Here is a 72,089-nt window from a genome sequence, read left to right on the forward strand (position 1 = left end):
CCCTGCCACAATGAAGTATACACGTTGCATTAACTATTTTAAAGAACTCCATTAAAAACAATAATCCTGTTACATAAATAGATAAGGTATTTTTTCTGATATCTCTCACACACGTGTTCAAATCATCATGGACATGCCCTTTGCTATGGTTTATCATTTAATTACACATGGGTTGTCTACACTTTACTTAATGAGTATTCAGATGTCATCACTTAACATGGGGGCTGTGGAGATATCTCATACCCACCTGGCTTCTTAATGGTCCTCCTGTTATATTAAAAAAAAGTGCATGATTAAACATTATATACGTACACATCACAATACAGCGCTACGTAATTTGATGGCACTATATAAAACAATAAAATACACAATTTTCCAAAAGAAAATGTAGGATTTCTCTTTAGTAACTCACATTAAATTATATTAGTGGATTGAGAACATAGAAACCCTTTTCTTAAGAAGAAAAAAAAAAGAAATTAAACTAATTAAAAAGCTCAAGTATGAAGCCCTACAAAGCAAAAAGTTATCCGTTTGTCTGCGCAATTCCTCATTTAAAAAAAGCTAATGAAGGAATCAGCACAATCCTTTATTAATACCACCTTTTCAGGAAGACACTGAATGACATCACTTGCTTGAAAAGAGCCATTGTAAAGTTTCCAACAAATAACACATCTTTATATGAAGTTCTGCTATAGTCATCTGCACTTATGGTTTCCACCCATCAGACAGAAGAATCCCGGTTACCGTGACCAGCATTCCAGCACGTTTCAGCGATGGCGAAGTGCTTTTCAGGCCAGTAACATCGTGATGATTGATGATACTTCAGGCCGACAGTAGCGGATAGGGAAGCTTGGCTGCAGTTCAGTGTTATTGTAAGAAATCTCAAATATTTATTCCATCTCCTGCACTCACTGTAATCACATTTTCACCATGTTGCCAGGAAGGGAGCTTTGACATGAAGCCATAAATTGACACAGGCTACCATTGTTGCACTTATGCAATTACAAAACACTGAACTAATACGAAACGCTTATATATTTTAGAAAAAGTGGAAGCCAGGCAACTAGCATGACATTTATAGAGCAGCCGTAATAGCCTCCTTTCATTATTGCAAGTGGGCTTTTTAGGTAGAAATATTGTATGCGCATATAAAATCAAAGAGATGGCCAACATTTATGCATACAACAGCAATGGATCTCTGCTGGAAGATTTTATTTTTATATTTTTAGACAAAAAAAGGCAGATTTGCAACAACATATGAAAGTAATAGTGATTAAACTGGAATCAGTGTCTCATAACAAAGTGATGACAAAGACACAAGCATATTTAATACAGAATTTGTGATACAGATAAGTTGTAGTTAAGAGTTAGATTACATGGCTCTTCAGAAGCACATTGCTTTCAAATGTCAAATGATGTGTTGGGTCAATGAAATCGCAATAACTTCTCCTGGACAGGCAATACCTGTTGGCTGTCTAAGTCTGTTGTGAGTTGTAGTCCCATTCACTATAGAATGGTGATGTACTTGTTTCTAACACACTAGTTTTAGAACCAAAGATATGACAGACTATTTAAAGTCTTAGTTGTGCCTTGCACTGTTCTATACCAACCTGTATTTCACTCTTTCATATGATGATGATGATGATGATACCAAGAAAGGAGAGAATAGATTGAAACGGAGAGGCATTAATGCATTCAGTGATGAGAAGACAGCCAGTCCAGCATTATATCTAGTATAAATATCAAAAAGCTGCACATTAGCCATATTTATGTCTTGTCAAAGTTATCTTATATTCATTTACTAGAAAACCACAAAAAGACCTTATCATACTGCCTTGCTTTTAACAATAGAATGTCACAATCTTAATCACCCAAAGGGACCTTCTGACTCATGATACCTTAATTGGATAAACAGGACTTAGTGTTAGTAATCAATGTCACCAAAAAATGCCTACAAAGACAACCCCAGATGAACACATTTAAATGAAACATGAAATTAAGCCCACTTTACTTCAGTGCTATGTTACATTACCAAATAAAAAATTTAGTTAATTCTTTAAGACAAGTGTCAAATTGTAAAATGCTTCTTAGAAAATTGCGACTTCATCAAAGGTTCCACAAAAAACTCCCTGTATTTAAAACCTAGCAATGCTACCGAACAATCACAGTGGTCCTTTCTCAGCCCCTATTTATCAATCTTTGGTAAGTATGAGGGGGAGTGAACTAAAATGTACTATATGCCAAACCACAGCATTAACAGAATGGCATGCAAACCAAGAAACACAACAGTTGATGAACTCCCAACTAATGCCCAGACAGATGTAAGATTGGCTTTGTCTGAGTCCAGGTAGATTAATCAAACTGACTTATCTCTGGTTTTGAGAAAGGGATAATATTCCTAAAACAAAACCAGAGTTGCACATCAGGACTGGGTTGAGAAAACCCTCTGGAATTTTGGACATCAGCTGTTTCAGCAAGCAAAGAGGTGACGGAATGAAAGTCCACGTCGCTGCCACCACCTGAGAAACACATGCATAACAAATACTGCAAGTCTTAGCACACATTATTTAACTGTAACTGTAAATACAGGTCAACATGTAGTGCCGGAGGAAATTTTCTTCTTTCACTAGCATTAAATGTAGTATTAGCAGACTGTATAATCAATGTGATGGAGAAAATACTTTAGCTTTCATTTCCCTAACCAAAACACGACCTTTTAGCTCAAGTGACAGGTGACCGTTGACTATGAGATGTGGCACCAGCCCGGGCAAAATAATTGTGCGCGATATGCAAAAGACTCAAAACCCTATAATGATGGCATTTTTCACATTTCCTAATTATTACACCGTGTAGTTTTATTGCTCTACGACACTAAAAAGTGAAAGTGAAATCTATTGTATTGCTTGAGATCAATAGAAATGTGCTCATTAAAAAGACCAAGCAGCATTTGCAGGTAACTAACAAAAAAGCAAGTGTTAAAGAAACGGTTCATAAAAGTTTAACTTAATTTAAACACATTATCATTCTGTGGAAGAGCATTAGAATGCAAAATTGATGAATGCAGTTGCAGTCTTCTGATATATTTTGGTAACGTTACTGACCTAATGCAACGAGTAGCCATGTTGGTTCCCAGAAGCCACTATTTAAACCTGGCTTACATGAAAACAAGTAATAAGGGTTTATTATTTCTAACCTTTTTATCACTTTAGCTAGCTGTATTACCATAAGACTGCAGCGAGAAACCCTTCAAGTGTTATAAATGTGATTATAGCTAATCTGCTTCTCGGCGAATCATTTATCTTTAAGTAACTAACAGTTTGACTAAACAAAAGCAAGAATAGAAAGGGAACCATCATTTTGTACTCGAGTTAATCCAGTGCATGTTTTCTTAATCCACCTCTTCTGCGATGTCAGGCACTTAAAAATGAGGTAAAGGAAACAAGCCTCTTCTTCTTCGAAGGGCCATTTTCAACATCAGGTCATACAAGTGAAACCAGAAAACATGGCCAACTGTGTACATAGGTACTTCCTTATAAAGAAGCTATTTTAGAGAGATCTTTGCCCATCTCTGCATACTGTTCCTTTAGACGCATCATTGCTTTCCTGTGTTCTTCATCAACAGCCAGTCGCTTCTGATGTTGTTCCTCCATGAATATTTCCCAGTGGGCACGTAGTTTCTCATTATTCCCCTTCCTCAGGTCATTCTGAGAGAGAAAAAATAAAGAAGATTTTAGGTTTCTTTAATACACTCCTGTAAAGCAACTCTTCAAAAGCCCATCTTGGTTATCCTTGGCAAGCCAGATGTTGAGCAGAGAATCCAGCCAACTGCTTTCGAGTAATAGAGCGGGCAGATCAAATATTAAGGCATGTTCTACTTGCATGTTTTAAAACTAAGTATCACAATATATTTTGGGGGAAAACTCAGTGCAAATATATATTTTTAATATTTCAATATATATGTTCACACTGGTGATGCTGTAGGAGTGTCACTCCTACTTACAGTTATATATAAAAAAAAAAAGGGAAATAATCAAAAGGCCTAGCAGGCTATTCGAATATTTTTTGAGTGTAGCTATCCTAAAATAACCCACAACCATATGAGATTATATCACATCAAGTTCTAGGTTTTCTATTGTCTAATAACCATACGTTTCAGGAGCATCCTGTTGTACGTACACTTTATGGACAAAAGTATTGGGACACCTGACCATAACAATCCAAAAAGGACATTGCATTCTAAATACATAGGCATTCATATATAGTTGGTCCATCATTTGCAGCTGTAACAGCTTCCACCTTTTTGGAAAGGCTTTCCACAAGATTTTGTGGTGTTTCTGTGATAATTTTTGCCCATTTATCCATTAGAGCATTTATGAGGTCCAGCATCCCAAAGGTGTTTGAGGTCAGGGCCCCAGTCAAGTTCTTCCACACCCAACTCATCCAACCATGTCTTTACGGACCTTGCTTTGTGCACTAGGGCAAAGTCATGCTGGAATAGAAAAGCGCCTTCCCCAAACTTTGGAAGCATAGTATTGTCCAAAGTGTCTTGGTGTGCTGAAGCATTAAGATTTCCCTTCACTGGGAGTAAGGGGCCTAGCCCATCCCCAGAAATACACCCCCAGGCCATTATTCCCCCGAAAAACTTTACAGCTGGTACAATGCAGTCAGGCAGTTAATGTTCTCCTGGTATCCGTCAAACCCAGACTCACCCATCAGACTGCCAAACAGAGAAGCGCAATTAGTCACTCTATAGAACACGTTTCCACTGCTCCAAAGTCCAGCTTTACACCGCTCGATCCAACTCTTAGCATTGTTCTTGGTGCTGTGAGGCTTGCTTGCAGCTGCTTGGCCGTAGAAACCTATTCCATGAAGCTCCCGCCGCACAGTTTTTGTGCCGATATTAATGCCAGTGGAAGTTTGGAACTCTTCAGCAGAGCGTTGGCAACTTTCATGCACCTCAGCACTCTGTGACCCCGCTCTGCGACTTTACGTGGTCTTTCCAGTTGTGTTGCTTCTGTTCCTAAACGCTTCCACTTTCTAATAATCCCACTTACTATGGAATATAAATGGTTATTGTGGAATATCTAGCAGGGATGAACTTTCACAAACTGACTTATTGCAAGGTGGCATCCTATCACACTACCGCTCTTGAATTCAACCCATTTTTCTTTTACAAATGTTTGTAAACGCAGACTGCATGACTAGTTGCTTGATATTATACACCTGTGGCAATGGGTCCAATAAAATCACCTGAATTCAATAATTAAGAGGTGTGTCCCAAAACTTGTCCATATAGCGTACATACCAATTATTTATTTTTGTTCAAAGCAAATGGTAATCAATACTTTCTGTTGTATTCTCTGCACCAAGATGATTAGAGAAGTCACAGCTTGTATTCTTCACTAGGGACTTAATCTCTAGGAAAAACAAAACAGTAATAGTATGACATTCGGGCCAAACACATTTTTGTAATTTTAATTATTTCATTTTAAAACTAAAAACAGCTGATTTCAAATAAAGTGGGTGACCTCTTTCTGGAAATTCCCAGCAAAATCTACTGGAAATGTAGCATTACCAATTATAGCAATAGATGTGCATTCCTGTTTGGAAGTTATTTGTACAGCCTTTAACCCCTTAAGGACAATGGGCGGTCCCTAAACCCATTTAAAAATGCATTTTGACCCCATACATGTACGGGCTTTCTCATTAAGTGGTTAATATAGCATTGCTGTGTGGAGCTGAATGCCAATGCTATAAGATAACATTTTCTCAAATGAAATCAATAGGGGTTAGGTCTAGGCATGGTCAGACTGAACATAAAGCAGACCAGGTATAGTCCTAAATGCACACTATATTACGTATCTGGTATATGATGCTGCAGAATACGATGATACTTTATAAATCCCTAAATAACAACAGATAATGGCAGATAATGGAATCCTAGGAACCATTTTAACGCTCCCGAAGAGGTGCTCTGCCTCAAAGCAGGTCGCATTATTAAACAGAGAATACAATAAAACTTGAATAGTGAACATTCTAAAATTAAATTGCTTTATTATTCACAGATTAATAAAAAGCCCACAAATGATGCTGTACTCCAAAAGTAAAGGGAAGGGTTATTTGTAAATAATTCTGCAAATGAGTCCATCATATGCCTTCGAAAACTATTAACAGAAAACGATACCACATAGGCAGTCAAGAAAGGGAATCTGTGGCTACCATTCTGTCAGGGCCTGCTTCTGTCTCACATGGTAATTTAGCGATCCTGGCAATGTTTGATTACTTTGTTGTGGGCATAGTGTCGATTTAAAATTGTTACATTAAAATAAAACGCTGACTTAATATTCAAAAATCTTCTAGATTGACCGAGCAGGGCCCTTCTTAACTCGTTTCTGTTATAATTGTTTGTTATAATAGCGTTATACACTATTTGTTATGTCCGGTTTACCCATCGTAAATTATAGCAATAATTCTGTTCCTGAGAAAGTGGTCTCTTGTTCAGAGATCTGAAAAAGGTTAGTTACGTCAGACTTCCAAGGCATGTCTAAAGTGTCTGATTGTGCATTCTGAAGTAGAAGAAATGATGGATTCAACAGATCTTTGCCAAGGTTATTTTGCACTGTGACCTTTCTAAGCAATCTCACTTATTCTCCTGTAAACAGAAGGGACAGTGTATCAGCAGGTCCTGTGGGCTCTCACCACTCCAACGTTGGCCGCAGCCTAGAGACCACTGTTGATTTTTCGTGGGAGTGTATAGGTCACTGTGGTTTCCCACTCTTGATGTTAATACAAGCAAGCAAGGTTTAATCTTCTTAGTTTAAAGAATTAAAATATACCCGTCATATAAGGAAAGGAGTTTTGGCAGCTTCGTAATGGCCCTAAAAGGTTACAGAAGTAAATTTACCAAGCTGAAAAAAGAAAAAAGTAGCCTCAAAGTAAATGTTCTATGTCAAGACTTTTCCAAGGAGTCAAGTGTCTGAAATACCGTGTTTCCCCGAAAGTAAGACAGTGTCTTACTTTCTTTTTATCCCTAAAAGCCCCACTATGTCTTACTTTCGGGGTATGTCTTATATTGGGAAAAAATTGAGAGTGATGGGAGTTATGATGTACTTTTAGAGCATAATTAGATCATGAAAAAGACATTGGAAATGGTACAGCATAACACCCATCACTCTCACACACTTACCAATCCACACATATATACCAATCCACACGTATACCAATCCACACACATATACACCAATCCACACGTATACACAAATCCACACACATATACACTAATCCACACACATATACCAATCCACACACATATACACCAATCCACACACATATACACCAATCCACACACACATATACACCAATCCACACACACATATACACCAATCCACACACACATATACACCAATCCACACACACATATACACCAATCCACACACATATACACCAATCCACACACACATATACACCAATCCACACACACATATACACCAATCCACACACACATATACACCAATCCACACACACATATACACCAATCCACACACACATATACACCAATCCACACACACATACACCAATCCACACACATATACACCAATCCACTCTCACTTAATGCTTTCCTACCTTTCCTTTCTTCTTTCAGCTTCTTTTCCTCCTCTTCGCTCCTCTTCTTCAGTTCTTGTCTCCTTCCGGGTCAGAGGGCACGGACAGCGGTGGGCGCGGCTTCAGTGTTGTGCGCCGGGATCTGACAAGAAACCCCGGCGCACAACAGCTGTTGCCGCGCAGATCACAAGGGAGCGGTATCGGAGGTCATTAACAGACCTCCGGCTCCCTTGAGTGATTTTAAGCCGGGTTGAACCCGGCTTAAAATCACTCAAGGGAGCCGGAGGTCTGTTAAAGACCTCCGATACCGCTCCCTTGCGAGCCTGCTCCTCCAGCGGCGGACATTACTGTCCGTCTCTGGAGGGGTGCCGGGTGCCGCAGGTTGGCACCCCCTGGAGTGTGGCGCCCTGTGCGGTCGCACACCCCAAAGGTCGGCCCTGCTCTAAGGGGCCGGCCTTAGGGGTCTGCGGCCGCACAGGGTTTAAATAAAAACATCGGGGGTTTTTTTCAACTTTATTTAACATCCTCCATGTTAAATAAAGTTAAAAAAACTTTATTTAACATCCTCCATGTTAAATAAAGTTTTTTTTAACTTTATTTAACATGGAGGATGTTAAATAAAGTTAAAAAAAAACCCCGATGTTTTAATTTAAATCCTGTGCGGCCGCAGACACGTAAGGCCGGCCTTGGTGGGGACTTCCCGGCCCCTTAGAGTGGCGGACCCGGCAAATCCCCCGTGTTTCCCCGAAAGTAAGACATATGTCTTACTTTCGGGGTACGGCTTATATTAGCTGACCCCTCTGAAACTCCCGATACGTCTTACAATCGGGGGTGTCTTACTATCGGGGAAACACGGTATATGAAGTTTATACGAAGTAGAATATATTATTGTTGTGAGAGACATTCTCTGTGTATGTTACTACCACATCATCTGCTCGCTACAACATCTGCAGGCTTTTATGCAGCTTAATTAAGCAATATCCGAAGGCTTCATAAAGCACTACACAATTTACAGTGTGGATTAAGAGAAGTTTATTGAAATGACCAGGTATGTTGAAGTTATCTTAGCAAGGTTGCGTATATATTTTTAATACCTCTGTTAGATTTAATAGGGGTTTCTAAGATTTTAATTTTGGACCTTTATTCTTATATTGTTTTACTGTTTGACGTGATAAACATAGTCATCCAAATATGACTACTGGAATAAACCGCAAAGAATCCGAAGAGAACGTACGCAGTGGCCAGATTTAGTTAAAGTCTCAAACTAGATGAGGGAATCGTGAGGATTTATTGATCATGCCACATAGAAAACAAAAAGAGGATTTATGAACCATACTTACCAGCTGTAACAAGCACCAGTTATAACCTTTAACTTTCTACGATACGTTAAACACGTCTTTCAATGTAAGCAAGCAATTAAAACGTCTGTGGGTTAAAGTGGAATCCTGCTGCTATCTATTGTGTGTGACTATGGTGCCATCTACTGACTCATAAATGCATCATATATTACGGAAAGGGCAAAAAACATACCACAGGTAGCACTGCCATTCCACTAAATGTTCCAAATCTAGATCATTTATTCTTTGTTATTATTTTACCTGGTTCAATGCCAAGGAACACTTCTAGCCTGGTGATCATGGTCATCTGGTGGATGTTTACTTACCATTACTACTGGTCAGGAATACACCAGTTACTATTTACGGTCTTACCATTTAGGCTTCATGGAGCCCCAGCAACCTTTCAGAGGTTAATGAACAAACTTCCCCCAAAGCCTTATCTACAGACCTAAAATACACCATATCACCCCCACTTAAGTATGTCTGTAAAATGCTCTTTTGTGAGAGTCTGCATTAAAATGTGAAGTATTCCCTAGAACCGTGTGGTTTGAAGGTAATTAAGACTTAGTGGTTTCTGGAGGGTCTTCAGCATTAAATATGTAAGAGTATTAGACTGATTTGATTCACGTTTTCCATTCACAGGATGCAAGGAGAATATGTAGATGAGGGAGGTGACGTTAACACAGAACATTAGTCACTGCTGAAATGTGTTTACACCTTCTGTATATAAATTGCTTTCAGCTTCCATCAATGAAGTCCTATTCCGCTTGTACGTAAATGTATATACTACATGTGTGTTCATACCTATCTGACGAAAAAGAGGGCATCGGGATTTAAAACTTTCACATTTCTGGGAGAATTGATAAAAAAGGTGTTATTCCAGCAACAAGGACTCACTTTGATCATCAGCTCTTGACAAGTAAATGAAATACATACATAAATTGCAAATAATTCACGGAGTACTGGTGCCAAAGAAATTCTGCGGTTAACCTAACAAACGCAGACATTTAAATGTAACACTGGTTACAAGCACTGTCTAGGCTTCTTGAGGGTACAGATTATACATTCTTGGAGGTTTCATCTGTCTCCAGTTTATGGTAAAAATGTGCTGCAAACTGTGTTTACCTTTGCTTTTTCCTGCCCATTTTCCTGGAGCCTGAGGATGGCAACATTGGCATTTTCCACTGAAAGAAACAGATTTGAATGGATTAATCAGCTGTTCCGCCATTGAAGAAAATCCAAGTGTGTGATAGGCGGCAGACATAGTCACAGCTACAGTATTAACACAATGTGCAGGAACTGCCCCACAATGGGAACCAGGTGACTTTTTGATGGCATAACGCACCTTACTGGCTTTCAAAAAGACAGAACAAGAAGAGATCAGAAGACTATAGCCCCGTATGCTGCTAACAAGCAACAGCACGCTGTGCTTCCCTGCAGAAAGTCACTGAGATCCCAGATTGCAAACACATGGGCAGAGGTTTCAATTACTTCCATTATTTTCATTTTCTGGAGCAACCCTGTAAGCACTTAAGGTCCTTCAGACATACCACACAGACATTAGAGGGGAAAAAATAAGAGATCCATACATTATTTTTCCTGAGAGAAATGGGTTTCACCAACAAGCAGTATTACAATTTCTACCTAAATAATGTGATGCAGACCCTACTACTACTCATTTCAGGTCATACGTTGGTTAAAGAGGGGAATGTCAGCTATACAGCCTCCTTTGCAGCAACATATGAAATGTTTGCCACAGAGCAATTAAGACGACAAATATTACCCTTGATGCGTATCGATTTTTGGGTTCTACATTGCCGACAAGCACTTTACGCTGTTTTAGGTGGCTTTTTGGTATACATGGTAAGGGTATACAGAATAGCTGTGCTGACCTCTGATGTGACGAGTGGACAGATGGTTTCTGTTTTTTGGGTTTTTACTTTGTGTTTCTTCTATAACTTGTCTATCACAAGGGTGTCCTTTTGGTCACTGGATGATGCTATATGCTGCATCTTACTCCCTCATTAATTCATGTGGTTACGATTGCTATCTGCCTTGTAATAATGTCTTTGAATGCTATTGTTTTGTGTTCTTCTCTCGATACGCTAAGACTCATTGCCCGTATTTTTTTATGGTTCTGCCATGTTAGGATGCTTCACTATTGTAACTGTTCACCCTTTGCATTTTTATGTTCATGCTGTATTCATTTTATTGAAGAATAAAGTTTAAATAAAAAGAAACAAAAAAAAAAGACGACAAATACTGGTGCGTTAAACAGCAAGTAATTGCAACGTGCATCGCTTTCCTCAAGGAATAATAGATAAACCTACAGGACAAAACAGGGATGCTAGCTCATGAACAAACTTTCCAGTGTGAAAAACATTCCCCGAAAATAAAAGCCTCTCCAGAGAAAAGACAGAAATATTCCCAGCTGCCTATGAAGTGCGAGGTTCAAGGTTTTCCAGATGCCAGACTGGTAACCATAACAGGATACTTATGGATACTTGGACAAATTACATTGCTCTCTTCTCTTTGGCAATAACAATTTCAGGGGGGGGGGAATAGATTCTACTTGTTTTTTGTCTTTCAACATGTAGAATGTATTTTTGGTCGATCACAGGAATGCCAGACTGAGCAGAAACAGGTCTACATCAGGTGAAAAAAAATAAATTTCATATTTTGGCAGTCAGAGATTGACTCTTCATGAGCTGAGGGACCCTGAGATGTGCTGCTCAACACACAACTCAACAAGTCGTACCCACCAACCACAGATAAAATTATTCTTCCAAGCAAAAACTTCAGAAACCATTAAGACGTTCATGGCTAAATGCGGAGTGGTCTATATATACAGAAACTCTCTCTTTCCCTACCACCGCCACCCCCCAGGGGTAGGGGCCGTATATAGTTAATTGTCTATGTTAATCTAGGTATGATGTTAGAGACAGCAGTATTTTACATCCAATGGCCAATATACGCAGCCTGCCAGTCAGAAAATTGAGCTCTGGGCTCCCCCCAAAATACTTTGAGAGAGTAATGAACTTCACAGACATGAGCTCCTGTGTGTTATTTTTTCCATCTTTATCCTACTGCTAGAATATTTTGATAGAGGGTTCAATCTATTTTACCTTATTTAAGGAGCCCTATTAAGCCAAATGTGGTGTAACTCAAAAAAAATAAACAAGATGGTTTCATACACATAACTGGACAAGATGAAACCTTGTGGATTATGTTGCTTAACATTACAAGGTAAGGATGATTGTATATTGACACTGGTAGAAGGACTTAAACATAATAAATGTTCATCTATTTGAGCGCCTGTTTGAACCTAGAAACACTAGACATAGTGTATGGTGCAGGGAGCTGTATTCATATTATAAGAACGCTTCTTAAACAGGAGAAGTTTATGCATGAGTCAACTTTCTAAAATACATCCATTTGATTGTACTTTGGTCTTAAGCCAATCACTGTGGAATGTTCTGCTTTTTACATGGGATACGTAATCAAAAATGGAACGGCAACAATCCTGCAATTAATCTAGCAGTGATTGCAGGTGCCTTTTAAAATGTACATTTTATCCCTTAAGAAAAAGATTAAGTACACTTTTACTATGAAAAGTAAGGTTCGCACAAGTGTTATCTTACTTCTCTTACACGATCACTTCCAGCTGCCTGCTCCCTCTTTGAAAGTAGGACCTTCACAGTCAGATATCTATATATATGCCCTGTAGTCATTTTAATTAGGACAACCTTCTTTTTGTTGCAGAGCTGAAGTGTAGCATAACTATTACAGTACATTGGATTAACGTCAGTAAACCTTTCTGGTGATGTCAGCTTCAGCAAGGGGTTGAGCAATCCGAAATCTACCAAATGGAGCTGTTACAATGGATCCAATAAAATCCCAGGGTAGTTAAACTACTCCAGAAAACGTGAAGTCACATAATACATCGCCAATTGATTAGGGATAAACAATAAGGGGGTGGATCATAGTATACACATTAGACAGCGGCCACCAAGTAGAAAGGCACAGGCTTCGTTTACACCATGTGACCAAAAGTATGTGGAGACCATCACACCTATATGAGCTTGTTGGACAACCCATACCAAAACCATGGGCAATAATAAGGAATTTCCTCTCCTGCAGCTATAACAGCCTCCACATGTCTGGCTTTTCACAAGTTTGTGGAGTGTGCCTGTGGGAATTTGTGCCCATTCAGCCAAAAGCCTGTTTGTGAGCTCAGGCAATGTTGTTGGACGAGAAGGCCTGCCTACTAATCAGCGTTCCAAATTACCTCAAATGTGTTCAACTGGGTTACAGTGAGGGCTCTTAAGGCCGCTCGAGTTTTTCCTGCGTTTTTTTCTTGATGAAAAACGCCAGGAAAAACGCCAAGAAAACTGCCACTGCATTTACCTGCGTTTTGGCGTTTTTTCTGGAGTTTTTTTTCTGGCGTTTTAGCCTTTCTGTGGAAATTGCTTTTTTTGACCTTAGGCAGTTTTTCCAGCCTTTACAAGTTAGAAGTTTCACCCAGCTAAAAGGGATTAGGATAAATGGCAAGTATCTGCCCCCTCCTGATGTCATTTCCTTGGTAGAGTTCTACTTAAACATGCCCCAGCGGAGCCTTTTGTCTCTTTTCTGTGGTTTGTAAGGCATGCTTTATTCCGAATGTCTGCTGCTCTAGGAAGATTGGCACCAAATGATGGTGCAAATTGTTTGCTGTTGCTTTTGGCACGCAGGATCCAGTTGGGTATGTTTGTTTGTAATGGCATGTTTGTTCCCAATGGTGTAAAATTCCATATGAACTTTGTTTTGTGTGAAACTGTTTGTTTACAGCCTATTTCTCGTAGGACACACAGATACAGGGTCCATCTTCTGCATTGTAACTGTGGAAAAAACGCCAAGGCAATAAACCCACATGGCTTTTTCATGGCGTTTTTTCTCTCCCATAGACTTCTATTGGAGAAAAACGCCAAGATTTCCTTGCAAAAAACGCCAGAGTGTCAACATGCTGTGATTTTGAAAAACTGCCACAGAGCCCAAAAAAGCAAAAAACGCCAAAGAGGACTGAAAAAACGCCAAAAAGAATGCCAAGTGGATATGGCATTGTGTGATTTCCTATTGAAGAACAGCTAACATCTGGCTGCAGCGTTTTTTCACAAAAAAAATGCTGTGTGGCTGAATTGGCGTTTTTAGCAAAAAAAAAAACAAGTGGAAACCTAGCCTAAACCATGTCTCTATGGACTTTACTTTGTGCGCAGGGGCACAGTCAAGTTGGAAAAGGAAAGGACTTTCCCCAAACTTGTGCAAAAAAGTTGGAAGCATACAATTGACTAAAATGTGCTTGTATGCTGTAGCATTAATATTACCCTTCATTGAACTAAGGGGCCTTGCCCACACCCTAAAGATAACCCCAGACCATTAGCCCTCCTCTACCAAAATTTACAGTAGGCTCTTTGCATTCCGGTTGGTAGTATTCTCCTGTCCTCTGCCAAACCCACATTGGCCAATAAGCCTTCCAGATAGTGAAGCGTAATTCATCACCCCCAGAGAACATATTTCCACCGCTTTGGAGTCTATGTTTAAAGTCACTGGGCTCTTCAGTACAACCCATTATACTGCAAATGTTTGTCTATGGAGATGGCTGCCTATGCGCTTGATTTTATACATCTGTCAGCAATGGGTGTGACTGAAACACCAGGTACGTAAAGGAGTGTCTTAGAAACTGGAAGGCATCTAATAAAGATGTATAATATAATTTAGTCAGGTTACATAAAATGTCCACACTGTACCATAAAAATTGCGCTACTCCATTAATTATCAAAACAAGTCTAAAATAATTACAGTTTAACTTAGGATACGCTGGCAAACAGAGGTATGAATGCATATACGTACATTTCTTGAGAGCAGATCCCAGCTGGTCTTGCATTAGGTCAACACATTTTGGAAGAGTCTGTTCTTTGGTTTCCCATATGCTGTTTTTCAAATTTCCGAGAACTCTCATTTCTCTGTGTCCACGTTTCTCCTGAAAACAGCCATATAAATTGGTAATGTATCCGTACTCTTTTTATACAGAAAAAGTTCTGATTTAAAAAAAAAAAATTCAGTTAACATCATTACCCCTACTAAACTTTATAATAAGAGTTGGCGGTAGCAAAATTGGTGAGGGAACAATAAAGTATTCGCATATGGTATATACTAACCTGTGTATTTAAAAATGTAAAATATTTTTGTTACAGGTGAAGCTGCATGACTGTTGACCTTGATTTTAAGCCTCACATGCAAGTAAATCATCAGTAACACTCAATAATGGATGCATTCAGAAAACTGAACGCATATTAGAGAAGAGAAAAGCAGTTCTGGAAAACTGTTCAAAAGAATCTCTACAACAAAGAGAATGGCATACGTATCATTATTTTAATACACACTAAGTTGAATGAAACACACGCACAGCTGGGTACTGTTATATTAGCTCACAACAGCACCTCGAACATTGTTCTCAAAGGACATCTGCCAAAGACATGTGTTTCTATTTATATGAGAGATGGAGGTGAAGGACATTGGTATTCACAGACAGTAACAAGACAATGGTATCTTTATGAATCTCGTAGAGTGACTTGTAAAATAATTATGTGGCTCCATCTAGTGGTGAAATAAGAACATATCACCAGCATGGGAAAATATCACCCTCCTCATCTTTTGTTTCCGTAAAGTCCAAATTGCTAATTAACGTCCTTCTTCAAACTGTTAAAATCAACAAATAACCTGTAGGAGTAGATGCAGCACACCTCCTCCATGATCCTGTTTGCATGCAACCACTGGTTGCCTGAAGCAGCCATTCAGTAGCAGAAAAGTTCTCCAACTGAAATTAATAGTAATTCCAGTGCTCCTCCTGGAACTCTCACCGAACCAACACTGGAACCAATTGCCACCTGAAGACAATGTCTGCTTGCCAAAGCATACAAACATTATATACACCGCTGGTGTTACAGTTTCACATTCGTCCGCCCATGATGCCAGCTACAGAAGGATTCAAACTCATGGTCCTGGAGTTACCTGTGTATCACCTGCCTGTTGCCCGAGCAATCTGCTACACGACCTCCTCATTTGTCACGAAACCTCTGCAGCTTCTTAAAACCTTTACTTCCAGTTCAGCTTTGCCCTTAGATGGACTTCTTGTGCCCTAGTAGCTGAGAGTGATGCTTGTGTTCTCCTGTTTTCTCCTGCTTACCAACCTTTGCTTCCAAAGGTCTGCTCCACTTGTGGTTATTGAGAATTCTTAAGGCTCTGGTTCTCTCCCTGGTATCTATGTGATCCTATCTGTGCTCCTGGGTTCTGAGCGTAACAGCAAGTTAGTTCCGATGCTGGATTGCACAAGAGTTTAAGCCTAATAAGCCTAATGAGAAGTGATTTCAATTGAAGCACTTTACTGCCAGTGCTTGGCTGCTCCAAATAGCCAAAAATTGTGTGAAGACAGGACCAGAGAGTGGCTCATTTGATATTTTTGTCGTTTGACAGCCTGGGCTCTTCTCTATCAAAAGAAAGCTCTCTCTCTCCCTGAAAAAAAAAAATATATATTTTACATGGGTACACTATTCGCAGGAAAGGGGAATAATCGCTGAACTGACATAAAGCAGAAATGGCAAAATTGCCCCGGTACCAAAAACCCCTGGGTTAAACGATGATTTCATGTGCTATTCCATCCTTCTTGGACCTATGTGAAAAAGTAAATGTCCCCTTAGTTACTATATAAACCAATTAATCAAATTTAATTGATAATTGGGTTCGATTTCACTAAAATACAGACATGATTACCACCAGCCCCGTTGAACTTAAACATCAATTAAATAGAACCTCTCTTTCAAAGTGAAGTAGGCTAAAGGGTCACAGAAAGCAGCACATGATGTAAAGAAGAGAAACAAAGTAATTAACACCTATTAGTCTAGAAAGAGTTGCAAAGTTATTTCTAAGCTTTTCCTCCATAAGCGCAACGATGACTCATCTAGAAGGTCACAAAATAACCCAGACTAACATGTAAAGAACTGCAGGCCTCGCTTCCTCAGTTAAGGTCAGTGGTCATGATTCAACAGTAAGAAAAATTGTGCAAAAATGGCATCAATGGGAGAATTACAAGGCGTAAACCACTCTTTTAGGATAATATTCTGTGGACCAATGAGTCAAAAGAGGAACTTTTTGGAAGATGTGGGTCTGTTACATTTAGAGTAAGGTAACACAGCATTCCAGTCAAAAACAATGGTGGTAGTGTGATGGTCTGAGGCTGGTTTTCTGCTTAAGGACCCGAGTGACTTCCCATAATTGATGGAAACTAGAATCCTATTCTTTAGCAGAAAATCCTGAAGGAGAATGTCCGGCTATCAGTTTGTCACCTAAAGCTTAAGCAAAGAGTGGCCCAAAGCTCCTCCACAGAGATATAAAAGATTCATTATACAGAAAGTCTTCTGTATAAACATTAGAACTGCAATACACTGAGGACATGCACTACGGTACATTTGTTAAACATAGGAGCTGGAATATAAATTTCTTCCCATAGAGGCACAGCCGTTTTCACAAGCGGAAGAGAAGTCCTAGTAGCTTTCAACTTGACTATTTTCCTTAAATTTAACCAGAAAGATACGGTGTATATTATAATACTAGTTCCAAAATCAAGACATTTTGAGGTATTTCTGTCAACTCAAGTTTGGTGACAATTGCTCTAAAAATATGAAAAATATAAAAATATTTTCATTGTTTAATATATTATTCATACTAAATGTTGAACTATACTAGAGCTGAAACAACGAATCGATAAAATCGATAACGGAAATCGTTGCCGACGATTTCCGTTATCGATTAATCGAGTGATCGATTAGTTGTTGGAGCACTCGGCTCCTTTTACTTACCTCCGCGAGCGTTCCCCGCTTCTGCTACACGCTCTGCAGTCTCCGCCTTCTTTTAGCTACGTGACGGATGTGACGTGTTCCGGAGGTAAGTATTCTTCATGTCTATGTGCACGGATCGCACAGAGCCACTCGCACAGAGCGAATCGCTCTGTGCGAATGGAGCCACTCGCACAGAGCGGTTCGCTCTGTGCGAGTGGCTCCACTCGCACAGAGCGGTTCGCTCTGTGCGAGTGGCTCCACTCGCACAGAGCGGTTCGCTCTGTGCGAGTGGCTCCATTCGCACAGAGCGGTTCGCTCTGTGCGAGTGGCTCCATTCGCACAGAGCGGTTCGCTCTGTGCGAGTGGCTCCATTCGCACAGAGCGGTTCGCTCTGTGCGAGTGGCTCCATTCGCACAGAGCGGTTCGCTCTGTGCGATCGGCTCCATTCGCACAGAGCGGTTCGCTCTGTGCGATCGGCTCCATTCGCACAGAGCGGTTCGCTCTGTGCGAGTGGCTCCATTCGCACAGAGCGGTTCGCTCTGTGCGAGTGGCTCCATTCGCACAGAGCGGTTCGCTCTGTGCGAGTGGCTCCATTCGCACAGAGCGATTCGCGGGGGTGGGGGTCCACGGCGGGGTGGGAGTGGGGTTTCAGGGGATGCAGGGCAGGGTGTGAGTGTGGGTGCAGGGCAGAGTGGGGGTGGGGGTGCAGGGCAGAGTGGGGGTGGGGGGTGCAGGGCAGGAGACAGGGTGCAGGGCAGAGTGGGGGTGGGGATGCAGGGTGTGAGTGTGGGTGCAGAGCAGAGTGGGAGACTGGGTGCAGGGCAGAGTGGGGGTGGGGATGCAGGGCAGGGTGTGAGTGTGGGTGCAGGGCAGAGTGGGTGCAGGGCAGAGTGTGAGTGTGGGGGCAGGGCAGAATGTGGGGGCAGGGCTGGGTGCAGGGCAGAGTTGGAGACTGGGTGCAGGGGCACAGTGCAAAGTGCTGGGTGCAAAGTGCCAGTGCTGGGTGCAAAGTGCCAGGGCTGGGTGCAAAGTGCCAGGGCTGGGGCAAAGTGCTGGGCGCAAAGTGCTGAGTGCTGGGTACAAAGTGCTGGGTGCAAAGTGCAAAGTGCTGGTGCAAAGTGCTGGATGCAAAGTGCCAGGGCTGGGGCAAAGTGCTGGGTGCTGAGTGCTGGGTACAAAGTGCTGGGTGCAAAGTGCCAGGGCTGGGTGCAAAGTGCAAAGTGCTGGTGCAAAGTGCTGAATGCTGGGTGCAAAGTGCTGGATGCAAAGTGCCAGGGCTGGGGCAAAGTGCTGGGGGCAAAGTGCTGGGGGCAAAGTGCTGGGGGCAAAGTGCTGGGTGCAAAGTGCCAGGGCTGGGTGCAAAGTGCTGGGTGCAAAGTGCAAAGTGCTGGGGCAAAGTTTCTTGAACAGTAATAGTCCACCTCTTTTCAGAATGTTTGGGGTTATTTTGTTTCATAAATATTGTGTTTGGGTTCTTGTACTTTGAAAATATTGTTTTTTATTACATCATAACAAAATAAGAATGTTAATGTAAATTTTAAGTTGTTTTTTAACATCCAGTTCATTAAATTCTTTTAAATAAACGAAAAATTTGCATATTGTTTTTTTTTATCCGATTAATCGATTAATCGAAAAAATAATCGGCCAACTAATCGATTATTAAAATAATCGTTAGTTGCAGCCCTAAACTATACATTTAAATGTGGTATCAAAAGAAGGACATATCAGTCCTTGAAAGCATAAAAAGTATAGAGTACACTCATGGGGGGGGAAATCCTCCAGAGGTCAGGGTACAAAATAATCTTTGTAAAGATCGGTGAACCACATAAAAATAACTGAAAGCTTTTTTTTTTATTTCTATGCCAACAACCCATCAATGCCAGCTTTGGCAAGTATTCCTGGCAAAAGTGTGAAAAAAAGGCAACATTTTAATCAATTATTTTGTGTGTTTCAAAAATAATAAGGTTTTTAATGCAGCATTTAGTTATATTATATGACAGTTAAGTAAATGTATATTAAAAATATAGCAAGAAATTCTATAATTAATCTATAAATATAATGGGGTATTTACAATTATGAAACAGCATTTCTGTATACTGCTGTTATATTTTATACCTTCTCTTTGGCTGTACGGAGCTTATAATCACTCTTTATTGAGCTAACTGAGAAAAAGATGTCATAAGCTTTCAGCACCTTCTCCCTCATCTAAAGACTATATTCCTTTGGGCTAATTGAACTATATTTCCTGCATGTGGCAGCAGTGTTAACCCTGCCCGTCTTCCTACTAAAACGTATCACTATGCAGAAGTAAAAACCAATAACATGTAACTATTCAAATAAAAGCAAATGCCAACTGTAGTTCAGGCTCCACATTACTGTGACATTAAAATCTAGGACAAGTTTATGTTGGTGAAGCAATAGAGAGTTATTCAGTGATGTCTCTCTTCCGGCTGTGGAATTTGTTTCTTTCCACATGCAACCTATTATACATAAAAATCTGTAAAAACAAAAAAAACTCAATAAAGCACGTATATATACACAATATATGTATGCATTGGCCTCTGATGTGTGTTACTACATAACTATTATGAGTGTAATAACACCTTTATGTAAAGAGATGCATACTCTTCATAAACATAGATGCAGTCAGAACGCTTTAATGCATGACAGCTGGGATGTCTCTATAAACGTGGTATCCCACTTGCAATAGTATGAAGGTATTCTGCAGAATACTCCTTCAGCTATTTACCATGCAGGAGATGTATTCGGCTAAACACACCTTCTTGCGCATTACTTACTTAGCGTCAGTCAGCTCCGGTGCTGGCTCTGTGAACACTGCAAGTGTCTATCGAGACTCCTGTGTGCATGCTTTCAATGGGAGTGCTTTCCTGTCACTAATTGGCTGCTCAAAGTAGCCAATCATTGGCGAGAATCATCACAGAGAACAGAGGAGGGAACCTGCAGCTTCACCCTGAGGAAAGTACCTTTTTTCCATGTTTCAAAAATGCATATTAAAAGGAATAGTCTACAGCCATTCTCACCACACCTTAATGCTTATTAATTTAATACTAAAATATGTTTGTATGCACTTCGGGGGGCTCCAGAGCTTTAGTATTCCACCCTCTCAAAACCCAGTAACGATAAGGTAACACTCGGCAATCAGACGCATGAAAGTGCATATGGGCCCGGACTACACCTTTTAAGAGCAGTTGTGCACTTGTGCCTATAGAAAAAAAATTGTGAGGTTACAGGGGAGAACTATTCAACGATTAACCACTTTGTTTGCAAATATTTGCCTGATTCCTTGTATTGAATTCGTGTTTTACTCGGAATAACTAGTAATTCACTAGTCCCTTTAGGATTAGCGGCTCTTCACCTTTAAATATCTCTATAAAGGGAACGTATTTGGGTTTTAAACAGTTTTAGAGCCTATTTAACCCTTTTTTGCACATCTTTCTCACCCCTTTCCCTCAAGATTTTCACTCAAGCAGGGCTCTCTCCACCTAATGTATCGGTTTGTCTCAGTCTGTCAGTTCTCATCTTGTCATACCCCTTGAATATATGTATTGTATTAAGCGCTGCGTAAATTGTTGGTGCCATATAAATAAAAGATAATAATAATAATAGCTTTATAAAAGTAGTTCACTTTACTGAAGATGGCAGTCTGCTTGTTAGCAGGCTGAACCGCCAGGACTATCCTGCATTCACCTACTCCCGAAGGCTTTTCGTGCTGCGTCGGGGTACGCGATTGCACTCCGTTCTCATCGTACTGACACATCAGCTTGCTTGTTGAAAAGAGCAACAGGCCATCAAACATGGTGGGTCCAAGTCGCCATGTAGACTGGTTCCCAAAGTAGAAGGTGGGGAGGTACGCATATGAAACATACAGTAAACATAGAGCTATTAGTTATTTTACAGAAGCTCCTCTGGACATACATTTACCTCAAACTCCTTAACGAAGTACCGTGTCTCGCCCTGAATGACCGGTCGATGATCCAGAAGCCTGGAATGAATCTCTCCAACATCTGTAGACAAAAATGCAAGTTTATTATTTGTTCTGATCATCTCCATAAAGCTTGTAGTAATTACCCCTACACTAATTCCATGGGGTTTCACCCCATTATTATTAAGCCAGAACCCCCTGATGATACATGGAGAATTCACAAACATGTCAACAGGCAAGTGTACAAAGCCCAAGATCTAGCAGTAACCAGGGGTACCAGTACTCGGCCTTCTCCTATGGTCTCGGGTTAAATAATATACCAACGCGTATATACGTGGCTGAAGTCATACACATCTTCACATTACCTCTCATGATAAGTTCGGTAGCTGCCCCCATGGCAGTGATATTGTCCCGTGGCTTCGGGTTCTGTACAGGCGGAGAGCCTGACTTAGACGGGGTTTGTCTGCTCATTTTCTCGTCGGAAAGAATCAGCTAGAGCCGCCGACAGCGTTAACGAAGAGGCATGTGACATAAGCCATGTGAACGGGCCTCTGTCAAAACACGGTCTCGTAACGCAGGACCTTCTCCCACTGTACATGCCACTACTACACAGACAGGGCAGTGCGGATGAAACGAGGCTCATGATTGGACACCATTCCAAGTCCAAGTTTTCGCGCAACTGTACCGCTCCAAATGATTGGTTGATGCTTCTCCCAGTTCCCGCCCCATTGTTTCAGGAAGTGTATGATGAATATTTATGGCCGGCTCTTTGAACGCACACGCTTAGGAAACTTTCATTTTATCTCATACCTGCCAAGTGTCCCTACATACTTTTCCTCCGCTGGGATCCCGCTCTGCTATGATTCTAGAACGTTGAAAAAGTATTTCAAAATTACAGGTGCTTTTCTACCTACTGTGCTGGAGTAACTGAAGGCAACTTTAGGCATTCATGTGTTTGTGGACATATTACACGCAATTCACATAGATGTATTATACATGAGCGTGAGCGCAAGCGCAAGAGAGCGTTTTATGGTCATAACTGAACTCTCTCGTGCTCGCTCTAAAAAAAATTAACTAATCGATTTCCAAGATGTCTGTTATAGTTTGCGGGCGTCAGGGAACCGCTATTAAATTACGGGAGACTCCCAGAACTTCTGGAACAGTTGGGATGCATGCTTGACCCACATGTACGGGTGCCTGTGCCTGGTTATGACCATACCTGGGAACTCTATGGGTTTGACCTGGAGATCTCCGGGTCAACACCCGAATTCGTCCAGGTCGCAGGGGTGGGGTCTTGACATGCCCTGCTCCCCACCCATTTGCCCTTTTAATGGGGGTGTTTCCCATGATGTAAGAGGGAACACCCGCTGACATTGGCGGGAATGCCCCCAACGTCAGTGGATCCTCCAACTGATGTCAATGGGACCGCTTCCCGCAAGGGAAGGCTGCAGGTAGCCGGAGCTCAGAAGTACCCATGTGTTATGACCTTAAACACTTTGCCCAGGAAAATGCCCATTTGTCCTGATGAAGAGACTCAGACTTTAATCAGTCCTTGGTCTCATCATCTGAGAGTAAGGATATTCATATGCCTGTCCAATGCATGTTTACATTCCTTCACTGTATTAGCCTCTATCACTTACTTTGGACCACATTTCCCCGCATCTACCACTCTCAGTGAACTTAAAAGGAAGAAAAAAGTATGACGTGTACATACATTGCTTCTGATAACCACAACCCTTGTCATTATTGGCATTAACTATTTCATTTAAAAGCATAGTCACAAGGCACCCAAGTGTCCCTTTTTAGGAAGAAAAGTCCCTCTTTCTGGAAGTCCCACTCATTAAGTAGATCAGAATGTTTTATTGGTACACAATAATTTGTCTGTAAACATCAGAATATGTTTGTAAATTCAATTGCACTTTGTTCTTCATCCATTTACTCAAAGATGTATATCGCTATGTGTGAACCCAAAAGTCGCATATTCCCAGTACTAACTACACCCTAAAAAACAAAAGTATCCCTCTTGGGCCATTTGAAATGGATGGTGTGTGTGTGTAGATTCACTTTGTATGCTTTTTCATGGTGATTGATGTGTGTTTATTTTGTGTTTTAGGAAAAAAAAAACATATGCTCATGTTCTTCCTTCAATGGTTGTAGAACATTGGCTGTGATCAGTAATGGTGTACAGAGAACTAGACTTGTGTAAACGCACCATAAATGATTTGAACAATTTTTTTTCCTGCCCTTTTGGTTTGGATGAAATTAGGGTGACTTTTTCCATTCTGAAACAAAATTGGTTTCCACACACTCTCACTTTCTCTCACGTTCTCTCTCAATGTCTCCCTACCTTCTCAGTGGATCGTTTCCGTGAACCTGGCTCCTTTTCTGCGGCCCTTCTTCTTGTTCTTCTGTGTTCTTTCTTCATCCCCTTCTCTCTTGTATAAGCTCGGATAACCAGGCCTCCCGGAGCATTTCCGCAAAAGGGCGGACCCTCCCTGCACGCCCTCTTCCGGATTGGAGGAACAGGGGAAAGGCTGTCCCTGTGCGGCACGCAATGACTCCACCCCTTTGAGGAAGTACTCCGTGAGGACAGAATATTACAAACGGATCTGTGAAGAAAGAGAAATGTTTCTGCCCCTCCATCTGCAGTATTTTGGCTCCTTAGAGTATTTCCACAAATTAGTGATACCACGGGAGCTGTGCCTCCAATCCGGAGTCTCATTTTTGGACATTCGCACGAATCAACGAAATTGGCAAAATTTGTACTAATCCGAATGCATACGTCTACAAAGAACTGACTTTGCACATCAGTAATGTGGTTGGCAGGTTGTAGTTTTCAGTACATTAAAACTATAAATTTTACCTTCTAAACAGGATTAAAATATCCATTTTATTATGGTATAAAGGCTAGGATTTTACATGCTAGATTTTAAAGAGCATATTCCATATGGATAACCTATGCAAGATATTAATGGATGGACAGATTTTATCCCCTGGAGGCAGATGTATGGATGAACTGTATTCTATTCTAATTAGTAATGCATTGTGGCAGGCAGGCATGAGTTTCAGGCTTGAAACTGAACATCTGCTTGTATATTCCATGTTGTATAAAAATCATAGCCGCACTGATATAAAGAAGTGAGTTATTTCTTAATATCGACAATAAAGCACTAGTGCATATAAAACATACCACATTTCGTCCTACATCGTCAATCCAATCATCTTTTGTTTAATAAAAGTGCTTAGAATGTATATAATATTAGCTACCTACCTTGACTGTTGTTTGCTTTTTTACCCATGTTATTGGTCAAATTGATTGTATGAAGTTAGACCATAAAACTTTTTTTTATCAGTGAGGTGGCTTCACGTCCTTTGGATACGTGTTGTCCCCTGGTTTGCGTATAATAATTCTTTTTGCTGTTGCTCCTAAAATTCTAGAGCTGTCTGTAACTTCATTAGTGAGTCTAGAATTGTCACAGGAAAATACCTATGTGCCTAAAGCCCCTCACCCTTCAATGCTGGGTTTACATATGATTTTCATTTGATCTATACCTGCAATGTCATGTTTCCATGTGTTATTTATTAGTACCATGGTTTGTATGTCTTATTCCTTATACCTGAACTACATGAGAGAGGAAATGGGAAATGGGGTATGTCTTTATCCAAAGCAACAATACTATGTGGGTCTACACACTGATAGCACTTCCCCCAAGCGTCATACCCCTGAGGGCTTTTGACAGTGTCACCCTATTCAGTTATTTTGGATCGAGGTAGCATACAGACAGCTCTATTTTAGGTTATGAGTAATTCTAGTTTAGTAAAAAAGGACCAAACAGTAATTCATAAGATTACTGCTACCTCTTTACAATGGACTGAGTGGAGACCAGTCTGGCCAAGAAGAAAAATACCCATAAATGAGGTGGACAGCATATATGATCACTTTAGATGATGATTTGAAGGCAAAAGTCAAGATAGCCTTCCAGCATACCACACAGTATGGTATTCAAGTACTACATGTCCAGCCTCCACCTCAGATCTAACAGGAAACTCATTTTTGATAAAAAGCTTTATTGTCTACCGGTGGTACATAGAGAGGACGAGACTACAAAACTTAAGAAAAGGACCTTCGTGGATAAATATCTATGATCTGATGACCTATACAAAGCATAAGGGGCTTTATATATTTTGTTGCATAGGTTCCCATCAGTTTATATGTTACTGGCATTATCAAATAGGTCATGGGCACACTTTCTCAGGCAACAATTGTTAATACTTTGCGGTGAATATGTTCTTGGAATATGTACTTGGAATATGTTCTGTGTTGTTCCTTTGTAAAAAAGCAAGAGCTAATATTTCCCAATTTGTTTTGGGCAGGTTGGAAATACAGAGAGCATTATTATCTAACATATTCGGGCGGGGGGCGGTGGTTTGTGATCCAGGACTGATGTCTTCATTCTTGCTGTACACAATGCTTCTTAGTGCAAATGTGTTTCTTCTGTACCCGCAATCGTGACTTTCTTTTGTACCAGCAAAACATTTATTGAAAATGTATAAATAAAAAATAATATATGATTTTAAGTAACCATACTATAGACTTTTTTGCACAAGTTGTTACCTATGTAATTTACAAAATTACAAAAATAATCCTTGGAATGCTCGCAGTAAGAGGCAGTTATTAATGTATCATCGTTATCATTTATTACATTTTATACATATGACACGTTACTACTCACATATGTATGCAAAATAGTTGAAGATATTAGGACAATGTAAAGGGTTTAACATAAATGTGAAAAGGTTGTACTTGTCTTTTATGAAACATCAAGGGGATCTGGCCACATTTTTACAGCTAGCTAAGCTTAATAGAACCTAGTTGTTTAATTAAATACTGTAGGAATTACATATTCAAAATGTGTATGTGTGGTTGAGCGATTAGTGCATGTTATAAGACTGGATGCCCTGGGAGCTGAGTCACTGAGTACTTTGTAACAATTTAGCACTTATTTTTCACTGTAAGACTGCAGAAGCTAGGCAGGTCATTGACCTATGTCTGAAAGGTAGCAGTAAATCCAGTTCACTGACTGATTTGGTATTCTTGACTCTATAAGGTATTAGGCAAGAGTTACTGAGATCAACAGTATCAAGTCCTGCAAACATTGCTCCAGTAGAAGGTTCATGCTCTTCGATATTCTTGCGGCCTTTGCATACTTTTTAGAGGGCAGTAGTTGGTGAGCGAATAGAAGCCAGATTAAAGTTGGGTGTAAAGGTTAGACAGTTGGTAGAACCTGAAAAGTTGTTGCATTTCACCCACAATTCTTAAAGAAATGGAAATGTTGGCTGTGAGCATGGGGATCAGCACATGCCTTCATTGTGCATTTCTCTTGAAAAGCATAGTAAATAATATGTCATTTCTTTTTTTTACCCGGGACAGTGCACTAGAAATGGGAGACTCACAGTGCCACTTGCTGTTAGTATTTGCTGCTCTCTGCCTGTTAGCAGCCTCGGCTTGGGTAGCAGAGGCCTGTCATTTTGCCCACAGGCTGCCAACCAACAGTAATCCACTAAAGGAATGGTTTATCCAGCTGGCGAAAATCCAAGTGAAATGCCAGCAACAGGCACGGAGACCCAAACCTGTTGAGGCAGTCTTATTCCTGGGGATAGGAAAGTAGTATGACAGCCATTACTAGGAACTGGGGGAGGCGGATGGATATGTAAGTTGTGTGTGCAGAATTAGTCCATGGGCAGCATCCATGATGGGAGATGAGTGCTGTAGTCATGATAGCTAGAAGTTGTTGGGTTGTGATGCTGATCTTGGTCAGAGCAGGCCTCAGGCTGCAGTGTTTGCAATGGTGCCTTTTTAGATTATCCGTATGGCTACTGTGCTTGATGCTCAACCTGGACAGACAGGCCTGGCAGGCAGGAACTGCTCAGGCAGATGATGTCAAGGAAGACAAAAATTATCTATCGCAAGTCTAAGAAGACAGATGACACCCAGCAGGAACAACGAGCCAAGTCTGTGGAATCCACAATACAGCTGGCTAGCCCCAGGGGTCCTGTCTGTTTGAAGTGGAATAGACATCCCCAATGAGCTGTCAAATTAGCTCATAAGAGTGGAAATGCTTTAGAGATTTAGTTCCACATATAAAGAAGAGGTTTAATAGATGAAGATTATCCTTAATAGCCATGGCACAGAGAGACAAAAGGGGAATCCTTCAGACAATAAGAATCATTGAACAAATGCTAGTTTCCTCCACACCTAGATTTTGTAAGAACTGTAGAAAGTTACGCAGTGATAAGCCTGCAAGACAATAAGCGTGGCAACAAGTAATGCTCCCAGAGACATTTTTAATCTAATCTTCTGTATAGTTGTGCAGAGCCCTTGAGCTTCAGTTTAATTGCACAGGGTAAGTGTAATAAATCCACATTGTGAAGCAGGAATAGGTTATCTGTCTATCCAAAGGCTTTGTACAATACACAAATATACGATCCTGTATTAGCCCCAGTGCTCCTGCTATAAAACATATTCTGCACCTGAAGAATAGTATAATACAGCATCAGTAAATCAGGCATACAACAGGAATGACAAACATACAGGCATGTTCCTATGCTCACAAAGGGTGAAACATTTAGACAACAGACAGATTGTCTAATAATGTATTTGAAAAAAAACATTGGTCACCAGAGACAAAAGTTAAGCCACAAACTGAAACTTAGCATGAAATGCAAAAGTGAATGTTATATTTGCTGGGTCATGTAGTCACTTCTAGCTTTATTACATGGAAACTAAATGCCATCTGTTAAAGGAAAAAGTGTCAACTTTTGCCCAGCACTCATCAACAAAAACAATAAATTAAATTGACTAAAATAAACCTGAGATGAAAAATAGTAACTACGAGTATTTTGCTGTTTTTTTCCCCCCATTTCCGTTTTCTTACATTACGTCTTTTGCATCTTGGGGATACTTGAAAACATAGAATTTGAGAGAAGACTCAAACCTAAATCAGTCCTTGGTTTCGTCCTTAATTCAGAATAGCCACATGCCTATCCCATTCATGTTTAAATCCTCCCTACAAGTTCCCATTCACAGAAAGTATTTTACTAGAATTATGGCTCAGTTCTATTTATCGATTTATAGACTGCCATCATTCTTTACAGCACTGTTAACAGGTATATTCACCATTAAAATTCCCAAACTATAATGCAGAAAATGTATGCAGTTAGTAAATAAAATATAGGACTTATTATACTTAAAAATCACATCTCACAAATAGCTGACAACCTAGCACAGTCAGGAGTTCACAACTCCTTAAACACAGACACAAATGGAAAAAAAAATCATATTAAATATGAATCATCAGCAGAAACTTTCCATTGGGCTCTACATTTGTTTCTCTAAATTTCTTTCTGTAAACATGACCCAATTTGTTGTTCAATGGCTTTGCACTTCAGGGATCTATTAGAGTCCACCCCAAGTGTAAAGTTGAGCCCAGATGTGGACCTCCTTGCTCACTTCTGCATCGAGGGATACCAACCACACCCCACAGGCTCATGAAGGCTTAAACCAGGGGTTCTCAAACTGCGGCCCTCCAGCTGCTGCAGGACTACATCTCCCATACTCCTCAGCCAGCCCCTTAGCTGAAGGAGCATTATGGGAGATGTAGTCCTGCAGCAGCTGGAGGGCCGCAGTTTGAGAACCCCTGGCTTAAACGTACCTCTTGGTTTGTTGGTTCCCCCGTGCAATGGAAATTTGCCTCACGTTTCAGTTTTGGACTGCCCTTGTAATGGCACAAGAGAGTTAAAACTCATCCATTACTTTTTGAGTTGTTCTTAATCCTTTTTGTATGTAATGTATGGATTTTATATGTAATTTTAGAGTTTTCAAAACTTGTAAAAGATAACCCTAAAATAACAGAGTCCGGGCGGCAGCTGATCAATGTTGTTTAATCGTGTAGATGCTTTGTTCAAGCTCATGTGCAACAGCAGGCAGTTTTATATTGGGGGATCTTGTGTGGGTGTAGTAATCCAGTTTGTCTCTACCCTCAAGAAGCAACACAAAAAACAGACCTACAGAGACAGAAAGCCCTTTGCCATTGAATGCCAGTAGGGGATGTAATATGCGTAAGCCACGCAATAGAGAGGCATACGCTTTTCATTCTCATCCGATTAGGAAGGCATACAAAACATTAGGTATTCGCTATTACTGGGCAATATACCTCATTGGTTATAGTCTGCCACGAACCCTTATTATTCCAGTTCTCCTCATTGCATTAGGGCTGTGGGACTAGTACTGTTTCTGCATTCACTGGCTGTCAATAAAAAATATAGACAATCTGCACATTCAGTGCAAACAATTTGGTATATTCACTAAAGGAAGAGTTTAGGTTCATCCCAATAAGCTTCTGCTGCAGTAACAGACTGTTTTCTCTCTGTATATGGTATTGTTGAATCAGTCAGATTTTGACACCTCATCGCTCATTAGTATGCACCATGCAGGGCCAGTTCAGACTTATAACTGGAGAAACCAGCCAGTGTTTGCTCTTCGTAATGATTTTTTTTTTTTTTTTACTCTTTTTAGTGAATCAACTCCATTGTCTCAATTCTGTGAAGGCTATTAATATGCGGTAGGTCGCCAATAACGACACATCTCTCCTATTAACTATTTTTGCGTGTTTTATTATTTTCCAACCCAACAAATCTTCAATCTTTTAAAAAAAAAAACATAAACAGAACAAAAAATTCAGCAGGTCTTCCAAAGTAAATAGCTGTGGAGTAAAGAGGCAGAAATCGACAGATAACTAAAAGGATATATGAATGAAAATGCAGTACTTGTCAGAGAAATTCACACTGTTCATATTGATCTTATATTGATAATGTCTGTTGCGTTAGAATGGCACAAAGGCAGTTACCGTCATCGGTTCTGCTGACGGTGATGAAATAGCAACACTGACCTGGTCATAAATGCCACAAATAAGTTTGAAATTATCATTAAAAAAGTCTTTTTTTGCTTCTTAGAGAAAAAATTGACAATTTAGAGGGTACATACATCACTGTCTATGGTCCTTCTTGTTACAAGCACAGTGTCATACAGAAAATTAAGGGAAAAAATTACCTCTTTGTCTCCTTTGAACAGTCTTTAAAAAAAATATATCTCCTCATTTAATCACCTGCTAACCAAAGATGACATGGTAGCCAACTGTGACATTTTGGAACTTAGAACAATTTGAATAAATAAAATTAAAAAGTAAATTGGATCTCTGGATTTTGTGACGAAGATGTGCACAAAGACTGGTGGGAACTGGAAAATCTTCAGGGGTGGAATATCCACTTCCCGAACTGGTGAGACTACTGTAAATACATTAAAACCAAAAAAGCATTTCACAGCTTCATCCACCTAATGAATATTTGTGTAGATTCTATTCTTAATGAAGACCAGGCTTGGAAGGTGCTGTCGTACTCCTGGATAACGCTGAATGTGACTGAACCAGCGAGAAACATTAATGTAGGTCTCTTTCTCCTGAATTGAAAGATCAGCCTGGAAAAAAAAAATACAAACATTAAGCACTTAGTTATTACCAAGAATACATAAACATTTATTATTTCATGCTTATAAAAATGGAAGAATCAGATAATACAATTTCAACAGATGTACAGGAGTACTGAACAATATCTATTGCTGCTACAGCAAACAAAATGTGTTAAAAATATGGCTTTATATAAATTAGAACCTCAATCAGCACATTTTATTGGAGCAGTCTGTTGAAGGCATAATGGTAGTAGGGTGGCAATAAATTTTAAGATCTCATATGAAGGGCACATAGCTTTTATGTATGTTACTGTCCAAAGCAACGGCAATCTTGACACCATATAAATATTAATTATTATTACCAAATACACATTACATGGTTGGTATGATCAAGAGTGGTATAAAATCATGAAGTAGTTGTCAAATTAGGTAATACAAGTGTAAGCTATTCTTTTTTTCTTCTCTTTTCTTTTAATAAATTGATTTCTATAGTACATCAATTCAGGTTTACCAAAACCTTGTGATTTTACACAGCTTCAGCAGTTTGATGTACTTGTTCATGTTGCCTACTTTAGAGAAAGCAAAGGACTTCTGAAACAAGTAATCCCTTGGTTTTTGTAGAGGTCTTGCAATTAGAAAAGTGTTTGCGTATACTGAAAAATATACTCACAATTACATGGTGCAGGCCATAATAAGTTAAGATGTCAGCCAAGGTGAGGATATTCCCAGCCAGGTATACCTTGTCTTCCAGATACGCGTTGAGATCCTAAAAGGAAAATGACATTATAGAACAATTATAAATAATCTGTAAAGCTATATTTTACGTAGCAGCCCATATTAATTAAGAGCGGTCCTCATTTAGAACTTTGCCTCGAAACACTGAAAACATACATAATGAACCAAGATGATTAAAATATAAAAACGCATATTGTTGGATGCATTGCTAATCCAAGCTATGCGATTAAAAGGTAATTTATATTAACCTTCCCTGTTTCCTAAATGTAATGCATACGAGAAATCCACTTATTTTTATTATCTTACATTAAGCATTCCCTGAAAAAAGTATGAATCAAGGGGAAAAAAACGACACTATTATAGAAACAAATAAATAATTTTAACCAAATAAACCAGAAAATCCTAACCTTCAAGCAAAATTCAAGCTGCATTACTTCATGACACGTATTAGAAATACGAGCAAGTATGCACAGGGGTTATTTATACATGTCTACTGAAAATGCACACGGGATGACAGAATTTATTTGTATTAATATTATATTCTAAATTCCAGGCTAGCTGCCCAGCAGCATCGCTTGCTGATATATTTTGAACTCCATTATCTCACCATTCTGCTTTTTTACCTTGTAAAGACTTGACAGAGAAGGTTTATTACAAATTATTTAAAGTAAGACATTATTAATGTATAGAAACCCCCATTAATAAACCAGTTTATGAAATAATTTGTGATGCCGAAAGCAGGGTTTGCATGATACGCAGCATGCTTTTATTACACAAATGACTGTAGTGAAAAGCGACAATGGCCAAACGATTCATGCTATTTATATGAAATGAAAGGTTAATTATTGCATAAAACACAAAATGCACATTATTCTGGCTGTACATCTATTTTCACACGTGGAAGCGTTGTCCACTTTCACCTATGCCTGTCTTTCTCTATGTGCATGAATTTGTGCCATTTTGGGTTTTTTAAAGGCCAAGGCAGGGCTCAACAAACCCCGCGTGCCAGGTCGCCGTGGTTACAGGAAACCGCTTCCTGGTGCCAAGGCATAAAATTACGTGTGCAATTTATATTACTCTGTGTTTGTTAGTATACTTAAAAATATCTTACTGTGTGTGTAAGCATGTTAGTATGTGTGTAAGTATTTTAGTGTATGTGTACGTGTTAGTATGACAGTGTGTCATTAATAATATGTGTGTAACTTTGTTACTGTGTGTGTATGTGTTTAGTATAATAAGGTAAGGGCTAAAGTATAACTTACTTATACCCTAAAGCAAATGCACATAAAGGTCATAGTGCATAAAGGACCCTCTTAGTGGGGTAATCATATCGGGCATTTACATTTATTGTGAGCCAGTTCATGCAGGCTAAGCTAATACTTAAGCTACACAAAACAACAAATAAAATTTAAATATTGTATTATTCTAATGAATAAGTTTGCATTTACATTACTTATATGTCCCAGTAAGCGCTACAGAATTTGATGGTGCTATATAAAACAATAAATAATAAGAATAATTACACTATCCCTATTCATCCTGCCAACTTTGTAAAGTGAAGGGTGACATATTCAAACCAGGAATTCTATCTAAATACACACAAACTAACCTTCAATATGTTTCTGACATCTTCTTTAGAGGCTATTCTGTCAATGCGTGTGATTCGGTACTCTAACCACTGTTGCACAATTGCTTTGTCCTCCACGGAAGCCCCTAGGAGTTCCTCTTTCTTCGCTTCTTTCACTAGATAGGATGCAATGGTAGCAAGACCTGCTAGGCTGGGGCCTTTGTTGGTTTGAAGCACAGGAACCTAAGTATGAGATGGAACAAAAAAAAAGAAAAGAAAAAAGATAACTGTTAAAGAAAATGCAGTAAAGCAATCGTCTGCAATTTGTGTAAAAATATTTAGAACAGGGGAAGTAATTTCCCATTTAATGAAGAAAACGTATTTAAAAAAAATGCATGCTGCAGGGTTGCTTGAGATTCACTGCTGTCCTGTGGCATTACGTTAATTTAAAGCAAATATAATAGGTTTACTGAAATGCAGTTATTTACTGATTTATATAGCACCATCATATTTCACAGAGCAGTACATATTTTTAGTATTTTAGTGTGTCACAATTTACAGAACATTTAATAAGACTGAAAGTCTTATCAAAGATTTTTGCTTCCATAATGTTTAACATGCTGTTCAATGACCAGTTGGGATCTTACGAGTATCAGGGAGGTTATGCAGGGTTCAAATTGCAACTGGATCCTTTCTATGCTCCCTACGTAATCCCCTTTGGTGAACCTGTGTTGGACAGGACTAAGTGGTCTGTATAAAGGATTGGTTTTATGTCCTCCTTTATAACACTGGCCCACTTGACTTTAAAGTCACAGATGTGTGACACACCACCTGTCACAGTCAGACAACAGAAGTCTAGCCTACTTGAAATGGAGTGCAAGCTCTGCAGAGCAGACCATAAAATCTGTAATCTTTTACATGATCCCACAAGGACAATAGGTTAAGAAAGGTCACATGACAAAGCCCCAGATTTATAGGAGGGTTCCATAATATAATCCACACGGTGGCTTTATATTTCATTGATTCATTCGCTATTCATAGCATTAGTGTATCCCATGAAGCAGCTCTCTCCCATTAAAAGGGAAGTGAATCATAAGCGGAAGAGGAGAGGATGATGCAAGGGTTACAACCAGCAGTACTAGCAGTCATCCGCACATGTGCATGCTATAAATACATCCTACGGCCACACTCACATTATTATATATATATATATATATATATATATACAGATATACATACACACACAATAATAAAGAATGCCGAATGCAATAGGCAGTGGGGTACATAATATATACGTTGAAATCAGAGCCGTCTCCTATACTCTTTCATTGTTACAGCTGCTGTATATGGACCAACAACATTGACACCGTTGTACTAATCATCCTCACAGCTCTCTGGTTTATGTTTCAGAAACATATTTGTATCCCAGCCGTCTCACCTGGCTACCACCCTGAGCTTTGCTGCTGTATTTTCCTCCCTTCAGTCCCAGGCATTTCTCCAAAGCTCCCAGCTCCTCCACCGCCATCTTGGTTGGCAAAACACAAAGACACGCGTCGCCAACCAACCTCAATCCACACAAACGTCGTAGTTCCGCCCATTCAGACACACTTGAACAGGCGATTGGAGGAAGAAGAGACGTAGTCATGCGCAGATCAGCCTGCATCGGTAGATGCGATGGAGGCGTAACGTAGATTGTGTAAACTATACGTTCGAGAATAGTGAATACCGTACGCATGGAATGGTTGATACCTCTGATCGCTGCCCACAGTGCTCACTGCTCAGTGGTTCTTCATTTTCAGGACACCTTGTGGTATGGGGGCGCTGAACCGCTCCATGGCCCTGTGTTTGAGGAAAATGATCCATGATTTGTTATGAGATCTGTATTGATAAAAATTTGTACCCTCGCCACAATATCGTTTGTCTACACTGTACATTGAGTGACGGCTTTATTCAATTAAAATATGTATTAATGTGTTACATAATATGTATTACATATTTAATATTAATGTATATATGTAGATGATATACCCAATAGGCTCTCTTCACCTGCTGTACCAATGTGTTCTCTTAACATGTATTTCTATATTGTCAATTTTAATGTTATTGTTAAAATATAGTTATATATTAATTTTTAAAACATAATCAAGATGCCAGTGATGTCACCATGACATCATAAAAGGAAACATCCAAACACCTTTTTTGCTTACTGCACTTTTTATTTTGTACCCACTAGGGGTTTATCTTTCTCTAAACTTTTTTTAATATGATGCATGTCAGCAACACAGTTTATGCTTAGGAAGCGATTCCGATCGCTTCCTAAGCTGTTTTAGCCGGGCACTGCTTCTTCCATTTTTCTTCCGGGGAGGGCTTTCCTCCCCGGATCCACGGTCAGCCTCACTTGTGAGCAGTAGCGTACCTAGCGGGAGGCAGTCCGCCCCGGGTGCCGCTCATCTGGGGGGTGCCACGGGCTAGGATGACCACATGTCCCGGATCCCCGGCAGCCTCGTCACTTTTTTTTTTTTTTTTACACGGAGGAGAGAGAGGAGCGCCTAGCAACCGCTCGGCGCCCCTCAGTCTCCTTCGCGAGGCCTATGCTGAGCGCCGAAATGTGACATCAGCAGGAAGACGGAGGCGTTGTGCTCCCACCGCAGGACTTCTGGATGGTAAGTCCAAAACCTTTAACTACAAAGGGGGAGAGGGTAGATAGTGAGGAGGGAGGGGGTAGATAGTGAGGAGAGGGGGTAGCTAGTGAGGAGGGAGGGGGTAGATAGTGAGGAGGGGGGTAGATAGGGGGTAGATAGTGAGGAGGGGTAGAAAAGGGGGAAAGGTAGATAGTGAGAACGAGTGAGAGAATGAATGTGTGGATGAATTGTCTGAATGAGGGAGATAATTAATGAGTTTGTGAGAATGCATTAATGAATGTGTAAATTTCTGTGAATGAGAGAGAATAAATGATTCTGTGAATTAATTATGTGAATGAAAATGTGAATTAGTAAGTGACTGTTAAAGTGTTAGTGTGTATGATAGATTTATAATTGATTTGTGGAAAGGCAAAGATGGCACAAGCAGGATGTTTGAGCCTTGGGGACCAAGATGACACAGGCAGGGTGTTTATGGGACAAAGATGGCACAGGCCGGGCTGTTTGGGGACAAAGTTGACTCATGCTAGGCTGTTTGAGGACAAAGATGGTAAATCCTATGTGTGTAATCTGGGTGCTGGTCAGGTTCTATGTGGGCAGTGTGGATGCCAGAGCTGGCTTTGGGTTGTGCAACCTATCATCTATGCCTGTAGTTTTATCTCTTGCTACGTTTCCATACATTATTATTGTATACATGCAAATACGGGATTTGTATGTCTGATTCTATGCCTCCAGTGCTGAGTTCACATGTGAACAATAATAATAACAATATATATATATATATATATATATATATATATATATATATATATGATTGCTAACAGCAATCACACTCCTATCATGCCAAGTCAGCTAGTACATGCTGGAATCTGGGTATGCCTGGGCATGATAGGAATGTGATTGCTGTAAACAATCATATTAATATTCTTATTGAATTTTTTTGTCCTATTTTGCTGTGTTACTTACTTTAAATAAAAGTGTGAGATTTTTTTATGGTGGGGGGTCATATTTTGTTTCGGACAGGTAAATGCTGGATTTTCGGTTTCAGTCCAATTTTCGTTTCGGTGAATCCCTAAGACAGACAATGATGTGGTAGGCCTACACCACATCAATGTTTGGGTTAGTATATAGTGATAGGAGTTATGCTGCACTATTATCAGTGTCTGGCTCAATGTATAGAGATAGGGATTACACTGTACCACCGTCAACGTCTGCCTCAATATATAGTGTTAGGTGTTATGCTGTACCCCCATCAATGTCTGTCTCAGTATATAGTGATAGGCGCAATGCTGTACCACCGTCAATGTCTGCCTCAGTATATAGTGGTAGGTGTTATGCTGTACCACCGTCAATGTCTGCCTCAGTATATAATGATAACAGTAATGCTGTACCACCTTCAATGTCTGCGCCAGTATATAACGATAGAAGCTATGCAGTTTTAAAGTGTTTGTGTGTGGGGGTGCCACATACAGGATCCACCCCAGGTGCAAATACTCTAGGTACGCCCCTGCTTGTGAGGCTTCAGTGGATGCTGCAAAGCTGCTGATCGTGGCGAAAACGCTGCAGCTGTTTAAAGGCAGCCAGTACATGTACGGGCTTTGTCGTTATCACGTTGCACTGCAAGCCCGTGCATGTACGGGCTTTGTCATTAAGGGGTTAAAATCTTGATGGCGTTTTTTCCCCCTTCTGTAATAGCACATGTGAGCAAAAAAAACCCCACTTTCCACAGGCAACTGTGCTTACCCGCATTTTCCAAGTTCTGAAAGAAACATTTAAATACTCAAAGGGATTTAACAAAATACAGGGGGTAAGTTTATTTCAAAGGATGATCATTGTTAGAACAATAGATCATAAACTAAAGCTAGTCGGTCAGAGGTTTAGATGTAATATAATGAAGTTGTACTTTACCAAGAGGGAGGTAGATAAATGGAACTGCCTCCCATCAGAGGTGGTAGAGGTTAATACAGTTAATGAATTTAAACATGCATGGGATAGGCACGAAGCTGTCTTAAATCTAAGACAAGATTAACATCTCACTGATGAAGACCATGATGATTGAAACATATGTCTGATATCATAGCAGAGAGTTTTTGGATCAATGTAGCATCAAGCAATAGATACAAAGGCATGGCATGGATGGCCATTCTGGAAGGTCTCCCCTAATGACATTCATGCATGCTAGGGTGTTGTGCAGATACTGTCCATAGTACAGTGTAGCAGAGGAGACCTCGCTGCATTTATTCTAGCAGTATGCTTTGCACTAGCTTTACTGGGATCCCTGGAAAATGAGCTCAAACACTCTGTATGGTGCTGTTGAAGAAGCCTGGTATAATGTGTTGCGTTAAGGACGCTTTGTGGTTCACTAGGAACCACCTAAGCCTGAGTAGAGAAAAGGTTACTCCATCTTGATGAGGGCTAATCCCCAGCCCCCCTCTGCCTTGGTCCTTTCATTTTTTGGACTTTTTCCCATCAATTGTGGTGAGGTTGTCCCTGAGGTGCGCACCAAGTCTCGGCCCTGTTATTGAAGCGCTCCAGGAGGACAGGTCAGGCGGAGAAGGTAGAGAGATATTGAGAGAGAATGAGAGTGAAAAAAAGGAAAAATCTGAGCTCTTTGCTTCATTTTTGTTTGTTTACTTGGGGTCCCTCCTAGTTTTTGGACATTTGTAAGAATTAACGACATGTCTAAAGATAACTATAATTGCCCTTTCCCTGTTAAAATAATTTCATAGGTGTTTGCCTTATTACTGATGTTATCTATGAAATTTGATAGAACTGTATACATATTCATTTTTGGTTTAAAGTATCTAGTGTTGAGTTTTGTTGAAGTAGTTGAAAAATTGATTTTGTCAAAGTAAATGCATGTATAGGCTGCTATCATAGTCAATGCAGAAACTTAAAATACCTAAGGATATATGTTGAAAGTCAAAAAGAATCATCTTTGCACATGAATCAAGGGGAGATAAATGTCCTATGGAAAAGCCTAACAGCTTTATGTATGTCACATTTGGATCTCGTAGCGTGAGTTGCACATGTCAGTTAAATCAGACAGTGTCAAATATTGCTCAGCTGTAGCCTTGCAGTTGTCAATGTAACCTTAATACTTAAAATAATTTGGCCCTAGTGGTATAAAAAGTTGGCAGAATTTTGCTAGTAGGTTTGGAAATCATAAGTCTCTGCACCTAAACTGCTCTGTAACATTTTTATTTTAATGGAAGTAGCGCTCGCTGCGGCTGTCAATGCACATTTTTCAGAAACAGCATCTCTAAAAATTTGGGGCATCAACAAAAAGATATTTTTGTTCTCCTAACCTCTGAAAGCAACCCACAGGTCTCAGCTATCACTATGTTTATTTCGAACATTGATGCAGGGTATTATTAAACAATGGGTTTTAGAGTACCATTAAACCTTAAAATGAACTCCTACTACAGCCTTTAAACTAAACACACCAGATCTTAACTAGATCTCATCTACTGATTTGGTGTGAAAAATATCCTGCTCTCAAATCTTGATACTCACCTGGGAGGTGCAGGTTTTGGTGTCATGGGTATAGGATACCACCACTGTTTGTAAAACATAAACCTAGCACAGCTGCGATTCTGCAAAGGTGTTTTGCATGGGTCAAATGTTATGTAGTTATCCAGTCATGCTGGAATAGAAAAGGGCCTTCCCCAAACTATTCCCACAAAGTTGGACGCAGTTTTGTCCAAAACGCTGAAGGGGACATACCAAGACATTTTGGACAATGTTTTGCTTCTAGCTTTGTGGGAACAGTTTTGGGAAAGGCCTTTTCTTGTTTCAGCATGACTGTGTCCCTGTGCACAAAGCAAGGCCCATAAATAGATGGTTTGATGAATTTGTTGAGCTCACGCTAATTGTGAGCCAGGCCTTCTTGTCCAACATCAGTGCCTGACCTCACAAATAATCTTTTGACTGAATGGGCACAAATACCCTGTCTGGGCACAATCTCAAATATTGTGGAAAGCTTTCCAAGAAGAATGGAGGCTGTTATAGCCGGAAAGTTGGGGCTAGCTCCATACTAATGCCCATAGATTTGAAATTGCATGTCCAACAAACTCATATAGCAGGGAGGTACAAAATGCAGCCTGTGGGACAAGTGCGGTCTTCTGGAAATTGAGGCGCGAACCGCATGATATCTGCAGCAGTAACCTCCCTTCAAACCATGATCCATTGGGGACAAGGGACAATTGCCTTCTCTGTCTGGGTCTGTAAATGTGTGTGTCTGGGTATGTTAGTATGTGTAGATATGTTAGTGTGTGAATGTGTGTCTTTGGGTATGTTAGTGTGTGACACAATTAGGCAGGGTAATTCATACTAATCTTGATGTTTCTTCTTTGCAGGAGGATTTAGACAAAGTTGGGGATTGGGCGGGTTAGTGGCAGATGAGGTTCAACATAGATAAATGCAAAGTTAGGCATTATGGTTAAAATAATAACAATGCAACCTATACTATAAATGGAATATCCCTGGGGAAAACTACCAATGAGAAGGATTTAGGAATAATGCTAGACAACAGACTTTTTCAACCTTATGTATTTACTATGTGTGTCTGGATATGTAAGTATATGTGTGTGGGAATAGGTCAATATGTGAACATGTGTCTTTGGGTAGGTAAGTGTGTGTGTGGGGGGGTATTTTAGGGAACACATGTCTTTGAGTATGTAATTGTGCGTGTCTGGGTATGTTAGCAAAAGCATGTGTGTCAGGATTTGGTGTGAGTACTTGGTTACGTTAGTGTGTGTATGTGGAACATATATCCACATATATGCACATACACACACTAACATAACCAAGTACTCACACCAACATACCCAAAAAGTGTATGAACATCTGTCTTAGCGTGTGTGTCTGGATATGTCACTGTTTGTGTCTGGGTATGTTATTATGTGTGGGTATATTAGTGTGTGTGTCTGGATGTGTTAATATATATGTGTATGGGCATAAGTCAGTGTGTGAACATGTGTCTTTGGGTATGTAAGTGTGTGTGGGGGTATTTTAGTGTGTGAACACTTGTCTTTGAGTACGTAAGTGTGTGTTTCTGGGTATGTTAGTAAAAGCATGTGTGTTTGGTTTGTTAGTGTGTGAATGTGTTTTTGGGTATGTTGGTGTGAGTGCTTGGTTATGTTAGTGGACATTTTAGTGTGTGAACATCGGTATGTTAGTGTGTGTGTCTGAGTATGTTAGTGAATGTGTATGTCTGGGTATGCTACTGTGTGAACATGTGTCTTTGGGTATGTTTGTGTGGGTGTCTGGGTGTTTGTATTAGTTTCTGCATGTGTGTTAGTGTCAGTGTCTGGGTGTTAGTGCCGATGGTCTAGTTGTGTTGACATGTCTGGGTGCGTATGCTAGTGCTGTGTGTGTGTCTGAACGTGTATTTGTCAACTGCTATTGCATTATTGCCAAACGAACCCACTATTAACATTCATTACACAGCTAAAATGCAATTTTTTCTTTCATTGAAAAATGAGTGCAGCCCAGGCACATACATTTCTGATAAAGTGGCCTATTGCAGAAAACAATTGGGACACCCCTGTCATATAGGTATGATGGTAAGATGTGCACGTACTTTTGGTCATATAGTGCATATACACTATGGAATGCCTAGTATGTACGTTGTATGTTGCAGCACTCTAGAGGGTTAAAGAAAACTTTTTTTTTGTAAAAACAATTAGATGAACAAAAAAGATAACATTAACATAAACTAAATAGCGATCTAGGATAATACTTCTTTGGATCATTTCTCTGTTACACGGATTAGAACATTAACTGTTGATTGATCAAGGGAAAACATGATTTCTATTTCCACTAATGATCAACACATTTCTTCTATTGTAAAAGCCACTGACTTTGCAGTCTCTAATATATTCTTTATTCATTGCAACACTGTGTAATTACAAGTATTTTATGTTTGCCTCACATATCCTCTTAGCATGAAATATGCATAAAAAGCGATTTCATCTACAAGGAGCGGCAAGCTGCAGGTAACCCATACATCAGTGACATTTAAAGAAATATACTTGAGCACACAATTTGTGGTTCTGTAATTGGTTTTTACTCTATGGGGGCAGGTGGCATTCTTTGTATATGCTAGAGAAACAGGCAGAATTCAATTTGACTGGATATTTTGTTACTTTATCTGTTTGTAGTTAAAGAACCTAATGAACAAAATCATGAATAAAGGAAAATGAAAGTAATTTTGGTTCAGCAATAACTAGCTTAGAAAAATAAGAACACTAACTATAATCTCAGCTCCTCATTTATTACCACACTAAATAACCTATATCAGATGGTAGTATATATAAAATTCAATCTATGAGTTAAAGACTGGTGGAAATGGAAATACAAAAATACATTATAAATCTTTGATTTATTTATACATTTATCATATGGTTCTTCTTTTTGGTCTTTAAATTTGCACCATTTTTTGTATTCATTGATTGAATAAAGTTTGTAATTAGACTGCAGCATACATAAATATAATTTGGATTATCCCCTTTATGGGAGTTTATTACGTCTACCTACGTTTATTGAGAAATAGGCTCTTCCTTTTGTTATAGTCTAAAAAGTGGCCTGATCAGCAAAGGAACCAATGGCACATGGAACACTTTGGTAATGGCAAGACCCCATTTGCACCCGATTAAGTTCTTGGAGAATAGACTCACCAAGGTCTGTAAAATCTCTTCTCTTTTTACATACTTTGGGGAATCTTGGTGAAGCTATGGGGGAGAGCTTTCATTTGGTTATACAATGTTAAGCATCTTATGGAAGCTCTCCATGTGCTCCGAAGAGGCAATGCAGAGTATGTCTGGGGGTGGAATTATAGTTCTGGGGAGCTCAAAATGAAGTATGCCATACAAAAAGAATATGAGATGCTCACCAAAAACAGACAGGCGCCTCATAGCTTGTCCTAGGGTGCGTTCCCGCTTGGGAGCATCTCAAATTTTAGCTTTCATGTTCCATTGCAGAGGAAAATCTCCCTCTACATATCATGTGAGGCAAATTTCCTCTGCAGGAGGAAACCAACAACCATACCTACGTTTCATTGGTCTCTCCACTGGGGTACAGCTGGTATTCCTCCGTGCACAAGAGAGCAAGTAGGTAATATGAAGTAGGAATGAAATGCACTTGGTGATAATGGGCACCCCCAGTGGCAAAGATCTACATTCCTGCTTAATCTCATGTTTATGTTAACAGAAACTGAAGGTGCTGGGACATCCCATCCTATTCAGTTGCAGAGCATCACAAGATCTTTTGCTGTATTTCACCAGTTCAAAAAGCCCCATTGTCTTGACACCCACCCATTGAATATAAGATGAGGAAGTGCTGTCCCCACATAAAGGTAGGGTGTTGCTCTATACCTTTATGATTTAATCTCTTATTGTAACAACTATATTTACTTGGGTTTCTGTTCTGTGTTGTATTCTACATCATTATCTTTTTAAGAGAAACATGATGTTAACATTGTTGTCTCTTATTTGATATGGAAAAAAATCATTGACAATAAGGATCCTGATTTCTTAATAACGAGCTTGTTCTGGTATTTCCTTAAGGAACTGATTTCACTTTTGTCACCACGGAAACAGCTGCAGCTTGCAATGACCAATGTACTCCACTAGGGGTCAATGTGGTATAATATATTCTGTTACTAAATGAAATAGTGTTTCCCATCTTTTTTTTACAACAGAGTACTATTATTAAGAGATTAGTCAAACCAAGTAGTCCTCATACCAATCTCGTGTTCAAAATGTGTCCCTAATAAACAACAGGTATTAAACTACCCCAGGGCCCTGACAGAAGTTGAGATAGAAAAATTACAATTTGAAAGAAGAAATATTGCTTTGTCTAAAAAGCAGCCTATATACTGGATATCATTCAATGGGACCACCACATTCTTCACCTTTAGTGTGGATATTGGACATATTACTTCCTTAAGATTGTTATTGGATATGGACTAGTAATATATATAAAGAAAAAGTGCAACCCTAATAATCAAACAAAACAGATACTGAGTACGCTTGATGGTAATTGTCAACTTGTTCCACCAAAATTTTTTTAGTCCTTGTCAGCATGCCATTTTTCCTCATGCACACGGTATAATAATATGGAATTTTTCAAGAGTGAACAGCTTGATTTTAAGTCATTTCTATGTCTTCACCTTCATTTTATATTACTGCTTATTAATTCTGACAGGGAAAGTAGGAGAAATTAGGAGAGTCTACTAAATAACATTGGTAATTCCCCACTCAGGTATGTTACAAACAGAGTTTTGCTGACATCTGCCACTGCAGAGAAATGCAAGCATCTATAAGTAAAACTAATACTAAAGGTATCTCTGTAACAAAACCAACAAGTCCTAACATACAGTTCGCCTTCAGGGGTTTGATCAGTGGGGTGCAACTGACAGCCACTAAGGCAAATTGAACACAATGTCCTGTCAGCAGGATGTTGTGTAGCAGGGCTTGTGCTTCCTGGGTCTGAGGATGAAATGCTGCCCACAACCACACCCACCAAAACCATGCCCACATCCATTATGTTATATCTTGAGTAATAATACATTATCATGCTCTCCCACGCTCTCATACATACACTTACACATACACATCTGTGCTCACTAACCAACGTTTACTCATGCATACCCACATTGACACAATTACCCATACACATTCTTGCTCACACACACTTACACACACATACACATCCATGCTCACACACATCCATACATGCAACCTTTTATACATAACCCCCTGTGTGTTTTCTGCCAATAATTTGCAGTTAAGATCTGAAGGGATAAATAAACCAAAAGTGGATTAAAGCAGTGACAGTTTGCTTAAATTACCTGTGTACTCCACACAATTAATATCAGTTGTTACTCTCACCACAGTTTTTTTTCTGTGTGCTTTAACATGTAAATTCAACCTAAATTTATTTTACTTTAAGATTCTACGATAAAAAACAATAAAAAAACAACAGGCAAATTGTTATAGTGTGCCCTAGAATAGGTGTCCACGGGATGTTTAAATCCACGACACACAAAAAAATAAACATGGATTTTTGGGTTGCATTTTTTGTAAAATCAAATATGATCTCAGAGGTTTAGATCAAAGAAGAAGACCTCTGAGGATCTGAAAGTTATTTTCATGGTGGCCCAATAAAAGCTATCACCTTCAAGTAAAGACTCCATCTTCTCTTGAGCCTAACAGCTCCAACCATTTTCTTTATGAAGAGAAAGAGAGACTGGACGCCACTTGTATGTCTGTATTGGTATCACTTTGTGTGTCTGTTCAAAACCCTCTACAGAGGCAATCCAACAAGCCCCCCAAAAATTAAAGATGGAATGATCCAGCTAGGTGATAAATCCTGTCTAAAGCCATTGTCACACTACACAGCCATGTGGCTATGCATAGAATCTACAGTAAGACAAACACACTAACAAAAAGTATCCTAAAATCACAGCGGCTTAGAAGAGAATTAACCCACTGCTTTTCTTTGCAGCCCTTCCCTGACTTGATATGCTGGACTGATGTCTATTTTGTAACACATTGAACATCTGTAAATTCCATTTATTTTGTCTGTAAAGTAAACATTCATAAACATACAAGTTAAAAATAACGTGTTTTTTTTTTATCCATGATGTCAGATCAGATCAAGCAATTCCATTATGATACAACTAGCTGTGCTGAACTGTAATAACAAAACTTCTACATTCCCTTCACAAATCAAAATTCTAGACAGGCTGCGGATTTATCTACACTAACCAAACCTTTAGCCACATAAAATATCGGCGTGAACTGGTTAAGAGAGAATACAATCTTGTAGATGTGGTCTCTGGCTACTGAATATTCCCTCGGAGGAATTCCTCTCCGTACTATAGAATCTATTTCACTGTTGTGAGCTGTGAGTACAGAATTTTATTTGTGTTTGAAAATAACCTGCTTTCATTACATGAGAAGAATTGATTTTTTGATGAGTTATTATTGTTAGTTTTTTTAAACCTAACATATGGTCACATTTTGACTTAAAAATAATGGTATATTTATTAATATATTTAATATAAAATTTGAATTATGCAAAAGAATTAGTTATTTAATAAGGTTTGGCATGAAATATAATAAATGATTACTCAATACGTGTTGCCTTGTTTTATACACTCTCAGTGCTTTTTCTATTTAAAGAATCTTCTGATTAAACATAAAAAAAACATTATGAGCAAAATATATGGGTTTAAAGCAACACCTGCCACAAAACCCGCAGATGTACAAGAAGGCAGGAGAAGAGCCAACAAGTAACAAAGTGACCTCAGAATAATTACAGGCCTAAATACATGTCATATCACTGTAAGTGATCTAATTCCTTCTCACAGACTGTGTGGGGCAATTAAACACTCTAGCACAAGACAGCACTATATGACAGACAGGTATAGGAAACGTATGTAAACGCAAAAACATTAGCCGCAAATCTGGTTGCCGCCTATCCTTGCCTGGGCCACTGGTGAATTCACGTTATGGTCAATAGAAACACTCATTCATCGACCTCAATTGTGACAGAAAAGACCTTTATTGTTGCAGGAAGATGAGTACTAATATTGTGCTAATAATTCACTAAATACATATTACATAATGTAGAAATCTTCTAAATGATGCGTTTATATATATATGCAATTTCAGAGAAGAATTATTTGCAGAGAAAGGTATTTTCCAGTACGTTTCTATACGACTAAATATTAAACTTAGATTAGCATAGTTATGATATGACTGGACATTTCGTGGGTATTAGGTAGTAATTAGTCTATGCTGTTGAATTTATGGTGATAACTCATATAGGAGGAATACAGGAAAATATATTTCTTACATTAATTTCTTCACACCATATTCAAGGTAATTCAGCAAACTGGCATAATAAGCAAAACCAGTGACCACCAGTTCCTGGATTATCACTGCCATCATTTTCTAACATTTTGAGAGAATTTTTAGAATCTTAACCCAATTTTGTAGTCACCAACTATAGCTTCTGTGGTCTGTCAGTAAATGAATTAAGAGGAAAATGTCACATCCTTTTATCTTACTAATGCATTGTATAAAATAGTTCTCACTCCAGCACCCAATGCCTACGTATTGCTAGACCCCTCGGCTATTAGCAATACAAAATAAATACTACAAAATCTAAATTAAAGTTAGAATATAGTAGAATGGATCCAATGTACCAAACCTCCAAGTATCCTTTTTTCTAAACCTAAATCCTTCTGGCCCTCTTTTTCTAGGAGCTTGGTTGCTGGGTATGAGTCAAAATAATGCTCTAAGGAGAACATTTGTTTATAAATGATATTGCGTTAATAAGCTGAATTATTCTCCTTCTAGAGGCCGTATCTATTTATATAAATAGTCATTAATAGGTCATAAAAACATCATAAAAGTACTGGTAAAGCCCTTTGCCTAGCCACACCTCAAACCACATTGCCTAAACAAGTCCATTTCTGGCCCTTTGGAATGTTGAGAGATTTGATATACTGTATAAGTATTTTTCCATTGTAAAAGCACTGTGTAGGCAAAAAGGGAATCATTCCTTTAAACGGATCTGACCTTGTCTCATTTCTATTGAACGTGTTGTTTTGTTGACATAAAAGTTTCTGATCACACACTACTCTAATTGTTAGCTACCCTACAAACCTGCAGCCGATTCTGCCTGACATGTTTTTGCGCTAATCTGTTGTTATCGTTTTCCACCAATTGATCTTCGCAGCAAGTCAACCTGCAAATAAGTACTGTGAGACACTTTAATGAGGCCCCTTATATCTAGCCAACTTATGATGATCTCACTGGGCTTCTGCAAATCGCTGTCTCCTGTTGAATGGCAGAAACTCTATATAACCCTCCTATTACACAGAATGCATCACTGTCAGAAATGTCAGGTTGAGGAGGAGTCGGGGCTCTGAAGCCACTTATTGTATCATTCTTTTGCTGTGCTAAGGTACAGTGCCTAGCACAGTGATTAGAGCAATTACTCAGAACTGCCTGTCACAGTCAATCAGATTTAGCCAGCTTGATTGCAGAATTGACCTAGACCTGCCTTTCCAGCAAAGCATTATTATTGCAGTCTTCGCCGCCTTTAGTGCGACTATAGAGAATCCCGAGCTGAAAACATTTCCCAAGCACACTTCTTTCCTAGCAATTATTTCTACTTCCATTTTGTCCTACAATTATTTGAGGACTGCTTATCTTTCTCCTCTGCTTTTGATTTGTGATGCGTCGGTTATTTTGGTGTCTAGAAAAATAAACATGTTCATCCCCGTAATAGGCAAAACACAAGAACATTTTAAAGCGACGTGCTGTATACAATATTGGAAGCAATTTTCAAACACAAATAACACAAATTTGCAAAAAAAAATTAATTTTTGTTATGATTTTAATTATTTTCACCTGTCTCGCTGATTGCTTACATTTTTGTATGTAACCATGTCATAGAGTCACAAAATAGAATTTAGTGTCGCATTCAACCATTGAAAAAGAAATTGTGCACTACATTGTAACTGAACTGATTACTTCAATATCATACCTGCATTTTAACCCACTATAGATAGACAGGGTTAAAAAATGATAACCCAAATCCTTTATGTATGAAAATAGTTTTTGGTAGATGTGTAGGTGCATCCTGTGAGATCCAGCTCAATATATGGATCTGTCTCTGATTTGTTGACTAGGTACCCTACAGAATATGAAATGAGCATTGTTTTTCTTAGCTATGTAGCATTAAAATTTGTTATTCACAAAAAAATGTTCACGTGACCACAAGGAATACATTTACAGTTTACAAAACACAAACTCAACAATGACAATCTCCATGTGAGATAACAATTAACATCCAATACAAGGAGGATAAAAGTATAAAGCTCTATTTTATTCAAGTGAATAGCATGCTGGAAGTACCATCGTCAGATATGGCTCATATGTCAAGTCGAGTACTTTATTGAAACCCTCTGCCGGATTTTATTTGTAATGCCATGAGATTGCCATTGTGTTGCCTATGTCTACCCCAGCTCTGCCTACTGTTGGTGGCATCTTGTGTAGGCAGAAAGTCTTATTAAGGGACTCATCTACAAGGTAGTAATATGACAAAAAAGCTTGGAAGGAGGATTTACCTGAACACACAAAATGGGAAATGCTGAGAAATGTAGATTTAAATTAGCTACTTCCACAAATATCGGCATAGCATAATTCTTTTCATGTATTATTATTTTCATAAGGTCATGGATACTTCCACCAGTCCGTATAATATGCATCTATTCACTAAATCCTCACGTGAACTAAGTTGTGTTAAATTTACCCCAACACTACTATTACTGCAGTAATGTATAATAAAGGACAGGTTTCCTTTGTTCATATCCTAAGAAAGCCTATTACCCTTATTTATTTTAATCTAATCCTTTATTTAGAAAAAATTATAAATTCTAAGGCGTCATTAATAAACAAAAACTCACAAAGGCTGCAAAAAAAATAAATAAGAACTTTAAATTATTCTTATGCAGGTGTGATGTAACATTAAGCAGTTTTCTGAGCTACAATCACTGTTTATCTGTTTTTTAGCTCTTTAAACAGTATGTTCATCTCTGAGTGTTAGGAAGATACAGTGAGTAAAAGGACACACATTGCAGCCCTCAGATAAATACTTTTAAGCATTTGTAAACCTTTTTGGTATTGTTCAACCAAATTTGATTAAATAGCGAGTAATAATGCTAGCTGGGAATGTATGTTCATTAATACTCTTTTATCTGACTGAGCATTTCATGTTACATGATGTGTAGTATAGCCATTAATGTACATACTTACGTAGTGCACTCATGTAGAAATGCGAAGCGCGATGGTAGCTCACTCCTGTGCATTACTAATGATGTGGGTAGACCTCTTAGTAATGCACAGTGGTATGCATTTCTCTGGATGGCTGGGGCAGTAATAAATGACGTGAACTTTAGGATGATTCTTTAGCCCTGTACTGACACCACATGGACCACTCTCTGTGGTTGGGTACAGAAAGAATAGTCAGACTCTGGTTTTGCAGACCCACATTTTTGGCCAAATACATAGGTTGCTTTGGTCTGAATTTACAGCTATTTAGATTCCTTATATTATGACGAGTTTCTTTTTTCAGTTGGCAAATGTTGATAATTTCACATTGTACTGCTGTGGTTTTGTACATTTGTACATAAATCAGAAAAAAATAATTTACGTTTTCTGCTCCTGTTATGTTTTCGGTTATTTAGCCCTACTGGGTTATTGCCTCTTAGTATATAAGTTTGATCTGTTCACTATTAACTTTTAAGATCCAATGGCTGGAAGAAGGCTTCATGTTATAGAACATAAAGTATGGAATAAACAAACCTTCATTATACGAGTTATAAAATCATTCACTGTGACATCAAGACACATATATATTTTGATAGCCATGCTTGGTTTTGTTGGTTTTGACCTCATGAGAGAGTATTGTGATCTGAGTTATATCAAACCCTAAAAGCTAAAATGGCGGAGAGAAGGTACAACTCAGGCAGAGGGCTATACAATGTCGTTGGTATTATGGCAACTCATAGCTGGTAACTAATATCTGTCCAAAAATCTCAATTACAGTCTTGTTTTGCCCACTTACTGTAGGAGAATGCCAATTGTCCCCTGGACACTCCTAGTGGTCACTGTTGGCTATAAAAGTTGTCTGTGGTCAGTGCCATGCACCTAATATATTTTTACTGGCATTTATGACCTAAGAGCATTTAGGAGATCATTAAAAAATGAATGTATTGTCCCCTTGATATGTTATTTAGCTTCTTCAGCAAGAGTTATACCAAAGCAAGCAGTAGAAGGTGTCATGTGCCAGATCTACCGTTAAAATCCCTTTGTTTAAAAGTGATGCACAGATTGGTTTAAGCCCCCAGGCCCTTCTCCAGGTGTAATGAAAGCTATTAAATCGATGCTGTGCATGACCTGTGATGCTCATAATATGGTTAATCTCTAATTAAGCAATACAAAGCCATCCTCTCCTTCCTTGTCACGCCAGCCTTAGCAGATAATGTTACGGTTTCCCTTTTTGTATTCTCTCTGCGGTGAGGCAAATGCGGGTTTCATTTTCAGGTACTATGCTGGCAGATGTTCAGAGGTTTAGTTAACTTCATAGAAGTGTTGTTTAGATACAGTTAATCTCATCACATTCAATTAATTTAACTAATCTGCCGAGAGGTCTTAAAATTCTGCTTTACACAATACTATACAGAATGTATGGTTCACATACTAGGCATTATTGTATTATCTTACCCTACTTATACGTACTCACCTAATATTGCACACAAAATACAGTGTGAAGTTTGTTTGTCTTGTACATTTTACCGATACTCCACATGTTTTACATTAAGTATTAAACTCAAAGTAAATTGATTATGTTGTATATTTTTGCTACAATAATAGAATAAAATAAAAAAAAACCTATGCTGCTGGTTTATAAAAATTAGTTTATATATCTCAGGCTTGGAGACATAAGGAGACCTATTTTTCACGCTGTGATCCTACCAACACTTCGTAATATCTGGTTCTGGTGTTTAGGCACACACTCTGGATGACAGATAAAGCAGTTTAAGGACGCATCTTCCCAACATGTTTTGTTAAATGGATGGTCCTGAATGTATCCTCCCCCCTGAGGATCATATACTGCCCACAGAGTGTTTCAATATGGCTTCTCTGTGTTTCTTCCATGCAATTAGACATTCGTTCAGGAATGATGCTAGTCGTGGTATCACCTGAAATCTATCACTGTCACCGTGGCTCTGCAGGGTGCAGCAGGGTCACTGCATGAACACAGCATCAAACAGATGAACTGGAAGAATCTCAGGCTATGGCTGCAAAGAACATTTTACACATTCACAAGAACAGTTCATTCTCCTGCATCACGATGGGACATTATACACCAGCTTAAAACAATGATGCCTACAACTGGCGATGGTTGTTGCCTATTTAGAAGTAAAAAAAAACAAGTTGGTATTCAAGAGTTTTCAAAATTTAGTGTATACATAATATTTAAGGCTCTATATTCACTTAATACAGAATATGACTCCAAATGATTGGAATGACCTGGATAGTTGGTATGAATGTCACTCGAGTGTATTTGTAGAATCGCTTTACTTAAAGAGAGCATCTACTATACATATTTGCTATATAACATGTCTAAACAAGAAGTTATTCAACTCAGAAATTACCATTTAAAATCCAAAAACATAAAAAACTAATTTTTTCCCCTAATAACACAAACTTACGGATGTTATCAGAAGGCATCCCTTTTAAACTCCAAACCCTTCAAATTCACCCCCATGATCGATCATGCCATGGTGAATGTTTGAAAGATTATTTTTTTCTATACCCAAAACTCCCATGTTTATGTTCTGTATAGTCTGGGGTCTAAGGTAATGAGTTATTCTGAAAAACAAGTAACATGGTAGGATAAGTTATAGTACATATTTGAAATGTTCATCTCTTGAGTCTTCTTGGGCAAACGCAGCTTTTACGGAAATTGTCCCCATGGTGCTTTTTATGCAGTGTGTATACCATGAGACCATAACAATAACAAGACGTTCAGCATCTATTCTTCGATCTTTTCACAGAAGAAAATAACTAATTGACTATAATATGTTTATGTTTTATTTTTTTTCCAACCAGAATGCCATTTAATAAAAATAACCCCCCCCCATAAATCTGCAGACTCACAAACACACGTTCCTTGTGCATTTCACGTAGTTATGTGTTTAGTCAAAAATGGGTGATTTTATAAAATCCCCCCACTTGCTTCCTCTAGGTACTTGGCTGTTCAATGAAATATGATCATCAGCTAATAAAAACTAATGAGCATCTCTCAATTTTAGGGAAATCCTGACTCTTTGTAATTTTAAGAGGTCCTTTTACAGTACCGAAATTATTTTTGTAATTTTAAGAGGTCCTTTTAAAGTACTGAAATGATTTTACATTTTAGGAGTACAATTGAAGGGTAACTACACACTGCTATGTATTCAGTGCTGTGATTATATGGTGTTTGTCATTTTCTACTGTAAAGTACACACATTGGTGTGAACTCTGTCACCAGTGGAATATCCTGAGCTGCCTACAGCTCTTGAACACTGTCTACTTGCATTCCCCCCGTGTGCTAATGGAAAGCACTAACTAATTGAATTAATTTAAAACCTGCCTGATACTTCCTTTGCAAACAGTCACCACTACTTAATTGGATTATCGTACCAGCTCCCACTTTTGTGGTTGAAAGAAATGCGTTCTGCCATCAACTCGCCAGCACCACTAAGCAGAAAGTGGGTGCGGATGATCACAGCTTTTCAGAAAAATGACAGGGTGAGCACACCGTAGACGCTAATGCGCAAACAAGTTCCCATTTATAAAAATGAGCATGTCACTTTTACTTACCTGTTCACTCATTGTAAAGACCCCCTAGGCAAAAAGCCGTGCAAAAGTAGTTTTTTAATGTGAATTCTTCCTTTATAGTTGCAACACTTCTGACCCTACCTGCAACTTCAAAAATCAAGTCCACAAAGAAGATATTTGTTTTGTCATCTGGTTTCAGCATTTTATTGGAAAGTTGGTCATTAGCAATTCAGTTTTTTCTATGTTTTTCTCCTTGCTATAAGGTTTGCATTGTCAAACTTTGCCTGACTTGTTCTGAGACTTTATTACACATATTCACAGATTCAAAAGACTAAATATTTAATTCACCCTTGTCTCAGTATTTTTTAGTATTACAGCTGCTTAAAGATGGCATGATCAATCCAGGGGGTGAATTTGAAAGATTTGGAGGTTAAAAGGGCTGCCTTAGGGTAACATGGTTAAGGTTGTGTCTAACCAAGGATACAGGATTTTCAACTTTCAATTTCTCTCATAAACACCAAAACAATACTTGGACATTAGTGAAAAGCTATTGAGGCCATTTTTTTACCTGCTTTCAATGTCCTTCTTATTCATAGTTACATTGTATTATATTAATTATTACTATTACTTAGTTCTGTTTATAAATGGCGAGTCAGTAAAATTATTTCAAATCACACACACAATAAGGAACTGGTACTGGTGGGCCTATGATCTAGACTGGGGTAGCTGTGGTTAGTCTTTACTACCATGGCTATTATAAACTAAAGTTCTCATATTGCGTTTGTACATGGTGTGTTAGCTACTACAAACAAAGTCATATCATGTTTCCTATTACTGGGTAATTAACAATTTCCTCCCACCAGGAAACCCCTCTCCTAAGCCAGCAAAGGTAGGCAATGAGGATGAGGTAAGGAGGTATTGGGGTGGGAGAGGAAAAAGGTAAGGAGGATATTTCCCCTGCCCTGAAAAAAATCCTACGGACACTAATGATAGGTCTGACTATACACAAGAGAGATCCATAAGGTCTACAAAGACCCCAAATACATTTTCAGTTGGAACAAGTTTAAATATTAAGATCTAAATTAAATATTTATCAAAAGTTTTCAAACCTATAAAATTACTGTTGTGGTATGTATTTATTTTAGCCACCAAAACATGAACAAACTATATTTGTGGGGCCTATCGCTTAACTGGGGGGTGTTGCTGAGCATACCTAATCTTTAGAAGACATCATAATGTAAACTTGCTATTTTTTATAATTAGTATAAATAGAGGTCTGACTATGAGACAGAAGGATCCAGGTCCCCTGCAGCGGTGCGGGGGATCTGGATCTTAGTCTCCCCCCCATTTAACACCCCCCCAACCCACACACACTTACAGGTGCTTCCAATTTCCTCCTGCATTCCGGGGCAGCGGGTTGACGTCCACGCGATCCACGTAGACAACTTCCGCTGCAGCCGGATGGAGGTGTGGCTAGCAGCAGGGGTTGTCTGCGTCCATCGCGCAGACCTTCCCCGACTGTCAGAGATCAGAGTTCCCCGCACCGGTGCCGGGGAACTCTGATCTCTGACAGCCGGGGAAGGTCTGCGCGATGGACGCAGACAAACCTCCGCTGCCAACTCCACCTCCTTCCGGCTGCAGCGAATCGCGTAGACGTCAACTAGCTGCCCCGGCAATTCAACAGGAAATTGGAAGCACCGGTATAGGGCATTTCTGGAGGCAGAGTGCTCTATGAAATGCCTTTTAACCCCATGAACGCCACTCTGCCTTCTGAAATGCCTTATACCTCCCTATATGCCACTCTGCCCCATAATATGCCTTTTAACCCCCTAAATGCCAGAGTGACATATAGGGGTATAAGGCATATATTCAGATATTATTCAGATATTAATATTCAGATTTTGGGGGGTGGTATCCTTGAAAGCTTGAAGCTTATGGGTATTTACTAAAATTTGTCTGCCATAAAGCATGCTGCTATCTACCTCTGATCGTGACTACCCTTGTTATAAAAAAGCTCTTTCTAGGCTGAGCATCCTCAATAGTGTAAAGGCCAAGCGTTGTCATCATAGGTTATGTAACTGCATGTAGATTTTATCTTAAACCAGGTCTTTGTTATGGAAAACTGTCAAGTTTCAGTAATTTTTCTTTTCGGTATTGTGTATGTGAACAAAATAGTTGTCATAGACAGGGCCGGCCGAAGACTTAACGCCGCCTGGGGCGAAGTTTAAAATGTCGCCCCCCCGCCGATGCGGGGGGGGGGCTTCATTTTAAACTTCGCTGACGCCATTATCCCCCCCCCTCCGGTACTTACCTTTAAAGAGTCCTGCCGGCGAGTCTCCCTGCTCTGCCACGGTGCCGGTTTGTAATACTGAGCGCCGGAAATTGACGCCACTTCCGGCGCTCATCATTACAAGCCGGCACCGAGACTGAACAGGGAGACTCGCCGCAGAGCAGAGAGAGAGGGGTGCCGAGCGGGTAAGCGAAAACTACTCGGCGCCCCTCTCTCCTCCGCTTCAAAACAAACAACCAAAAAAAACGCTTGGGGCGGAAAAGTGCCGCCCCTTCTAAAGTGCCGCCTGGGGCAATTGCCCCAGTCGGCTCCATTGTAGGGCCGGTCCTGGTCATAGAGCAATATGAATTCATCTAATCAACTATATAATATCTGCAGAATTCTAATTAAAAATACATGTGTACTTATACAGTTAAATGATCATATTTAATGAAATGTCAGGAATACATCTTCGCATGCAGAAAAGAGCAATATTTCTGAAAGTGTCATTTTTTTTATGCTGTGTGAGTTACTGCCATTAATGGCTGCAAGAAGGACTGATCTAGCCCTGTATCATGTAAAATTATAGATGACTCCCCCTGCAGGAGCCGGCTGTCTTCTGTGTGGTCCTACCGGGAAGCAAAGAGGACTGCAGTAGGGGGCTTACCCGTGACATGAGGCTAGGGGCATTGACTACTACCTGTTCTGCATACCTACCTGTAGTACCTGTACTGGCACCTACCTGCAGCATTACCTGTACAGGTATCCGACAACTCCTGCAGTGCTTTGATACCCATACTTAGTGCCTTTCTATATCTGATTATACCGGAGCCTCTTCACTGTTGGGATCATCAAATTCCTGTCCGGTTGGGGTTAAAACCCTTGCTTGGGGTTTGAGGGCGAAAAACTCCTGCAGTGTGCACTTTGAGGCATGGCAGCCGTGACAGACAGGGGTTGCATAATATCACTCTTCACTCTTAACTTTCACATATTTGAATTGACTTTATTTGTGATATTCTGAATGAGAACTGGTATATTTTCTTTTTATTGGATGCCATTTTGCCCAACCATGACAACTCTAATTTGCCCTATGAGAGTTACATGCTGTTACATGGTTTGATTTCCTGTACTGAAAAATGAAAATTTGCTTTGAGATGCTTTATTTTTGGGATAGGGAAATGTTTGTGTGTGTTAAGTTTATGATATAAGGTCCTTTACAAAGGATGGAGTTTTGTGGGGTTTAAGTTCCTTAATGATTTAGGCTTCTGGTACTAGAAAAAACAATGTTTCTTTCGGTCATTCTGTTATATATGCCATTACTATCAAAGTATATTTAAGGCCATTTAAATATACCCTTTCCAGACCCTTTCACAAAATTAGATTATCCAAAGGAAAAAATTGGCATTAACATATAGAAAATATAACCTGCAAATATGCACAGCCAAAGAAAACAAAAATATACAGAAAAAAGCATAAAAGGCTTCCCGGGTTACTGCAAGAATAATAATGACCAGTAAGTACACAAAACAAAGCAAGAATTCAGTGCATACCCAGTGAATACCATTAAAATACCACATATTTAAGCCTTAACTATTGGGGATTCCGTCACACAATATGGCCATACTAGATAGATTAAAAGTGCAAAGCATTCCCACTGATTCAGCTCCTTGGCAAGCAATATAGGCATGAAAAATTAGATGGGACTCTAAACTAAACTTTGTTACTTTGACGTAGAGGCAGGCAAAGCAATATAGTGTGACAGAATCCCTAATATTTTTGTCCCTAAACTGAGGGCAATGAAGCGGTCAGGGGCTATGATAGGGAGACATCCCGAGAGTTGAATGAGTGTGAATGAGAGTGTGAGAAAGCCTGAATGAGAGCACATGACAGAGCATGAGAGAGTGAATGAGGTTAAACAACAACACATTTTGTTTCAAAATGTAAAAACAAAACAAAAAACTCTACTGGCTTTTGTAGTGTGAGGTCACCCTCTGCAAGAAGGGCAGGACGTATCGGTATGTCCATAGGGGATTCTTGGGAATGCGTTTTTTGGACGTACCGGTACAACCATAGGGGACTGAAAGGGTTAAACCATTCTTAATTAAAAGCATTTTTTCACACCTGCCTAAAACGTAAAATTATATATATATATATTAAAAATATAAAAATATATAAAACTATATATATACAGTAATGTTGTGTCCTAGCAATAGTATAGTCTACACCATAATGGAACAAATGTAGGCTGAGGTAATGAATTGAGGTAATAATCTGTAACCTCAAAAATTCTGGACTAATCTAGCATATGATCATAATACCTAATAATTTCTTTCCTCATACAGGATGGTAAATTTGGATTAATCCAGCATAGTTTTGAGCAAGAGTAGGATAGTTGGAACCAGAGCAGAGCCAATTCATGTCCTTGCGAGTGCCCATTCATTTGAGGCAGAATAATTCGGGTTAGTTGGTTTTGAGCAAGAGTAGGATAGTTGGAACCAGAGCAGAGCCAATTCTTGTCCTTGCGAGCGCCCATTCATTTGAGGCAGAATAATTCGGGTTAGTTCGTATTTGTCTGTAGCAGCTGAGCCTAGATCATGTCTAATCCCATCTCCAGTTTTGCAACTGACTGGCTTTCCCGCTCTTCTGTGAGGCGAGTCAGATGTAACTATGGCAAGACCAAATTACCATTCAAGTGGCAGATTTATAATAGTATTGCCAGATTTTTAACACACACTATACAGTACTGTAATAATCCTGCTTCAATCCAACTCCAGAGCAGAATTCAAAATTCATTGGGAAATTCAAAAATTTGGGGGCTGTTGTCAGATAAATGTGACATGCAAACAAACGAATGTTATTTCAGGTACTTTCACTTCAAGAACCAATATATATGGATTTTCATCAGTTACACTTTTTTGTTTTATGTACTATTTGATGCATGCGTTTAACTCGTCGTTACACGTACTATTTATTGTCATGTCTTTAAGATGTAAATATTATAAACATTCGCTGTAAATGCATCAGGTATCATGTATAACATCACAATGGTTTTGTAATGATATGATTGAAAACACAACTAGTTACCAATGCAAATTTCTTTTCGTAATGCCTTAATATGCAGCATTGTCTTTTCACCACAGGAACGGCTAATGAAACATTCATGTAGCTGACATTGTGTCTTCGCCAGTTCCTGGAGGCTGTGCATCATAAAGAGAACACAAGGCCAGATCAAACAAATATTTCTGCAAAATGTCGCAGTAGCATCTACAACAGGAAGAATGTACGCATACTAATCAGCTGCATTTTTTAACATATTTCATAGTTTTCTTGCAGAGCCTAGAATGATCAAAACACTAAAAAAGGAACATTTTCCAAGTAAATATGTGCATTTAATCCAAATACACACACATACAAATAAACAAAAATGTGGTGTGTAGTTACAGGAGTCATTAGCACGGATGTTTACCGCATACATTACACTTGCATACATAATGATGAAAATGAGCCAGCCTGTGAAGAAAATAGGTGTAGTAAGTTGAGCAACAACTTATTGTAGACGTTTCACAAATACTAAACAATAAGCATATATAAATGGTGTTGTCTAGTGCTTTTTGTGTTAAAAATTGTCACACTGTACATGTTTGGTGTGTATTTTGTGCACAGATGGCGTGCAAATCTCGTGTATCGGTCCTTGGGGTGCATAATTTGGAGAGCAGGGTGCACCAGTGCTTCAACTTCAAGGTTGTAGCATACTGGATGCCCAGGCCAGGTTTGCAGAATCCAGTCCAGGATTCCTATGAACCTACATGAGACACAAGTGTTGGACATTTAAATCCCCTAAAGTGTGTGTTAGTGTTACATAATTGCATAGTTTATAAGGTTGAAAAAAGACTAAAGTCCATCAAGTTCAACCCTTCTACCTAACCTTCCTATTTTTGATCCAAAAGAAGGGAATAAAGTGTCTGTGTATGTGTGCTTTAATACCAGGTTGTTTTATTGTCAGTGTCTGGGTATCAGGCTCCCGAATCTTCCACTCGCTCCTTTCCTGGGGGGTGGGCTGCGCCGCTGTTCCGTCGCAAGATGGGCCTTTCGTTGGTGGAGATAGGGGAGACGGGGAGAGAGTCTGGCAATCCCTTAGGGGAATTGCAAAGTACTACAGATGAGGGTGGGAGTACCCTGAAGCCAGAGAGAGGGGCTTTACTTGAGGGCAAGTATAAAAACCCTGCTTAGTTATTGAGCCCTCTAGTTAGCTCTGCTCTGTTCAGACCCAGTCCCTTCTGTGTTCAGCTTATGCTACTTGATAGACTTCCTGGCACCCGACATTGGCATCGTTTACTGGACTTTGTGTTTCTCCCCTATCCTGACCCGGCTCATTACCCGTTGTAACCGCCTATCCTGATCCTGGTTTGCCTCCTGGACTTCGCTTTAGACCTTGGCCTCCTACTTGGCCACCCTGCTCTACGCTGCGGGTGGTCGGACCACCCATCCCACCCATGCCGCATCCAATCTCTAACCACACCCCCAACACTGGTGTCCCAATATGGATACCTAAAATGCAACTTGCATATTCACTTTATATGACTTTAAATTTTGTGGGTTTCATGTAAGGGTATGCAAGTTGAAACTTGCAAAATGTAACAAAACAGGTTTCCACAACTCTCAATTATACAGTTATGAGGTGGGCAATAAAATAAGCCCTTAAGGATACAGGTCCAGACATACTCTCCTAAGTGCCATCCCCTGCAGTCTTGAATGTGCTACATTGCCTTTATTGACAGAGTGCCTAGCATTATTACAACAGACAGTGGAAATGAGCAATAACATCAAAATGACAATATACAATTTGACAATAAGGTTAACTCATATTAAAACATGCTGTTGTAGAAGGAGAAATGGGTCCTACTTTTATAATCTATTGTAATTTAAGTGGAAATGCAAGTTTGCGTTAGTAAATTTGTGAGTTGGACTTTTGTTCTTGTGCAACTGCATAGAAGGTGTATGTCTGAATGCAGTTATTTGTTTAGAGTATCAATATTTGACAATAATCAGACCCATTCACAATACGTTATAGAACCTGTTAAACTTACTAGTTATTCTTAAATGTTAAAATGTTTAAGGAGTAATGAATGATACCAATTATGAATTTCTATTGTTTTACTGCTGCTAGCTGTCAAACAGATGAGAATGTGGGGCTCACCATGACCCTATTTACTGATCCATTATAGCCATCTGCTGTTTATGCCCAACATGATTCATGCAGTCATGCTCATTCTACACATGTAACGTCGCCATATTTGATGCTGATGTTCAGGAACCATTTTTATAGGCCGACAGAAAATTTTAGCTCAATTGAACATTGATTACTTGGAAAGTGTCATTCTTTATGAGATCCCTTATAAGGTAGATATCAGGTTAGATGCTTTCATATGAACTGGAGAACTGATACTTGGTAAAATAGCATTTATAATAAAAAATAAAAAAAAAGAAATCATTGCAGCCAGAAGATGTCCTTTATCAGTGCTTCTGGTTGCTTGTTTTTTTTTTATATATAAAAAAGAGCTACTTTTCTTTATACACAATTTCATTTTGTAAACCTGCAAGATTCCTAAATGCATACATCCCTTAGCGTTCCCTGGCCTGGTAAAAATAATTAATTGTGAATCACTTGTTGAGTACAATAGGTAATGAAATTATTATGATATAATCACAGTATTAAGTTTCTAGAAAAAGAAAAGTACGTCTGGGAAATGTTCACATTTTAATTCTCGGGAAAATTAATTTACACTGTTTAATCAGTCATTTATTGGAATAGGAACAGCGTGCAGCCATATAATTTTTTATTGTTCTTTTGCATCCTTGAATATTTGCGCTTTACAGCCTTTGCAATCCACCTAAAAGAGGATTTGTTTGGGATATTTAAAGAGGAAAATGATCTGGTGATGTGCCTGTGGTAGTATACAATTGCAGTTCAAAAGGCGCTCCCTATAGGAGAGGCGAAGAAAATGGTAATTTATGTTCAACAAATTATACCTCTAACTACATTGAAAGAATGCGCTATACATTTTACATGCTTAAGTTACATTTGGCTGCAAAATGTATTTTTTTAAACCCAGGTAACAAACTGATGCAACTGGCTGGTTTTATCCCTCATTGATGCTTCCCGTGCTGCACGTGACTCAGGCCTGGCCCTTGCTGGTCACCATTCACCAAGCCATCAACCGAGCAGTTTTCCACTTCATCTGGGGCTCTAAAATGGACAAAGTAAAGCGCTCAGTGATGTACAAGGAACCCTGCAAGGGAGGTAAAGGCGTGCCTGACATTCCTACCATGCGGAGGACTGTCTTTGTGTGTAACTGCGTGCGCAGGACTCTCAGAGATGTAGTGAAAGGCTCTGCTGGAAACTCCATGTCTCGCTTCTTCCTACTGCCCCTGTGGAGGCAGCTCAAATGGGAAAGTGGGACAGCTCCGTCCCTTACAACTGGACTATGCCCTGGTTCTAATCGGACGTGGGCAAATTTGTAAGTGGTCACCCCGTGTGATCCACAAGCTCATCAGAGCCAAAGACACTATAGAGAACATTCCAGGGCTCTCTGCCGCCACAGCCACGACTGTTTGGGCTAATGTGGCATCGAGCAGGCTGACCAACGGGCATAAAGACATTGCATGGATGGTCATTCAGGGAGGCCCACAGTGCGTTGTGGAGGAGGAGACTTCCCTTCACTTGTTCTGGCAGTGCCCGTTTCTACAAGTTTTGTTCAGAGCCCTGGAGCTGGATCTCAAGGACTCTATCGAGAGAAAGTACCTGTCCTACCACTCTACCGACTTTACCGACTTTTTCCAGGAACACACACAGAGAGCGCCATTGACGATGCTTGGCGTCTCACGTGCTGCGTAAAGGCCACTCTATGGTTTGCCAGGAACCGCCTGGTGTTAAGGAGGGAGCAGGTCACAGTCCATGACTGCCGCAGGCTTATCCATAGCCTGCTGAGAGACTAGTCTCTCAAGGACAGTCTAGAGGCTGAAGACTAGCCCCATTTTCCTCGACCCCCCTCCAGGTAAGTGATGTACCCGCACCCGGCCATCCAAGTGATGTAAAAGAAAATGTGATTCATCAGACCAAGCCACCTTCTTCCATTGCTTTGTGGTCCAGTTCTTATGCTCACGTGTCATTATGAGCGCTTTCGGCAGTGGACAGGGGTCAGCATGGGCATCCTGACTGGTCTGCGGCTACACAGACCCATACGTGTTCTGACACCTTTCTATCAGGACCAGCATTAGCTAGTCTTGGTCGCTCATGACCCTGTCGCTGGTCCAACGGTTTTCCTTCCTTGGACCACTTTTGATAGCTACTGACCACTGCAGACTGTGAACACTCCACAAGAGCTGAATGTTTGGAGATGCTCCGACCCAGTCATCTAACCATCACAATTGGGCCCTCGTCAATTTGGCCCCTCGGCCCACTTATCAGTGTTATTCACTTCACCTGTCATTGGTCATAATGTTTAGGCTGATCGGTGTATATATCTTTGGGATTATATCCCCAAAATACTGGCAATTTCAGTGATAATTGATAACAACTAAAAATCCTGGAGCTGTGGTAGCTACATACAGCATTGTGGTTGAATTCCTGTCTGCTTTCATATGAAATCAGGCACATACATATAAATATGCACAAATATTCACCAAGTATGCACAACCACCCTTATTATTACACAGATTCCGATCCTAAATAATGTGACCTTTGTATCCTTGTAGTATTCAAGTCATTTTTACATGCTAGAAGCCTCTGTGAACAATAACCTGTTTCTAAATGCTTGTTTATGAGCAAAGCGCATAAGCGAACATGGAAGGGACAATTGAAGGACCACTTACTTCAAAAAGATTCTCCACATCTTGTGTTTCTGTTTGTTTACATTTGTCATTGTCTATATAACCCATTGTGAGGTCTGCAGAACCTGCTGGACCTACAGAAATAAGATATTATAGTAACTACAGTTACTTGCTACTTTTTTTTTGAGCAATATATTGCAAGAGAGTTCTCTCTGTTGCATTCCGACAAAGTGCATCCAGTACAATATATACCGTATTGGCTCGGATATAGGCCGCCCCCGTATATAGGCCGCACCCTAAAAGTTTGGTGCTTTTTTAAAGAAAAAGTTTTTTTCTTTAAAAAAGCACCAAAAAAACATGCTGCCACTCTGTCCCCCCCCTCGAGATATGCTGCAACTGTCCTCCCCCCCGAGATATGCTGCCACTGTCCTCCCTCCCCGAGATATGCTACCACTGTCCTTCCTCCCCGAGATATGCTACCACTGTCCTCCCTCCCCCCCCGAGATATGCTGCCACTGTCCTCCCTCCCCGAGATATGCTGCCACTGTCCTCCCTCCCCGAGATATGCTACCACTGTCCTCCCTCCCCGAGATATGCTACCACTGTCCTCCTCTGCCCCCCCGAGATATGCTGACACTGTCCTCCCTCCCCGAGATATGCTGACACTGTCCTCCTCTGCCCCCCCCGACTTACCGGAGCAGACTCCCGAGTGTCTTGCGTGGCCGGCGGGGGACATCTACGCAATACAACTTCCGGTGCCGGCACCGGAAGTTGTATACGCGTATTGCGTAGATGTCTTCCGCCGGCCCTGCAAGACACCCGGGAGTCTGCTCTGGTAAGTCAGGGGGGTAAAATGCATCGTCCGGACGTTCACCGGCAGCGGCGCATTGCCGCTGCCGGTGAACGTCCGCGCGATGCGCTTAGACAACCTCCCGTGCCGGTACTCCCCCCGTGGGAAGTGCTGGCAGAGGAGGCTGTCTGAGCGTATCAGACAGTAGGATACAGGTCCCCTGCACCGCTGCGGGGGATCTGTATCCTAACCCCGCTGCCTGCCCGGCGCCCGGGACTGCATGTCCCGGGCGTCGGGCGCTAGACCCCGAATATAGGCCGCACCCCGACTTTAAAGACTTAAAGTGGGGGAAAAAAGTGCGGCCTATATTCGAGCCAATACGGTATATATATTTTTAAGGGTTGCTATTTTACCACTATTCCATCTGACTTTTCAAGATTTTGAAATAACAGACTGCTAGGCTTTTGTGGGGGAAAAAAATCAGTGACGCTCTAGTCATGTTTACTTTATAGTAATGTGTTTTTACAATATTTAAATTTATAACAGCATGGAACATTGCGTTTAAGAAAATGCATGCCATAGGCATTAAAAATCCCAACAGACGCTTGTGTTCTTTGTAATGGACTAAGATCATTTTTGCTTAATTAGGAAAGGAAAAAAATAAAACATCCTTAATTATTTTCTACCATCAGATACGAGTTAGCTGAGTGATTCCAGAAAAGAAGACGCAGCTAATTTAAGCACTAGACTGACCAGAAAAAGGAGCAAAAGAGAAACTGTAGTCAATGGAACAATAGCATTATCTGAGTTGCCCCAGCAACACTTTTACAGAATTATAATCTTATGATAATCTCTGAGTAATGCTGGACAAACTCATTTTTTTAGCGCATAAGCACCCTTGGTCCACCAAGAGACTGATTCACCATCTTTGATGGAATGGCTAAAAAATGTTGTGTAATATAGGGAAAACATAATGTGGAAAGGAGGCAACCCTCAGAAACAATGAAATATCATGTGATAAAATACACTGAGAAGCTGTATGTCTGTGTTAATAATCATTCATCCATATCTTACTAAAGAGTATAAACCCTTCTCTTGATAATAGAAGCTCCGGCAAAAATGTCACCTGCTTATGTCATCTATAGTTCAATAGGAGCTGTTGAGCCAACATTAAGTCAACTCCATAGTAGAATTGTATAAGGAGATGATAAATGATGTATATAATGAGTTTTTTTATATAGCTGTCCTAAGGAACCACAGTGGGATGAAATGAAGACATAAAAATAGTTTTTCCGGTTTTAGCTGCAATGGCCATTGAACTCTAATCCAACCAGGAAAAAGCTTTATGTAAAGTGAATAAACTAAGGTGTGTGTAGTTATACTAAAAACATTTTTGAAGCTTAATCTGGTTTTGGGTATTCTTTATAGAAAAGTAACTCCAAGTAACACTTTAAGCACTAGCAGAAATGACACTAGCGTATATATTGAAATGATTTGGCCACCTCTTCTAGCACTCAAAGGATTACTCTCAGGACAGTGCAGTAATAAGATACAGAAGGCAGTATTATATTTATTAAATGTATGGAAACTCCAATGAACCAAGGGGATATTAGGGTTTGACAGATGTGGATCATAAAGGTGCATAGAACATTTCTAATCAGGGTAAACCTATAAACCTTTCTGTCAGGGACAGGGTCCATATAGATGACTGTAATTACCCAAAACACCCAATGATTGTATACAGGAGTTATTGCACAGGAGCGGAGTCAGACAGGGCGTGGTGCAGGGTGACTGCACTCTCCCAGGTGTTGAGCACCTAGGGTTGTGCGACCACAACCAGGGCCTCAACATAGCACCAGATGTTATCCAGAACAAAACAGAACTTGGTGATATCCTGCAGGCACCCTGGAGCAGGCATGAGACATAGCTCTACAGAGAAATGTGCAGGATGCTGTAGGCTGGGATTAGGAAGGCTAAGCAGAGTCATAGCAGAGGGTATAAAGAAACATAACAAGCAAAGGGGACAAAGCGAGCAAGGGGGACTCAGCAAGAAACAGGGAGACCATGCAAGAAACATAGCAAGCAAGAAATACATGGGAAACTGAATAGAGCATAACCAACAAAGCCAAACATAAATAAGAATACACAGCTAAACACAGAACAGAGATAAAGGCATACCTGTAGACTGCAGACTGAGACAAACAACAAATGGGTAGGGTACAACAGAAGCTGAAGCTAAGAGCAGAACTGAAATTCAAGAATCAGAAGATAATGGCAGAGCATAAGGAAATCCAGGAATGGAACTGTAGCGAGACAGGGGAACTGTAGCGAGACAGGGGACCTATAGCAAAAAAAAGGAAAAGCCAGAGATAAGCAGCTCCGCAGCCTGGATGGGGCCTGACACTTTCTCTTCCCACTTGCTTCTCCTCGTACCGTCAATGATTATCAATGAATACTATGAATATGAATAATCATTTTTATTTAATTTTAACATTGTTTGTTTATGTCATGTCTTCAGCTGCCCTACTTACAATTTCCCCTGATTGTACGTCTTCCAGTTGCCCTGTTTATTGTGAATTGTCAGGAACTTATCGTTCGCCCCCACCGGGCGAGGACACACGCGGACGGCGGGGGCGAACGATAAGTTCCTGACAATTCACAATAAACAGGGCAACTGGAAGACGTACAATTAGGGGAACACCGGCGTCTTCGTCTGCGGACGACGCGGTCGCGGACCGCATCCAAGGCAGTTAGGCCTCATCCCCGGACTTGGTTACTGTGCACGCCGTGCAGGGCGGACGCCAGAATAGGAGTGACAGCGGGGAGGCATGTCCTGCTGTCCAGTGACGCAGGTGGGCAGGCAGGGAGGCGGTACAAAGCGGTGACGGACAGTCACCATTAATTTGGTGTAAAGGGGGAAGGAGGGCTTATGGGAGGAGTCAGACTTTGGCGGGCTATTTAAACCTGCAGCCCTGTACATTCATTACTTGATTGTTCTGGTTACCTGCTATATGCCTTTACCTTATTGCTGGACAATTGTTTTTTGGATTCTACGGACTTTGACCTTGGCTTGAATATACAGACTTTGCTGATTCTCTCTACCCCTGACTACGGATTGCTTTAAAGTACTGCTTTTTGCCTATTCCTTTTGCTTCAATGAATAAACCATTGCTTATCTACTGGCTTCGTGTCTACTGCTTCACCTGGTGTCTTTCTGTGCCGTGTTCCAACCCCACAAACCTTACATGAATAAAATTTGGTCCAGGCTTTGGGTTTGTCTCAAGCTTACTCCAGGGAAGACTTTTAAGCAATCCTCTTAGAGTCATCTTTGATGTGTTTAGAGAAAACTCAGTAAACCATTCTCTTTGTTAATTTATCACTATATCACTTGCATTTCATCAAATGCTTCAAGTCATTTGCGAAACTGGAACAAACAAGCTTTAATATCTGCTAATGATCCAGTAAATGACTTGCCATTTGCTTCTATCGAGAAGAAGACACAAGATTTCCCTACAATGAGCGGTTGACGTTATTATTATTCCATCAATGATATGTGAACACATGATTGTTAAAAACACAGTAACTGTGGTAATGAAAACCAAGAACAACATCTAAATGGAACATAGTGAAACCAAAATATTAATCAATCACATCCTTTTTTCAATAGGGTTTTTTTCTGTAAGAATAAAATGTAAATTGGAAATTAGATGTCACATTAGCTCTATGTTGGATCATCTGGTTAATTCAGCATTTTGATTTCAGCTCACTGATTTCAGGCTTATGTTGGTTTGCCGGTTTTTCTGGCATATGCCCTGTGTTTTAGGATTAGGATTACAGGCAATGTAGCACATGTATGATCAGATTATTTTAATACGCTGAGGGTTGGCAAACATGTAGGGACCAGTGGTTATGAGGGTTAGGGTGCCCTCAACTCCCACTAATGTAAACAAATAAATAAAACAAATATAAAAGTATTCATATATAAAAGTATATATCCACATATATTAGACACATTTACCAAGGCGATGCAAGCGCGACATTGTAAAGTGCAATTGCTCGTATTGGGGAGTTCCGCGAGAGCGATAAAAAAAAAGTGTTCCTCTTTCACATTTTGAAATGTTGGGAGGTATGCATCTGGTACTGTATTGTGTTAAAGTGCAAGCATTAATGTATGGTTTTAGCATCAGTATGTATGTTCGGTGGCATCTCCAGCTTTCATATTTAGGGGGGCACATGGGGGGACAGGGACCAAAGTAGGGGGGCCAATTATAAAACGCTACATATACACTCTATGTGTGTGTGTATATATATAAATATATATATATATATATATATCTATGCTATAGACATGCATTTTTAAGTACATAATATGTACTTATCTCTTTGAAGTAAAGGCCGTGATTGAAATATAATTTCAAAATAACAGCTGAACTGGCAGTTATTTTTCATTCTTTAATATCAGCCCCTGCTGCCAATATATATTAATATTAGCCCCTGCTGCCAATATTTATTAATATTAGCCCCTGCTGCTTATGTATACTGCCGATATATACTAATATTAGCCCCTGATGCCGATATATACTAATATTAGCCCCTGTTGCTGATATATATTAATATTAGACCCTGCTGCTGATATATTAATATTAGCCCCTGCTGCCAATATATATATATATATATAAATATTAGACCCTGCTGCCAATATATATATATATAAATATTGGACCCTGCTGCCAATATATATATATATATATAAATATTAGATCCTGTTGCCAATATATTTTATACTGAAAAAAATTGGACCCCAGGAAAGCATTTTCTTGGGCCGCGCTCCACACTCCCTAGCATGCAATCACTCTCTCCGCTCCCGCACCAAAAACAATATTTGCCACACTGACTGCAGAGTAGGAGAAGACTTTGAGAGTCAGTGCAGTCCTCCCTCCTTCTGACTCTACCGTGACATTGAGAGGTCCTCTCAAGATCAAATAAACAACACATGTAAACAGCATGTGCATGTATAGATCAACTGAAAAAGACATAAAGACTCTGTATTTGCAGGTAATGTCTGGAAACATAGCATAGCAGGTATAGATCAACAGAACACACAAACCCAGCACTACAGGTATAGATCAACTGGAAATCACACGTAAACTCAGCACTGAGGGCATGGATCAAATAAACAACACATGGAAATGGCACTGCAGGTATTGATCAACTCAATAAGACATACAAACCATGTATTTACAGGTATATATAAATAATGTATGGAAACATAGCATACCAGATGTGGATCAACAGAATAACACAAAAACCCAGCTTTGCAGGTATAGATCAATTGGAATTCACATAATAACTTATAAATGTATAGATAAAACCCCCTAAATAAGAAGCATAGATCACAGGTTTCACACCACAAAGGCCAGCCCTGGCATCCACACTGCCCACATAGAACCCGACCAGCACCCATATTAAACACATAGGACGTGCCCTCTTTGTCCCCAAACAGCCCAGCATGAGTCCACTTTGTCCCCAAACAGCCCAGCGTATGACATATTTGTCCCATAAACACCCTGCTTCTGCCATCTTTGATACACACAAACACTTTCTCAGTCACTCACTAATTCACACTTTCATTCACATAATTCATTCACACAATCATTTATTCTTTCACTCTTTCACACAAATCATTTATACATATTCATGAATGTATTCTCACAAATTCATTGATTCTCTCACTCATTCAGACAATTCATCCACACATTAACGTATACTCATTCTCACTTTTTATTTATTTAAATATTCATACTTCCCTCCTTTCTCGATATCTACCCCCTCTCCCCCCTTTTCCCACTATGTCCTCTGTTTTCTCACCAACAAAACAAATCTACCAACCTCTTCTCATTATCTACCCTCTCTTATATCACTATCTATCTCCCCCCTTTGTAGTTCACTTACCTGACAGAAGTCCTGCGGTGGGAGTGCAAGGCCTCTGCCGCGGTGCGTGCTGCTTCACTGCTGAGCGCCAGATATGACATCATATTCCGGCGCTCAGCATGAAATGCCAGCACCGTGACCAAAGCAGAGGCCTCGCGGAGAAGAGGGGCGCCGGGCGGTTGCTGATAACTTATTCCTGAGCGACTGCTCGGCACCTCTCTCTCTCCTCCTTTGCGACTGCAAAAAAAAAAGGCGTTTCAATTGGGAGGGCACACAGGGGGGCACAGCATGATGTAGGGGGCATCACCCCCTCTTGCCCCCCCTGCCGACGCCACTGTGTATGTTCCCATATAGAGCTTGAGTGTGTGTATGGTGAAGTCTAGGGTTAGTGGAAGAAGAGAGAGGAGAAGTATGAGAAAGAGAGAGTGTCTCTATTTATGTGTTTACAGTGTTAGTTTGATTGTGTGTTATTCTATGGTGTTAGGGTGGCTGGGTGTTAGAGCAACTTTGTGTGTTAGTTGCAGGAGGGGTGCCAAATAATTACTGCACCCAGGTACCATTAACCATGGGTTTACCCCTGATTAAAGTACTTTAATCTGTATTCTTTAGGATGCTGTCTGTCAGATTGCAGTGTTTACTCCAGTGTAATCCAAAATCATATTGCTTACAGGCCAGAAGGTACCTGGGCACCTCCACTAGTATAGCCATTTCTCTCAGCAATTAGAGGCAGGATACTTAAATCCTGTACACTTAACAGATGAATTTCTATACCTGTGCTATTTTCGGAAAATCAATATACACTGATGTTCACAAGTTTTGGGTCACTTAGAAATGTCCTTGTTTGTTAAAGAAACACATATTTTGTGCATAAAATGGATCATAAATACAGTGTATACATTGTTAATGTTGTAATGTAGCTGAAAATGGCTGATTTTTAATGGAACATCTTCATAGGCATACAGAGGTCTTTTATCAGCAAACATCACTCCTGTGTTCCTATGGCATATTGTGTTTGTTAATTCAAGTTTAAGTTTAAAAGTCTAGTGGATCATTAGGAAACTCTTTTGGAATAATGTTCCTTGTTTTCCATGAAAATAAGAAAGTGACTCCAAAAGTTTGAAGGCATATTTATATGTGTTCACTGCCATTTTATTTGATGGAAGTATGATTGTATTGCTACTGCAATGGAAGTGAATCTTTATTGCCTTATATTAACAACTAGCCCAGAATCACAGATATTCGATAGTACTGTGTATTTTATAGTTCTATTAATGGTCAAATATAAGAAATAATCATGTCAATTGGTATTATATTTATGACTTATTAATGATGATTTCTTAAACATCAAGAAATGGAAGAAATGAGTTTCGAGTTGGAATATAGTGAAGTTATGAGCTTGTAAAGGCGTCATCACTCCACAAAACTGATGAGAAGGTTAAGGTACCTGCCAAAGCTATATAGATACCCGTTAAAGGTCAGCTCAGCAGCCTTCAATGAGATTTTAAGCCCTTTGCAGCTGTAAGTTGAGAAACTGATTTTCTCAGAAACTTCATTGGTGCTTTATTATATCTCAATTCCCCTACATGATTTTAAACTGGGTGTCACTCAGGCGTTAGAGGTCCATGGAATAATCTTAAGGAGT

At 39.8% G+C, this 72,089-nt stretch overlaps 2 protein-coding genes across 2 annotated transcripts; both read right to left on the reverse strand.

The window, feature by feature from the left end:
* Positions 1–2,613: 2,613 nt before the first annotated feature.
* BLOC1S5 (biogenesis of lysosomal organelles complex 1 subunit 5) lies at positions 2,614–22,357 on the reverse strand. The gene is made up of 5 exons (XM_053466288.1): positions 22,118–22,357; positions 21,752–21,834; positions 14,826–14,955; positions 10,065–10,123; positions 2,614–3,704 (listed from the first exon to the last, which is right to left on the reverse strand). The coding sequence occupies exons 1-5, from the start codon at positions 22,221–22,223 to the stop codon at positions 3,531–3,533; spliced, it is 552 nt and encodes a 183-aa protein (XP_053322263.1). The 5' UTR covers positions 22,224–22,357; the 3' UTR covers positions 2,614–3,530.
* Positions 22,358–30,404: 8,047 nt separating this feature from the next.
* On the reverse strand, positions 30,405–35,166 carry EEF1E1 (eukaryotic translation elongation factor 1 epsilon 1). Its single transcript, XM_053466287.1, has 4 exons — positions 35,016–35,166; positions 33,620–33,820; positions 31,946–32,041; positions 30,405–31,284 (listed from the first exon to the last, which is right to left on the reverse strand). The coding sequence occupies exons 1-4, from the start codon at positions 35,100–35,102 to the stop codon at positions 31,144–31,146; spliced, it is 525 nt and encodes a 174-aa protein (XP_053322262.1). The 5' UTR covers positions 35,103–35,166; the 3' UTR covers positions 30,405–31,143.
* Positions 35,167–72,089: the final 36,923 nt, after the last annotated feature.

The sequence above is a fragment of the Spea bombifrons genome, chromosome 5 (genome assembly GCF_027358695.1).
Source record: "Spea bombifrons isolate aSpeBom1 chromosome 5, aSpeBom1.2.pri, whole genome shotgun sequence".
Classification (NCBI taxonomy): Eukaryota; Metazoa; Chordata; class Amphibia; order Anura; family Pelobatidae; genus Spea; species Spea bombifrons.

Excerpts from the sequence above, each read along its gene's own strand:
- BLOC1S5 (XM_053466288.1), bottom strand. The coding sequence starts at position 22,223 with ATGAGCAGACAAACCCCGTCTAAGTCAGGCTCTCCGCCTGTACAGAAC. Across the intron at positions 21,835-22,117 it reads TACCGAACTTATCATGAGAG|ATGTTGGAGAGATTCATTCC; the intron begins GTAATGTGAAGA and ends TTTTGTCTACAG. Across the intron at positions 14,956-21,751 it reads ACTTCGTTAAGGAGTTTGAG|GAGAAACGTGGACACAGAGA; the intron begins GTAAATGTATGT and ends GGCTGTTTTCAG.
- EEF1E1 (XM_053466287.1), bottom strand. The coding sequence starts at position 35,102 with ATGGCGGTGGAGGAGCTGGGAGCTTTGGAGAAATGCCTGGGACTGAAG. Across the intron at positions 33,821-35,015 it reads AAGCTCAGGGTGGTAGCCAG|GTTCCTGTGCTTCAAACCAA; the intron begins GTGAGACGGCTG and ends TCTCATACTTAG. Across the intron at positions 32,042-33,619 it reads ATGTCAGAAACATATTGAAG|GATCTCAACGCGTATCTGGA; the intron begins GTTAGTTTGTGT and ends TTTTCCTTTTAG.